The sequence below is a fragment of the Carassius auratus genome, chromosome 2 (genome assembly GCF_003368295.1).
Source record: "Carassius auratus strain Wakin chromosome 2, ASM336829v1, whole genome shotgun sequence".
NCBI classification, from domain to species: domain Eukaryota; kingdom Metazoa; phylum Chordata; class Actinopteri; order Cypriniformes; family Cyprinidae; genus Carassius; species Carassius auratus.
The window spans coordinates 25,540,327-25,612,415 of NC_039244.1; the positions used below are offsets into that span (position 1 = coordinate 25,540,327).

At 38.2% G+C, this 72,089-nt stretch overlaps 1 protein-coding gene and 1 long non-coding RNA gene across 3 annotated transcripts; one reads left to right on the forward strand and one right to left on the reverse strand.

Annotated features, from left to right (window-relative positions):
* The first annotated feature begins 8,263 nt into the window (after positions 1 to 8,263).
* Positions 8,264 to 11,743, forward strand: LOC113038538 (uncharacterized). Its single transcript, XR_003274794.1, has 2 exons — positions 8,264 to 8,418; positions 11,511 to 11,743. It is a non-coding gene; the product is annotated as an uncharacterized LOC113038538 (long non-coding RNA).
* Positions 11,744 to 17,719: 5,976 nt separating this feature from the next.
* On the reverse strand, positions 17,720 to 59,003 carry LOC113038409 (deleted in autism protein 1 homolog). Of its 2 annotated transcripts, XM_026195787.1 has the most exons (5): positions 58,705 to 59,003; positions 53,105 to 54,005; positions 34,158 to 34,461; positions 33,865 to 33,938; positions 17,720 to 19,512 (listed from the first exon to the last, which is right to left on the reverse strand). In XM_026195787.1, exons 2-5 carry the CDS (start codon positions 53,756 to 53,758, stop codon positions 19,207 to 19,209), a joined length of 1,338 nt encoding a protein of 445 aa, XP_026051572.1. In that variant the 5' UTR covers positions 53,759 to 54,005; positions 58,705 to 59,003; the 3' UTR covers positions 17,720 to 19,206. The 2 variants fall into 2 exon arrangements, with proteins under 2 accessions (XP_026051572.1, XP_026051582.1); XM_026195797.1 differs by lacking the exon at positions 33,865 to 33,938 and having other exon boundaries at positions 58,705 to 58,998.
* Positions 59,004 to 72,089: the final 13,086 nt, after the last annotated feature.

Sequence of the window (72,089 nt, forward strand, 5' to 3'; positions counted from 1 at the left end):
AGTCTTGTTAAGTTATTTAGTCTCTGCCCTAGTCGTTGTTTTCCCCCTTTTGTATTTAATAAACCGTTGTGTTGCACTTCCTGTCTGCAAGTGAGTTCATCCCTTCCCTCCACGTGACAGAATGAACCGACCAACCAAGAACTCAACAGACAGGAGGCCATCCGATCATCAGCAGCGAGTGGAGCCTCTTAGGCACTGCTGGTGGTCATCCCCTACCGACAAGAAGAGGGTCGCCCTCCCATACTCGTCTGAGAGCGAGTGGATCCTGCGGAACTATGCCCGGCTGTGGGAGAGTTTCTCCCAGGAGGAGCTGCAGGTTTCCCCCTCGAGGTCCCCACCGACGGCCAAGCTGCCAGTGATCCCAGAGGGTCGTATCCTGGCCCTTGCCGCACTGGGGGATCAGGTACATCCCTCACCAGATCCTGAGGCATCTCCCACACCCATCAGTCTCCCCAAGAAGCGAGGGAGACGGTTCTCGTGGGAGTCTGCTTCGGAGTCCTCAGAGACGGAGTCAGCCCTGCCTGAGACCGAACTTCCTCAACCAGTCTCAGACCCAGCTGTGACCTCTGCACCGCGGCCAAGGAGAAAGAGGAGGAAGAAGGGGTCTTCCGGTCCTGCGTCTCTGTCCCCTCCTGAGTCGGCGATGCCTCCCGAGTCAGCAGCAGTGAGTGCTGGCGTGCCCGAGCCAGCAGCAGTGAGCGCTGGCATGCCCGAGCCAACAGCAGTGAGCGCTGACGTGCCCGAGCCAGCAGCAGTGAGCGCTGGTGTCCCCGAGCCAGCAGCAGTGAACCTTGACCCCGAACCAGCGACTGAGAGAACTGTGTCCAAGTCAGCAGTTGTGAGGGCTGAGGAGAGAGCCGCGGCCGACTCTGCAGCAGAAGCGGTGTTGCAATCTGTCTCGGCTCGTAAAGAGATGCCTGTTGTCCTTGCTGCCAAGACTCTGTCTGATTATTTGTCACGTCTTGTTCAGATCTTAGAAGTCCCTGCCAGTCCTGTCTTGTCCCCAGACCCTGTCCCCAGAGATCCCGAGCCAGCCGCAGTGAGTGCTGATCCCGAGCCAGCCGCAGTGAGCGCTGATCCCGACATGTTTATCATGTCTACCCAGTCTTGTTAAGTTATTTAGTCTCTGCCCTAGTCGTTGTTTCCCCCCTCGTGGGTTTTGTTTTCCCCTTTTTGTATTTAATAAACCGTTGTGTTGTACTTCCTGTCTGCAAGTAAGTTCATCCCTACCCTCCACATGACACATTTGTTACCTTATCAGAGACACCGCCTGTGTTCACCTATTACCAAGATCAATGAAGCCTAGATGTTGAAAAATTATGATGAATTTTCCTAAAAATAGAATAATCTTATTAGCATCTTATATCGACAAATTTTTTCTCCTTATAAATACAGTTTATGTCTGTTAAAATCGTAACTTGTCTTCACTGCAGTCCAGATTATACATCATGGCCTTAAATTACACATTTCCAAGTGTGCACCACATAAAATTTCATGGTTGGCCATTCAGAAAATGAACACAGACCCATTTTGAAAGCACCGTGTGAGTTTTAATGCTATCTCTAAGGGAGCTCTAAGTATTTTCAACGAGGGCAGGAGTCGTTGCTAATGCATCAGCATAAATGAGGAAACACAACACATTAGCACAGTAAGCTTTCTCCTTCTTGGCGCTACTACATCTGATAATTTTCATTTTGTGCGTCTCAGAGTGTCTGCCTCTGTTTTTCAGCAGCAAATTCACTTTAAATCAGATTTGTCTGGTTGGTACAGTATGTATGGTGGTGTGGCACTTTGATGCATCCCAAAATAGCATTGCCTCCTGTCCCTCCTCATCTAAAATGCCATTACATGCTGGCAATGAGTGTTCAACATTTATAGAAATCTTTCCTTGAGGAAACCTCACTGATCTATTTTTCGGCATGGTTCTGCTTTTATAATTAGCACAAATTAGCATCAACATTTTCCACTTACAACACACATACACTGTAAGCAAGGGAATCAGAGTCACATGATGTTACATATGGCTAGCATGGATGATCTGTTACAATTAGACGTAAAACTTATTTAACACCCATATCAATTCACCCTAATGCCTGGTCTTACGGTTGGCTTTCCTCTTCTTTGGGTTTATTCAATATGCCACACGTTCGAATACGGCAAGGAATTACATACAAGATTGAGGCTCCAGCTGGCTGCTTTGTCTTTAGTGTGATACTCACTTTGACCTGACATGCTGAGACCACTGAGCTGTGTTAATCTCTCCCTGCTCAGATAGGCTAAATTCTAGGCTATTATTAAGCTGGAGATGGCATGGTTGGGTCTGTTTTTATGCTTAGATGTTGTAGTGCACAGAAATCTATAACGTCTGCCTGCAGGGGAAAAGTGCAAACAGGTTGTGGCTAGGGTGAGAGGGGTCTGTGATGATGTTACCTCCCCATTTCTTCATTCTTTCAGCTGTCCTAACAGTCCATTACATTCTTCTTATATCGGATTTGTTGTCTGACCCATACCAGACAGTTATAGAAGTGCATAGAACTAACTTAATAACAACTGAGTAAAACTGTATCATCTGCACCTGTGGAAGGTTGAACTTTTTCATTTAATGAAGATAGTACAACCTGTGTTTGGGGCTTTTTCACAGTGGAGTCAATGTGATAGTCCCACTTCAGGTCATGTGAAATGATGATGCTCAGGAACCTGAATTACCTGAATACTGCAGCCACAGTGCTGTTCATGATGAGGGGAGTGAGTGCAGGGGGGTTTCCTGAAAGACAACAATCATCTGCACAGTTCAGTGCATGTTTAGCTCCAGATTGTTGGGACTGAAAGCCTGCAGTTAATTTAAATACTGAAATAGACTAAGATAATAATAATAATAATAATAATAATAATAATAATAATAATAATAATAATAATAATGAATTGTCAACTAATGTTATTAACTTATACTAATAAATGACAAAAATTTAAAATTCAGTTTTCCAGCAAAAATATATTTAGATTAAATAGTAATCAATAAGTTAGAATTAATTTTAGAGACATTGATAGTTCCTTTATACATTGTCCAAAAAAAAAACAGTTGTCACAAACCGCTATATGTATATATATATATATATATATATATATATATATATATATATATATTAAACCCAACACACAGGGTAACTCCACACTTAGAAGGGAAGAAAGACGCACGTACACAACTGGTCAGCCCAACAAAGGAGGAACGCACAGACTGGAACTAAATACATGACTTGACGAGGCAATTGGGAGGAACACAGGTGAATAAATTGAATAACTAAGGGACAACAAGGACAGGAACAGGAATGACCAAATAAGGACATATGAGGGAGAAACACAACAAAGACCAATCCAATCCTGTTAGCTATACAGTGAGGAAGATTATATGGTCACACTTTATTTTAGGGTCCAATTAACAATATTAACTAACCATTAACTATGACTTTTGCCTCAATTAACTCCTTATTGCTTCTTATTAATAGTTTATAAGGTAGTTGTTAAGTTTAGGGTATTGGGTAGGATTATGCAATGTCATGCATTATATGTACTTTATAAGCACTAATAAACTGCCAATATGATAATAATAGACATGCTAATAAGCAACTAGTTATTAGTGTGAATTGGACCCTATACTAAAGTGTTACCGATTTTATTATTATTTTTAGTATTATTATTCGGTAAGAATTTTTAATGATGTTTTTTTTTCGTCTGGAGTCGAGGGAGTCTGGAGATATTGAGTCCGAGTGGACCATGTTCTCCACCTCCATTGTCGCTGCAGCTGCTCGGAGCTGTGGCCGTAAGGTCTCCGGTGCCTGTCGAGGCGGCAATCCCCGAACCCGGTGGTGGACACCGGAAGTAAGGGATGCTGTCAAGCTGAAGAAGGAGTCCTATCGGGCCTGGATGGCTTGTGGGACTCCGGAGGCAGCTGACAGGTACCGGCAGGCCAAGCGGACTGCAGCCCGGGTAGTCGTGGAGGCAAAAACTCGGGCCTGGGAGGAGTTCGGTGAGGCCATGGAGAAGGACTATCGGTTGGCCTCGAAGAGATTCTGGCAAACTGTTCGACGCCTCAGGAGGGGGAAGCAGTGCCCTACCAACACTGTTTACAGTAGAGATGGGCACCTGTTGACCTCAACTGGGGATATCGTCGGGCGGTGGAAGGAATACTTCGAGGATCTTCTCAATCCCACCGACTTGTGTTCCGTTGAGGAAGCAGTGGCTGGGGACTCGGAGGAGCACTCGTCCATCACCCGGGCTGAAGTCATCGAGGTAGTTAAAAAGCTCCTCGGTGGCAAGGCACCGGGGGTGGACGAGATCCGCCCCGAGTACCTCAAGTCTCTGGATGTTGTGGGGCTGTCTTGGCTGGCACGCCTCTGCAACATCGCATGGCGGTTGGGGACAGTACCTCTGGACTGGCAGACCGGGGTGGTGGTCCCTCTTTTCAAGAAGGGGGACCGGAGAGTGTGTTCCAACTATAGGGGGATCACACTTCTCAGCCTCCCTGGAAAAGTCTATGCCAGGGTACTGGAGAGGAGAATTCGGCCGATAGTGGAACCTCGGATCCAGGAGGAACAGTGTGGTTTTCGTCCCGGTCGTGGAACACTGGACCAGCTCTATACCCTTTCCAGGGTGCTGGAGGGTTCATAGGAGTTTGCCCAACCAGTCCACATGTGTTTTGTGGACTTGGAGAAGGCATTCGACCGTGTTCCTCGCGACATCCTGTGGAGGGTGCTCCGGGAGTATGGGGTCGGCGGCTCCCTACTTAGGGCTGTTCGGTCCCTGTACGACCGGAGCAAGAGCTTGGTTCGCATTGCCGGCAGTAAGTCAGACCTGTTCCCGGTGCATGTTGGACTCCGGCAGGGCTGCCCTTTGTCACCGGTTCTGTTCATAATTTTTATGGACAGAATTTCTAGGCGCAGCCAAGGGCCGGAGAGTGTCCGGTTTGGGGACCATACGATTTCGTCGCTGCTTTTTGCGGATGATGTTGTCGTGTTGGCATCCTCAGACCAGGACCTTCAGTGTGCATTGGGACGGTTTGCAGCCGAGTGTGAATCGGCTGGGATGAGAATCAGCACCTCCAAGTCCGAGGCCATGGTTCTCAGTCGGAAAAGGGTGGATTGCCCACTTCAGGTTGGTGGAGAGTTCCTGCCTCAAGTGGAGGAGTTCAGGTATCTTGGAGTCTTGTTCACGAGTGAGGGAAGGATGGAACGTGAGATTGACAGACGGATCGGTGCAGCTTCTGCAGTAATGCGGTCGCTGTACCGGTCTGTCGTGGTGAAGAAGGAGCTGAGCTGTAAGGCAAAGCTCTCGATTTACCGGTCAATCTACGTTCCTACTCTCACCTATGGTCATGAGCTGTGGGTCATGACCGAAAGGACAAGATCCCGGATACAGGCGGCCGAAATGAGCTTTCTCCGTCGGGTGGCTGGGCGCTCCCTTAGAGATAGGGTGAGAAGCTCGGTCACTCGGGAGGAGTTCAGAGTAGAGCCGTTGCTCCTCCACATCGAGAGGAGCCAGCTGAGGTGGCTCGGGCATCTATTTCGGATGCCTCCTGGACGCCTTCCCAGGGAGGTGTTCCAGGCACGTCTCACCGGGAGGAGGCCCCGGGGAAGACCTAGGACACGCTGGAGGGACTATGTCTCCCGGCTGGCCTGGGAACGCCTCGGGGTCCCCCCGGAAGAGCTGGAGGAAGTGGCTAGGGAGAGGGAAGTCTGGGCGTCTCTGCTTAGACTGTTGCCCCCGCGACCCGGCCCCGGATAAGCGGAAGATGATGGATGGATGGATGGATGGGTTTTTTTTCGATTTTTTTTTTTTTCTCAGGATTCTTTGATTAAAAGTAAACAGCAAATAATAGCGTGTATTTGAAATGTAATACTTTATAACATCATAATTGTCAGCTTTGATTAATTAAATTTCTTTCACTTAAAATACTTCTGATTACAGAAGTTTTTGAGCCCCTCAATCCACACATGGTTGAAACCCAGTGAGCTTTTCTAATCTTCCTTGGAAGTGAGCTCGCTCTGCGTGACGCATGTTGTCAACATCATGTTGCTCTGCACTCATTCAGTACTGATCTTCATCAGAGTGAAATGTTGATCAAAACATGAAGTCAAAGCATCCCAATTTGTTGGCTCGGCACGGAAGCGTCCTGAATCGCAAGCGTTGCTATTGATCAGTGCTGCCATGCTATAGAGTTGCCGGTGTCTCAGAACATCCTGCACCTGAGTCAGCATGTCGATGCATTTGATCTGTGGATGCACCTCAGGTCTTTACTCTCCATTCTTTTAATAGAGATGGAAAACCTAGTCTGCTCTCAAAGGTGAAAATTGGAGATTCAGCACAAAAAGACTCAACAGAGATTTTCAAGCCCTTACTCGAGCTTTATTGCTTAAAAAGTGAAAGATAAAGGGAGAAACTGTGGAAGGGAAATTGGATATTTATTATATTCACCACCAACAAAGTCAAATATTTTAAAGGTTTAAATGTTGCTATTTGGACAGGTTTCTAATTATTTAGAGGTTGCAGAATATTAGCTCTGTGGCTCTTTAGGCATATTATTACATTTCTATCCATGTAAGTTATTAATGTGACTGTGAAGCTCAAAAAAAAAAAAAAAAAAAAAAAAAAAAAAAAATATATATATATATATATATATATATATATATATATATATATATATATATATATTTGAGCTTCACATGAATGAATGAATGAATATGAATCTTGATTGTTGATGTTTTAAAGCTTGGCAAAGGATTCAATGTATTTTTGTGTTGGGACATTTTCAAGTGAAGCAGCTTATTGAAGAAAAAAAAGCAAATCTCCTGTTCCAACACGTACCAAATGTGCTCTAGTCAATTGACATCTGACAGCTGGAGAGGCCATTTGAATAACGCAAACTCATTGTAACAATCAAGAAACCAGTTTGAGATGATTTAAGGTTTGTGGCAATCTGGAAGTAGCAAACAAGATGGATTCATTGTGGTGGAGGAACATGGTCAGCAACAATACTCAGGTAAGCTGTGGTATTTAAGCGATGCTCAGTTGGTACTGAGGAGCCCAATGTGTGCCAAGAAAATATACCTCACACCATTACAGCAGCACCCTGAGCAGCTGGTACAATGCAAAATTCATTCATGCTTTCATGTTGCTAAATGCCAATTCTGACACTAACATCTGAATGTCACAGCAGAAATCGAGACTCATCAGACCAGGCAACCTTTTCCAGTCTTCTATTGTCCAATTTTGGAGAGCCCGTGTGAATTAGCCACAGCTTGTAATAAGTGGTTATTTGAGTTACCTTTCCACCAGCTCAAACCAATCTGTCTGTTCTCCTTTGTCCTCTGGCATCAACAAGGCATTTTCGCCCACAGAATTGCCGCTCACTGGATATTTTCTCTTTTTTGGCCACTTTCTGTAAACCTTAGAAAAGGTTATCAGTGAAAATAACAGCAGATCAGCAGTGTCTGAAATACTCAAAACAGCCCTTCTGGGACCAACAACCATGCCACATTCATAGTCGCTTATAACACCTTACTTCTCCATTTTGATGCTCGGTTTGAACTTCAGCATATCATCTTGACCATGTCTACATGCCTAAATGCACTGAGTTGCTGCCATGTGTTAGCTGATTAGATATAAATGACAGATAACTAGTTAACACTGCTGCCAGAGTGTTTGTAACACAACAGCTGAGGGAGTGACAGCAAATTTGACATCTTTCTCTCTAATAATTTTCTCCTCATTTGTCATAGAAACTCCAATGTGTAAACGGCTTGTGTGTGTGGCCCCTTTAAGACTTTATACCACTTGGGTGTATTGCCTCTTTAAAGGTGGGGTAAGCCATTTTTCAAAAATGCTTAAGAAAGCATGCTGTCAGTGTCACGGTTCGTGAATGCACCGTCTCCAGCTGTAGTCAGGTTACGTCATGTTGATTGTTTCATGTGGGTGTGGTCGCTGATCACTGATCAGCGGCAGGTGCGGCTAGTTCCCACAGACTATTTAACACCCTGTCTTTCGTTTCCTGTTTGTCTGATCGTTGTTTGTAGATCCTGGTGTTTGATGTCGTGTTCGTGTTGTTCCTGCTTTGCCTTGTCGCCGTTCTGTTCGGATCCTGTAGTCACGCTTGGAATACACTCACCACTATTGGATTATCACCGCTGTCATCGTAGCCCTGCCGCACCACATCACGGTCCATGCCCTCACTGGACAGCAACTCCCCACTATCTCTCACAGCATTGAGGAGATCACACTCATCACCTCTGGCAACCACTCCGAAACTATCTCATTTCACATCCTTGACACTCCCCTGGCACCCATTGTCCTCGGGCACCCTTGGCTCCTTCTCCATAACCCCAAAGTAGACTGGTCCTCTAATTCCATCTTTTCTTGGTCTCGAAGGTGTCATGAGTCTTGTTTAGTGTCTGCTTGTCCGTCTGTGTCTGTGTCTGTGTTACAGGAGGAGGCGGTGGATTTATCTAACGTGCCCGCTGAGTACCTCCACCTGAAGGAAGTGTTCAGTAAGTCTCAAGCTGCTTCTCTTCCTCCGCATCGTCCTTACGACTGTGCCATAGAGTTATTGTCAGGTAAGTCTCCGCCTAAAGGCAAACTTTATTCACTTTCTGTGCCAGAGAGGGAGGCTATGGAGAAATATATTTCTGATTCTCTAGCTTCCAAATTCATCCGCCCTTCCTCTTCTCCTGCGGGGGCGGGGTTCTTTTTTGTGGGAAAGAAGGACGGATCACTGCGACCTTGTATTGATTACCGAGAGCTGAACAACATCACGGTAAAGAATACTTATCCTTTGCCGTTGATGTCTTCAGCCTTCGAGAGGTTGCAGGGAGCGTCTATTTTCACAAAACTGGACTTACGCAATGCGTATCATTTGGTTCGGATCAGGGAGGGGGATGAATGGAAGACCGCGTTTAACACCCCCAGAGGGCACTTTGAATATTTGGTCATGCCCTTCGGGCTCTCCAACTCCCCAGGGGTCTTCCAGGCACTCGTCAACGACGTGCTGCTAGATATGATTGATCAGTTCATTTATGTCTACCTGGACGACATATAGATTTTTTCTTCTTCTCTCCAGGAACATGTGCAGCACGTCCGACGAGTGCTTCAGAGGTTGCTAGAGAATGGGCTTTTTGTCAAGGCGGAGAAATGCGAGTTTCATGCACAGTCTATTCCATTTTTGGGGTTTATCGCGTCGACTGAGGGAATACGCATGGATCCCGAGAAGGTTAGGGCTGTGGTAGAATGGCCAAGTCCAGATTCCCGTAAGGCCCTACAGAGGTTTCTGGGGTTCGCTAACTTCTACCGGCGTTTCATTCGCAATTTCAGCCAACTAGCCACGCCTCTGACCGCCTTGACCTCCGCCAGGACTGCTTTCAGGTGGTCAAACACAGCGGAAGCTGCGTTTGCGAAACTGAAGAGCCGTTTCATTTCAGCTCCAATTCTCATTACCCCTGACGCCACACGGCAGTTCGTGGTGGAGGTCGATGCGTCAGAGGTGGGGGTAGGAGCGGTGTTATCCCAACGTTCTCCCTTAGACGACAAGGTCCACCCTTGCACGTATTTTCCTTATCGTCTATCTCCTGCAGAGAGTAATTACGATATTGGTAACAGAGAATTGTTGGCAGTCAAGATGGCATTGGAGGAATGGCGACACTGGTTAGAAGGATCGGGGGTTCCTTTTATAGTATGGACTGACCACAAGAACTTAGAGTACATTAGCACCGCCAAAAGGTTGAACTCCAGGCAGGCTCGATGGGCACTTTTTTTCGGACGTTTTGATTTTACTATTTCGTACCGCCCGGGTTCCAAAAATATCAAACCCGATTCCTTGTCTCGTATTTTTGACCATTCCGAACACCCGTCCACTCCCGAGTGTATTTTTCCTGAGACATTAGTGGTCTCCACTCTCACATGGGAGATCGAATCGAAGGTCAGAACGGCCTTAGAAGGGGTAACGCCTCCGCCCGGGTGCCCACCGAACCGCTTATTTGTGCCGGAGGGATTAAGGTCCAACGTTATCCAGTGGGGACATTGCTCTAATGTGGCTTGCCATCCAGGGGTTAACCGTACTAGATTTTTAGTCAAGCAACGATTCTGATGGCCACTTATGGCTCGCGACATTCACAATTTTGTTTTGGCTTGCTCGGTATGTGCCACTGGTAAGGCTTCCAATCGGTCCCCGGATGGGTTACTCCAACCGCTGCCGGTACCTTCAAGACCCTGGTCCCATATCGCACTAGATTTTATTACCGCCGTCCCGCCCTCCCAGGGCAACACGGTTGTTTTAACCGTGGTGGACCGGTTCTCGAAGGCCGCCCATTTTATTCCTTTGGCCAAGTTGCCCTCAGCCAAGGAGACAGCGTTGACCGTCATAGACCACGTCTTTCGTTTACATGGCCTCCCGATAGACGTGGTTTCTGACAGAGGACCCCAATTTGTGTCTAAATTTTGGCGAGAATTCTGTAAATTACTAGGAGCGACTGTAAGTCTGTCCTCAGGGTTTCACCCCCAGAGCAATGGCCAGACCGAGAGAGCCAACCAAGATTTGGAAAGGGTGTTGCGATGTTTGGTCTCCAAGAATCCTTCCTCCTGGAGCCAACAATTGTCTATGGTGGAGTACGCCCACAATACCTTACCAGTATCGGCTACGGGCCTATCTCCTTTTGAGTGTAGTGTAGGGTACCAGCCACCAATTTTTCCCAGTATGGAATCCGAGGTTGCGGTCCCCTCTGTTCACGCCTTCGTCCAGAGGTGCCACCGCACTTGGACCAGAGCCCGCGAGACTCTACTCCAAGTGGGGGCGCGCACCAAGGCCAAAGCCGATCGCCACCGGTCTAGGCCTCCCGTATACGTCGTGGGTCAAAAGGTGTGGCTTTCTACTAAGAACATTCCTCTCCGTTCCGTTTCTAATAAACTGGCTCCCAAATTTATCGGCCCGTTTACTGTCACCAAGATCATTAGTCCGGTGACAGTCCGCCTCAAACTCCCTCCGACGTACAGGAGAATTCACCCCGCCTTTCATGTATCCAAAATAAAGCCTGTATTTTATTCTCCCATTAATCCGCCTACCCCGGTCCCTCCCCCGCCGCGTCTCGTAGATGGGGAGACCACTTATTTGGTTAATCGTATTCTGGACTCTAGAAGGAGGGGACGCGGATTTCAGTACTTGGTGGACTGGGAGGGTTACGGACCGGAGGAGAGAAGTTGGGTACCTGCTAGGGACATCCTGGATCATTCCCTTATCGATGATTACAATCGACAGGTAAGAGATTCTGGGGACGCCAGGAGGCGTTCTTAGGAGGAGGGGTACTGTCACGGTTCGTGAATGCACCGTCTCCAGCTGTAGTCAGGTTACGTCATGTTGATTGTTTCATGTGGGTGTGGTCGCTGATCACTGATCAGCGGCAGGTGGGGCTAGTTCCCACAGACTATTTAACACCCTGTCTTTCGTTTCCTGTTTGTCTGATCGTTGTTTGTAGATCCTGGTGTTTGATGTCGTGTTCGTGTTGTTCCTGCCTTGCCTTGTCGCCGTTCTGTTCGGATCCTGTAGTCACGCTTGGAATACACTCACCACTATTGGATTATCACCGCTGTCATCGTCGTTCAACGCACCCCACGTCTCAACTCACCAGTCTGTGCTGCCACCGTGGTTCCTGCGTTACTCTCCGACCTTTCATCATCATCATACTTCTAATAAACTTACTCGTACTTGCATTTGTCTCCTGTCCTCCATTAGCGCCGTTACAGTCAGTCAATGCAATCGTATAAATAAATTACTAAACATGTCTTTCAGACCGCAACTAAGCAAGCCAGAAGCCAACCATGGCAAGGAACCCAAACTCCATTAGGTGACAGAAATGGAGAAAAAACCTCGGGGTAAACCGGACTGTGCTGGGGGACTAGTTCTCTTCTGGTCTCCGTAAACAAATACGGTGTATATTGATCGAGGTACATCACACCAGCATTAAGTGGGAGAGAAGAGTTGTATTGTGTCCAGCAGGTTGAAAAACATGAAGATAGATCAGCTCTTTAGCCAGTAATAGATGACTGGCTTATTACTAACCTTAAGCACGATGAACATCCTTTTTGATAAAACTGCATTTGGTCCCAGCTGGTATTGGCACGGCACATTCATATGCATCTGTGACAAAGGGCTCAGCTAGATGCCTAGGTCTTCACTTAGGGCTCGTGCAGTTGCCAAGGTCTTTGCTGAAGTAGCAGATAGTGTACATTATATTCTACATCATCTGAAGCCAGACGGCACACAAAGCTAACACTGAATTCTCATTTATGTCAACCACACCTAGAACAACACATCATTACGCACTGTACCTGAATGTTTGTGTCAGTGTCTCTGTTCACATGTACATGACAGAGCAGTTGGAACATTTTGCTTAATATCTTATTTTTCATTCCAAGAAAGAAAGAGTGCTATAAGAGTTTAAATTGACATTAGAAAGAGTAAATTACCTTTTTTTTTTTCAGTGAATTCTACCTTTAAAGAAAACTATGTCTTCTGAAGTTTGCTTTTAAGGACAAGAGCAATGAGAAAGAACTGAACAACACTGTGTCCTGCAGTTCTGTGTTATTTGTGCCAGTAATAGAGATGGATGGCAGAGGGGTCAGTGTTTGGTTCTACACACACACACACACACACACACACACAAATGCGTACACAAACACTCAGAGCTGATTGTGAGGCCAGCACAGCTCTAAATGTCCCCCAGGGATGGCGTTCTCTCTTTCTCTCTCTCTCTCTTTCTTTCTCTCTCTCTCTCTCTCTCTTCTTTTGCTTAGGTCAATAGTAATCACACCCTATGTGTGTTCTGTGGGTTGGTCATGTGGGCAGTGAGAGTAATGGGGGCACAGCTGTTCAGACGCCCCGCTGTGTTGGTTTTCCAAGCACACTCTGTTTCTCTAACCTCAGTGCCTGTGGCCATCTCATAGGACTGTACTGACAGAAACGACTCCAGCTCTGCTCCAAGACCAAGTGAGATGCCTACATATGCACCATTTTAAGATATAATAGGCATAATCCAGATGCAAAGTTAATGTCAAATTGTAGGCAACTTCATTACGCTGCCACTTAAGACTTTAAGACACTTAAGACAGTCCCATAATCAGTGTTGAGTACTCGAGACTCGGACTCCATCTTCCCGAGTCCACTCGAGTCCCAATCAAAATATTTCATGATTATTACTGTTTGTTAATATTTCTTTAAATTGATGTATGATTGACAAGTTCAATAATTGGTGATTTTCTTGTGACATGAGATGTTAGGATAACGTCAGTGCAGAGGCAGCAGGACTCAGGTCAGGATGTCTCATGAACTTAACACATTAACTTTTTAAAACGTCTGCTACATCTATTATTCAGTTTGAATATAAGAGCCACAAACAGTATGTGTGCAGTAAGTCTCTAAAAAAGAAACGATATGTGATATGTGGCATTTTATATCAAAATACTGTGTACATGCCATGTTAAATTTGATATAGTGTTTGAGTATGGTACCAATTTTATTATTTCCACCAAACATTTTACATACTCTTGAAGATTTCTTTAGGTCTTGTCTCTGACCCAATCACATCTGGACTCGAATGAGCTGGTCTCGACTACAACACTGCCCATAATGCATGTAAATACAAGATGATGGATAAAATGTTGATTACAAATATACGGATAACACATTAATAAAAAATGTAAAAAAGAAAGAAAAAAGGTTAAAAAGATAATTTTTTCCCCAAAATTGTACGTTAAAAGTATTTAGTTAATTAAAAAATATAACTTCAAGATGGTGAATGAAAAAACGTATTATAAATATAATTCTAGTTCATGCAATACTGGAATTTATCAGAAAAATTAGTTAAAATGTAAAGGGGAAAAAAATAATATTTTATCTCCATATTTGTGTAATATGTATACTTAACTCAGAGAATAAATAAACATCCAAGATGGTGGACAAAATGTGGTTATAAATATAACTATAAATTATTAATTACTGGCAAATATCTATAATTGTTTAAAATAATTAAAACGTGACTATTTCACCTCAAAACTGTGTGTATATTTAACACAGTGAAAAAAAAGGCACATTATTTAGGACTTAAATGGTTAATCTTTATTAATAGTTGTCAGCAGTGAATTATATTTTCAATCCGCATTTTATCCACCATCTTGGCTTTATACTTTTTACTAAACATACTTACAATTCATTCAATATTGAAAACAACTGATCAAATTAATTTAAAACAATTTAAAAACTAAATATTTCAACCTAATGCTAGATATATTTAATTCACTTAAAAATATAAAGCCAAGATGGTGGAGGATATGTTGATGATAAATATATTTTTACTAAGGGATTCTGGTGGCTGGACCCTTCTGACAAATATTTATAAAATGGCTAAAATCACTTTAAACAATTGCAATTTTACCCTTACATTTGTGTACCTAAATTATTGCACTATGTACAGTATATATTAATACAGTATAGCAAAATAAAGAGACTAAAAGATGTCCTCTCACATCACCAGTTTTGAAATCAAACTTTTATAGCTGAAGCCTGTGTACAGTGCCCAAATCAGTCATTTGTGAGTTTACATTTGTCTTACTGTAGGATGCAGTCTCTAGCTACAGTTTAGATGAAGTTTCTGTGTGTTCTGATTTGAGCTCTTAGTTGATGGTAGATATAGATTATGGTGTTGTCGGCACTGTCAGATCAGGTGCTTATCATTCAGATCTCTTTTTTATCTTTATTTGCACTCAGTTTCTCATCTCTGCACGAAGAATAAGCACACACACACACACACACACACTCACACACACACACACACAGTACCCCTCCAGAAGCTGCTCATTTGCTTCTTTCCTGCTGCCCCTATTTACAGTGAAATATAGCTGCAACATCTGTGCTTACAGCACAAATGACAGAAAACCACAACCATGTGGTTCTTCCGAGTACATGCTGACATTTATGATCTGATGTTTTTGTCTGTATAATCAGCAACAGAGTGGCCTCAATGTGCAAACGTTTCCCGTTGAGACTGAATAACATTATTCGCAGCTGTAAATTTGCCACTTGCAAATTGATTCATGAAGTTCACTCTGTAAACCTGACCAAACATCCAGATAATGAAACCGTTTATATAACCCCACACAGCTGGACGGTCCTCTGACCATAACGTGCAGATGTGTTCTAATTTAGGATCTGGTGTTTTCTGAAGCAACATCATTCAAATAAAACAGTACATTATTTGGTTTACATTATTTGCACACACACACACACACACACACACACACACACACACACACACACACACACACACACACACACATATATATATATATATATATATATATTAGGGGTGTAAAGATACGCGTATTCGTATTGAACCGTTCGGTACGACGCTTTCGGTTCGGTACGCGGTACGCATTATGTATACCGAACGGTTCGTTGGAGTAATTAATTATATTTGGAAAAAAAAAAAAAAAAAGAGAGAGATAGAAATATAATGATATGCGTTCAACAAGGTAGCCCAATAACCCAAACAACGTAACAGGCAACGCCCCTGACACTCCCGAAGAAGAAAAAAACACCATCTTATATGTTTATGTTAGGCTACTCAGCAGGCGCTCGCTCACTCAGTACGCGCTGAAGGCTCGTTGCAAAATAGCCAATGCGTTTAACAGACTAGAAATGAGAAGATCCCCCAATAACCAACAGGTCTGGTGCTCCTAAAAACGCGTGGAAAACGCTAAGCACGTCTTTCTCCTCCTTTCCAAAGCGCTCGGGCAGAAGCGCTCATGAGGCGTCTGTCTTTGCTAAGCAACAATGACGTGCTCTCTCCATGAGACGCGGAAATTTCAGCGAAGGATAAATGGATTTGCAGCTCTAAAAATCGCTTGCAGTAGCTCTGCTACTAAATTTATTTCAAAATTGCAATCCATATACAACTATGATCAGCTGTTCCTTCATCTTGGCTGAGCTCTCAACCTTGTTACGGGAAAGGATGAAGCTGATTGGTTGGTTCTTGTCACATGACCCGCGGTGCGCTTGCGGCATTCTGAAAAGTTGAGATGTTTTTACATTTTGCTGTATCTAAAACGTATCGAACCGAACCGAACCGAACCGTGACATCAGTGTATCGTATCGAACCGAACCGTGAATTTTGTGAACCGTTACACCCCTAATATATATATATATATATATATATATATATATATATATATATATATATATATATATATATATATATATATATATATATATATATATATATATATATATATATATATATAACATTATATATAATATACATAATGCACCTGCACTGCACCGGGTGTATGATAGGGCCCATTAACTGAGCAAATCATATAATTCATTTAATACTGAAAACTACTGTTAAAATGATCTGTTTCTACAAAAATATCAAGTTGCACAACATTTAATTAACAATAGGCATTTAAGTAATTTTAAACTAATTTTTAACAAAAGCTGTTTTAATATATTAAATATTAATCTGCACATATTTATCAACATTGATAATAAAACAATAATGATAATAATAATAGTAATATTAATGTTTCTTGATTACTGCTAAAAGTTTTGCATCACAGTAAAAAAAATAAAAATAAAAAATACATTTTTAAAATATAACATTCAATTAACATGGTAAAATTCACAATATCATTCTTACTGACCCCAAACTTTTTAATGGTAATCTACTGTATGTCTTAACAGTGTGTTTGTTTTGATATCTTGTATATTTTAATATGGATATTATTCATAACCCATAAAAACATGCTTTTTAAAAAACTTTCAGCATTTCATAGGATAAGTAGTATGCTTTTATGTGGTTATGCTTTTAAGTTCCTCCTTAAAATTACAAATGTTGCTTCTTAATAATAAAATAATTTCTGACACTGGTACTTTTTCCACTCCTGAAATCATTTAAGAAGCCTGAAACTGTTCGCTTGTTTGACGTTTGGCTCGATTTAGCCTAGAGTGTATGAAACGGGTGAATAATATGAATGGTTTCGGACTGTCTGGGATATTGGATGTCTTTTTTAACTTTCAATATTTCCATCTCCACTAGATTTGGAGAACTGTCAGAGCGGTGCTGACTCTTTATTCTCTAATTCTTGCCATGGGTTTTGCAGCCAGAGGAAGAAGAGTATATTTAGATGCCATTGGGGAAGGTGTTTAACTTTAGCCCAGAGTCACTCCATTCATCACAGGAACGAGCACAAAGGGGAGCGCAGACCTCGACTCCAGCTACAGGCCCTGATATTAAACACTTCTGTGGTCAACCAAACGCCAAACACTTTATACTCATTTACAGTATATTGGCTTACAAAAATAATGTTTCTCCTGATAACTATTGATTATCCTGAAGCAATTCAAGTTATATAGAAGCTGAAAGACTGAAAAAAATAATAATAAAGGGTTCATTCTCTGTTCAGTTTAATCTTCTCACACTGCTCTCTCTTCTGCTCAGGATATGTGTTAGCTTCATTCCAGATGCAACCATATGGAGGTCTTCAGAGATACACACACCTGAAGATATTTTATTAACTTAAGAATCAAAATGATGCAGCCTTAAATTGAATATTTGCCGTTATCAAACCTCATATTCAATTCAATACTGCGGATTAAATAAATAAAATGAATCAGAGAAGGTAATTGAAGTCAGACTTTAATATAATTATATTATTTTCCAGTCAAAAATACAACTTTTGAATGAAAGGCACAATACAACCAGACTTTTCCTCAGTCTCAAAACAAACGCATACAGAACAGCAGACTTTTTTTTAAAGAAAATACAAAAATAAATCATATTTCAAAATTTGGAATGCCTATAAAGAAATATGAAATGTGAGACATTTTTAAAAGTTATGATTCATTAGGCTCAATCAACTACCAGTATTGCTCATTACAAACATGGAAAATGGCACACATGTAACATTATTAAGGGGAAAAGAACATTAAAAATATGGAGTCAAAACTGATAAGAGGGCAAAACATTAAAGGGTCTAAGAGGAAAAACTATGATGTGACAGTGTAGTGCAACTTGTTTCTGTAAACACAATGCAAATGCAAATGAAGGAGACGATATGTCATGGTAACCAGCATATGGGAATTTTAACTGCATTGGTCCAAAAAGAAGGTAAAAAAACAACAACAACAACTCTAATGTTTATGAAGACAGGAACATGAAAAAATAAGAGCTTTATTATGGTTTCCCTTTTGAACACTCTTGGTCAAAGCAATGGTGATAATATTCTTTGGTATTTTTATTTTTGCATACTTAGTTGTTTCGAATCCATTTTGTTCTCCTTTTAGTATTTTCATTTCAGGTTTGTTTATTAAATCAATTCATTCAACTTCCATCACAGGCATAATTTGACCATTCACACTTTCAAATTCAGTTAAGACTTGACTTCCCGTAGCAAAGAAAAACCAGATGTCTAATCGAATATAGAGACTAAAATAAAGCACAAATGGATGAATCTCAATGCCTGTCAAGAACACATCCAAGTAATATTTCACCAAAAAACTGCATTTTCCTTACAGAAAATGTATACTGATTTAAATGTATATTTTAAAATATATATTTAATTATATTGCTTTGAATTTATGTTGATACAATCTTTTTAAAAACATTTTTTTGTAAAACATTACCTGGACATGATTTTGTTAAAACTCAACCAAATATAAACCAAACTCCCTGTATCACTTCAGTTATAACCCCTGCTCATAGTGCACCTACAGCACTCAATTTATTAATTCATTAAAAACCGTACTACAGGATCTTTATCGGAACCTATATTGGTAGCAAGGGATATTACAATCATCTATCACACACACACACACACACACCCCAGTGTGATCATAGCAGTTTGAGCCTCTAGTCTGCTGATTTTCACACGACCCTTTAATCCATGTTCATGTGCAAACTTCTTTAATTAGTCCCTGGAGAGGACTGGAGCCAATGCTGGCATGATTTATAGTGGGAATGAAATAGCGACTACCTTGAAGGTGAATGAATGTGTTCCAGAATCTGGTAGCACATTTGTAAAATTACTTCAGAGGTCTTTTTTTGGGAGGAGTGGGGGCACAGAATGTTCCCTGTTCTGGACACTACCTGTTAGTATTGCTCAGCTGTGTGAGTTCTGTCAGGTACTCCCGCAGTTCTTTAGCTGCCTGGAAGCGACCGTACTGTTTCTGAGGCCTGGTGCACTGGTCCAGCAGAGCCGTGAGGCGGCCGTCTTTGACCAAGTTGGCAGGGGGGTCATGGAGGAGACCGCCCGTGGTGCCACGCCAGGTGGCGAATCTGGAGAGCAGGTTCTGACAGATAGCATAGTAGTTGTGGTCCACGGTGACTCGAGAGCAGAGGATGTCCTTGGAGAAGGAGAGGCAGGCCTCTTTGTCGCATTCCTCGTAGCGGCTCTCGTACCACACGTCATAGTTCTCTGGTTTATCTGACATAAAAAACAAATAAATAAAAAAACGGTCAAATGTTGCATAATATCTGCCAAAATAATACATGACGATAACCCTCAAAATCAAAAACAGCATGAAACAGCATTTGCAGCCCATGCTTCTGGGAGAAATAGGATATTCAATAATTGAATACTGAAGACTGAAGTTTGGGTCCTCTGATTTCAATGTGTTGTGTTGTTAAATGTTTCTGGTTTAAATTAATTAGACAATTAATTTTTGATAACGAACATTTGATTTAAGAATTAAAATGGAATCCAGAAAAAATTAAACAGGAAAAACAAACAAAACCAAAACTCATTTGGCCCTATGAAGCGGAGCTAGAGCAGAATGAGATCAGTATTTATGACACTGCTGGTGTCATGAAGAGTTAGGACCCCTGCACAGCACCATTCGGATTGGACCCCAGGGGCCAGCTGCTCATACCAGCTAATCAAAAGCTGTTCTTGCAATATTTGCTGTAGTTAATAAAAACAGCCTAACACCTGTTCTCATTTTGTAGCTGTGGTAGCTTGATGTAACATGTAGGCCAGTTTACTTTGAGCTTCAGTAGAATCCACTGAAGGGTAAGTGACTATTAATAATGTTACAAAAGATTTCAAATAAATGAAGCTTTTGAGCTTTCCATTTATCAAAGAATGCAAAACTAATAATAATAAGAATAAATTATATTTGAGCAATAAATCAGCATATTGTAATGATGAATCATGTGACACTGAAGACTGAGGGCTGCTGAAAATCGATGATCCTCAACTGTCTTTCTGTTTTGTGATGGTTGTGCATGAGTCCCTTGTTTGTTCTGAACAGTTAAACTGAGCAGCGTTCTTCAGAAAAATCTTTAAGGCCCTGCAGATTCTTCAGTTTTCCAGCATATTTGCATATTTGAACCCTTTCCAGCAGTGACTGTATGATTTTGAGATACATCTTATCACACTGAGGACATTTGAGGAAACAAGATGCATTAAGAGCTGGGGGTGAAAACTTTTGAACACGATGAAGATGGCCAAATTTGTCTTATTTTGTTGAAATATAATTTTTTTCCATTTAGTTCTGCCCTTCGTAAGCAACAGAAGATACTTGTATGTTTCCCCTTACACAAATTAAGTACAATTTACCTTGATCTTCAAATTCCAAAAGTTTTTAATGCATCTTGTTTCCTTCTGGAGCATCAGTGAATGTTTGAATCTTTTAAAATAGTTGTGTTTGAGTCCCTCAAATGTTTCAGTCTGAAAAGATGCATCTCAAAATCATAAAGTCACTGCTGGAAAGGGTTCGAATATGCAAAGATGCTGGAAAACTGAAGAATCTGCAGGACCTTAAAGATTTTTCTGAAGAACGCTGCTCAGTTTAACTGTTCAGAACAAACAAGGGACTCATGCACAACCATCACAAAACAGAAAGACAGTCAATGATCATCAGGTAACAGCACACAGTACTAAGAACTGAGGGGGTTATTTTAATAATTTCAGCAATTTGTTTGTCTTGTGGACTAAATGTTAACATCTTTTATGTACAATATCTTACTCAGGACAGTACTAAATAAAATATAACATGCATTTACTATGCTCTCTCTTATTTTTTGAAAATTACTCGCATTTTCACAGATTCTGCAAAGGGTGCCCAAACTTTTGAGCCCCACTGTAAATGTAGCTGTGGTGAGTATGTTTTTTTAGGAAAAAAAAAAAGTAAATTTTACCAGTAGTGTACGACTGATTTAGGATTCTAATCCTGATTAGGCAGAGATTAGAGTACTTTTCAGTCATTGCTTTGGGGTTCTAGAAACTCAACAGGTTGACTTAAAATGTCATTACACCAAACATAATTTTTTAATCTAATCTTATAGCATGTTTGCAGTAGATTTCATTACAATGTTAACTGGCATTCAATTACTCTTAATTATTAAATAAAACAATGAAGAAGTTTGCATTACCTAATACATTAACCTAAAACAGTGCCTAAATATTTGTCTGTAGGTAAAAAAAAAAAAAAAAAAAAAAAAAATTAAAGAAACATGTTTTAAGGGGAAAAAATGGGTCAATTTCATGTTAATATTCAACACAAGTTTACTATGGTTTGCAGAAGCAATGATTGAACTTCTCCTGTTTCACAACATGCAGTTTCAGTCAGCTGACTTGTATTCAATCCGGCCTATTCCTTATTCCACTGGCTTTTCCTTTTAAAAACAGCTTGCTGTTAGATTCTGTGTATCAGACAACAACTACAACAACAACAAAGCTCTTTATTATTACACATCACTCCATTTATTGTTGTTTCAATCTTCTTCAAAAAGAACAACCTACACTAAAATGGAACAACACTCTGCAGAATAAAGACCTTGAATTGATTCAGCTCTTCACTGTGAGTAGACAAATACGAAATTCTTCTGAAAGCATGTGCAGTTCTTCTCTAGCCATACATTTTAATGCTGAACAAATCAATAAATCTGAGGATCTTCTAGGAGGAGGTGGTGGGGTGGAGAAATAGACTGGGCTGTGACATCTATTCATCAGCAAAACTAGATTGAGTAATAAAGCACCTTAAAGAGTTGGGGATCTGCTGTCTTGGTCATTTGACACAGCTCAATATCACGCCAATAACTAATTAGAGAAAATGAAGTCACTGCACTGCCAATCACACTCATGGAAGCCAATTATGAGATCCATGGGAGGTAAAGTGCCAAAGCCAATCAGAGCACACGCTGGCTTCGGCACTTTTCTCTTTTGCTTTGTGTGTTGAGAATCACATCCAGAGGCTTATGGAGGAACAGCACGAAATATTGTTCCAGAACTCATGGAAATCTTACATTAAAGAGACAGTTTGTCATTTATTCACCCTCATGTAATTTCAAACCAGTATGACTTCTATGGAACACAAAGGAACCCCACTGACTTTCATTGTATGGACAAAAACAGATGAGACAATCTTTAAAATATCTTCTTTTGTGTTCAGCAGAAGAAATAAATTCATACAGGTTTGGAACAAAATCAGAGTGAGTGAATATTATTATTATTATTATTATTATTATTATTATATATTTTTTTGTCTATTCACCCACCGGATATTATTAAACTGTAAAAACTAAACATGTACTACTTTACAATTAAAAATGAACAAATATATTAACCTCTGTTAAATGTTAGTTAATAAAAATGTTAATAGTTAATTTTGTCGGAAACAACTTTTGATCGTAAACAATATTAATAAATTCTAAAATTAAAATTAAGATTATTAAATTCTGAAGAAGTATTTTTCTTAGTAAGGGTCGACCGATATATTGCCAAGGCCGTTTTGTTACGTTTTTCTACTTGGCTTATGTGTTCGAGGTGGGACTTTTATTTGGACTGTGCACCAGACTTTTTTTTGGAAGGTGTTGAGAAAGGCAACGTCTGAGCGCACTAGTAATGGGAAGTTTAGATCATTTTACCAATTCAGTCCTTGGAGTCTCATTCAGCAAAATGTAAAAATCTTTTTTGAGTCATTTCGTTCATTTTAGCAAATTGTAATTAAAATGTTAAGTGTTACTTCCCTAACATATCTAGTACTTACGCAAACTATTGATTATTAGTTCAAACTATTGAGAATTGATTAGTTCACCCTTTGAGTTTTCCAAGTCATTCTTTTGTTGCGTGTTGTGACAGCATTGGATAGAGAAATTAATTTCCTTACAAACAGGTATGTAGTTATTATTATAATTATTATTATTATTATCATCATCATTATTATAATTATAATTTACTCTTATATTATATTGTTAACATTATAAAACTTTCTCATTTGCCATCAGCATTAAGCAAATACGCATTTAAAAACATCTTTGAATGGCTAATGAACATTTATTTTCACAAACCTTGCAAACTTGTCGAATCCAGCTGTGAGATCTTGTCAAGTGTGCATTTTTATCCAGCACATTCGCGTGTTCTCTGTGTGACGGTGGGTCCGTGTGAATTTAATGCTTTAAACTTATGATTTTAAATTATGCTGTGCTTTATGCTTTGCCCACGGTCATATTTATGTCATTTTCACTGTGTGCTATACGTAAAATGGGTTTTATTTGAAAAACATGTTTCCCAATGCACACAAACTATTCAGAATACTGAGTGCCCTGTTGGTTACAGTGTTTCTTTTTAATTATATTTTTATTAAAAAATTTTGTTTTGATAAATACTTAAATGTTTTATTTATTATGTGTAAATAATTTTACCTATATATTTTTTTAATCCATTGTCAAAAGATTTCACATTTCTTAAATAAATAAATATATATATAAATATATCGGCTATTGAGCCCCCTGCTTTCCAAGATATCGGCATCGACTGTCAAAAAAAAAAATATTGCTCTACCAATAGTTCTTAGTTAATGCAAACAAATTAACTAATTTGAACGATTTAATGCATTTTATATAACTATTATTATTATCATTATATAATAAAATCTAATTATAAAGTGTAAGCATTAAATGTTATTAAAAAAAAAAAATTTTTGGCATTGCTTGAGATAATTGCAATAAAAATAGAAATTTTTCATTTCTGAATCCATGAATGGCAATCCTTAAAAGGTTCACATTAATTAATGTACAGAGATATTATAAGCAGAATTAATTACATTTAAAAGATGAAAAAAAAAGACTTCCAACCTTGATGCCCAACATATGTACATGTCAATTCAGAATAGAAACTTGATATAAAAAGCTGGTGTTATCTAACATTTTAGAAAGACCCATCTGGAAGCAAACGCGGGCACACACACACACACACACACACAAGCTCCATTCAGATAAACGCTGGCAGGCTGAAGCAAATAGCCATTGTTATGTAGCACACATGCTCCAAGTTCATCCGTCAGCCCAGCCTGCCCTGTCTAGATGGCAGATCCACTGGCATGCATACTTGGTCCAGCACTGCACCCATCCATGCCAACTCACTACAGTCCAGAATCAAAAGTGCATCTTTGGGCCATGTTCATCTGCTGCAATGCACTTCTACAGCAATGCTTACTTAAACGTGAAACTGGAATCCCATGAATTATCAAGAATAAAACCTAACTTTTCAACAAAAGGGCAATGTTTGGCCATTGGAATTTATTTTCAGAAGCAATTTTTGCATTTTTATAATCACCTCATTAAATGTATTCTGCGTGTTGTTCTTTTTATGTCAAAAACTTACATTCAGCCAATCACTTCATTCAATCAATCAACATGCTATAGACTGTTACCAATACAATGTTATCATCAACAGAAGCTATCTTTACACTGCAAATGTGGAACAAAAGCTGCATTTAACATAGCTATTATGTTTAATGTTGCTCAAAGATGGTATGTATTTACACAACAACTGCAAAATTTAAATTGCCTACATAAAGTACGTAAATTAAAATTTTAATAAATCAATCAATAAATAAATTGGCTGGTGACAGTCTCTGACGTCACTACCGGTGCGACTATAAATAAGCACCTGGAGAACATGTCACCCACTTCTTCGTCTGAAGTTTGCGTCCAAAGCATGACAGGAAGCTAGAGGATGGAGTGTCTTGTTCCCTACTCAGGGAACCATGGTTACATTCGTAACCTGAGATGTTCCCTTTCAAGAGAACTTCGAACTGCATCCTCTAGGGGGCGCTTTTGGGAACAGTATACCCACGCTGCCATGCTGAGGGGAGTGCAGGCCAGTATCATGGCAAGCACTAACTACCAACTCTACCAATTCCATGGGAGTTGCCCCTGGGATGTTAGATGGCTGTCCATGACATCATCCCTTACAGCCTAATGCCTAGGCTACATACCCAACTTACCTGTAGGGCCTCGACCCGGGGTAGAGGGTAAACACCCAGCTCTCAAACGAGGGGGAGCTCGACCCACCACATGTTCCAAGCTGGAACAGCTAGAAATAAATTTACTTAGCTGAGGGAGCACAACCCAACTCTCACGAGAGAGGGGGCTCAACCTGCATCATATTCCATGCTGGAACGGCCAGAAAAAAAACAGCGCATCAGAGAGGCGAAGGAAAGGCCTACTTCACCTGATGCTGCTGGATGCCAGGTGCTCTGGGAAAAACAGAGAACTCAACTCTCATGTTAGAGGAGAAATCTGAATTCAGAAAGAGAGTAGCGCGCTCATAGGAAACCTTTTTGGAAAAGGGGAGCGCTGCTAAACGACCACGAGAACAGCCCCTGGAGCGAGGAATTCAACTCCTCACAAGGGGAGAGAACTCGGGCGCTTGAAGGGAAGCGCAAGGCTCACAATAGCCCTTCATGTTGAGGGAAGCGATGCTTGAAGTGTATTAATAAAAATACACTGGTTGAGTGGAGCCCAAGGACACAAGGTCTAACCATCTCGAAGAAAGGGAACAAAGCAGAGCACGTAACCCTTACCGTACCGGATTTCAGAAAGAGTGCAGAGTCTTGCGTGCACACTTACAACCATATGCTTTTCAGAAAGTACACAGAGCTTAGCGTGTGTACTTAAAGTTTCCTAAGCATCGCAGAGGTGCCAAACCGCACGGGAGAGGCATGCTCAAATTTACAAACCTCTGGCGAGGGGAGCATCACCTGAGACAGCATATACAAGAAGACTTCCATAACTGCAAAGAAACTCACACACATTACCACCAGCAAACTCTCTCTCTCTGTCTGGTGTCTTGCATGCTGGGAAGCGAGAGTGTGGCGTGGGGTGTGAGAGGCACGTGCGAGAGCGTGAAGTTTCTTAAGTTTTTTCTTATAGTTAAAACTATTTTTTCCATAGGTTTTACCTATCTTCTTTTATTATTTTCTTTTTTTTTTTCACACTTTTTTGGGTCACCGATTATTGTATTCAAGTTTGTGAGGTGTTTTCTAGTCAAACAGAATGGCCTCTCTCCCTGTGGGGGAAGAGCCATGTCTCTTGCTTCGGAATGGTTTCAGGTGTGTTCCTGAGGCAGGTAGGTAGCAACAGGAGAACAGGTAGGCCATGAAAACATTGTTTCTGCATCTCGTATGAACAAGGCAGTTGTCATTTTTAAAAAACGAACAACTAGTAATCAGAATAATTGAAAGCGGCATTTGGGTGAAAGAAACTTTTGTACCAGTTACACCTCTTTTTGCTCCAGCTACAAAAGTGACAATTTCCAATGTACCTCCTTTCATTAAAGATGACGCGATCGTGCGAGAATTGACACGGTTCGGAAAGATGGCTAGTGCTGTGAAAACGATTCCTTTGGGTTGTAAATCTACCGAACTTAAGCACATATTGTCTTTTAGACGACAAGCATTTTTGTTTCTGACAGTGCCTACTAAAACACTGGATGTTTCGTTTCGAGTGACATGTGGAGAGAGTTCTTATATGGTTTACGCGAGCACTGATACTTTACGTTGTTTTGAGTGCGGAGTTTTTGGCCACAAGAGATTGTCTTGCCCTCATAAACAGCAGCAGGCAGAGGAAACAGCAGGGCCATCAGGTTTGAGGAGTGCGAGTAGCGGAGCGAATGAGGTGGGAGAGCCGGTGAGTGATGCGGGTGCTCGGAAAGAGGACGGAGATGCAGAAAAAGAAAGTGAAGGTGGTGATAGAGTAGAGGTTGGTGTAAACGTGACTGGAAGTACTGAGGGTATAAATGAAGAGGTGTCATCTATTGGTTGTATTGTTACTGGTGCTTTATGCTTCAAAGATGATAGAATGCAAGAAGACAACACAGGTTCAAATGATGAAGCGGAAAAAGAGTCCGAAGACAAGAGTATTAGAGATGGTGATTCATGCATTGATGTAAACGTTGGCAGATATGGAGATTTGTATACTGTTGAACAGATAAACTCTTTTCTGGATGAAACTAAGGGGAGGAGTGTTAATGTTGAAGAGTTTTTTCCTGACCTAGAGAAATTTATCGCATCTGTAATGAAAGCTCGTAAAGAATGTAACGTTGAGATTTTGTCGCAGCAAAAAAGGTTTAGACTAAAGAAATATTTGACAGCAGTCAGACAAAAAATTCAAAAGATGAAGGGTAAACGTAGGTCTACTAGAACTAGTCTTAAATAAATCTGGCCTTTGCTAGGTTTTTTTCTTTCTTTTTCTTTTTCCTTCCCCCTATTTATGGATGTTCTTAAAATAGGATCCTTAAATATAAACGGGGCAAGGGACAGAAGTAAATGGCCTTTATTAAAAGAGTGTTTAAATTTGAAAGAAACTCAAGTTGCGTTTCTACAAGAAACACATAGTAATGAAGAAAATGAAACTGATTTTGGGATGTGGTGGGAGGGAGATCATGTTTTGAGTCAAGGCACCAACCTTAGTGCAGGGGTGGCAATATTATTTTCACCCACATGTAAAGTTAAAATTTTGTCTAAAAACGAAGTAGTGAGAGGGTGCCTACTTGCACTAAGAGTAGAAATAAAAAATAGAGTTTTTGTGTTAATAAATGTTCATGCTCCTACAACAGGTAGAGAGAGAATATTTTTTTTTTCTTAAACTTAAAGATGTAGTTTCCTCTTTTATAAATGAAGATTTTTTTAGTAATTGGAGGAGATTTGAATTGTATGTTAGATTTTACTTGTGATAGGAATGGAGAAGAACCTCATTTTTTTTATCAGCAGCATCTTTGAGAGAGATTACAACACAATTTGGACTTATTGATATTTGGAGAGAGAAAAATAAAACCGTAAAACAATATACATGGATTTAAGTGACAGAAAATAGGATCAGTGCAGCACGGTTAGATAGATTCTATGTCAAGAATACAACGTGCAGTAGAATAGAAGAGACAAAAATATGCCCAAGCCCGATTTCAGATCATCATTTAAGTTCCTTAAAAATGATTGTAACACAAACAACCCCTCATTGTACTTATTGGAGATTTAGTAATAAATTATTAGAGAATCTTTTTTGGAACTATTGGACAGAACAAAAAAGTAATTATGAGAATCTTCTTCAATGGTGGGAGGTGGGAAAAGTTCAAATTAAGCTTTTCTGCCAACAATATTCATGACAAGCTTGGATTAGTTTAAAAAGGAAAATGTCTAAACTAGAAGAAGATATTTCTGCATTATATGTTTCATTGATTAATAAGAATGACATGGGAGTGGAAGAAAATTTGTTATCCAAAAAACATGAATTAAGAGGTATTTTACATGAAAAAGTGAAATCAGCACTCGTTAAAGCATGGTTTATTTCAATTAATAATATGGATGCACCTACAAAATACTTTTTTTAATTTGGAAAAGAAGGTTGTTCATGATAATTTTATGCATTGTTTACGAAGACCTGATGGTAGTATTCCATCCGATCCTTTAATGATGAGAAGAACTGCTGTTGATTTTTATTCTAAGTTATTTGCAAAAGAAGACATTGATCTGAATACAACAAGTGAACTTTTTAAAGATTTACCAAACTTGAAAGAAGATGAAAGACTCCAGCATTACCTTTGAAGAAGTAACGGATGCAGTAAAACAACTCTCAACTGGCCGAGTACCAGGTCTTGATGGACTTACCGCAGAATTTTACAAGTCGTTTTGGGGAATAATTGGACAGGACGTTTTTAAAGTTCTTGAAGAAAGCTTTAAACTGAAGGGACTGCCAAAAAGTTGTCAAAGGGCAGTCCTTTCTCTTCTTCCAAAGAAAGGAGATTTGTGTTTACTTAAAAACTGGAGACCTGTTGCTGTTCTTAACTCTGACTATAAGATATTGTCTAAATCAATTGCAAATCGACTTAAGATGGTTTTAGGTTCGTTGGTTCATAAGGATCAGTCTTATTGTGTTCCTAAAAGATGTATTTATGATAATTTGTTTTTAATGAGAGATCTTTTAGAATATTTAGGAATGTACAATGTTGGTGCTGGTCTAATATCTCTAGACCAAGAAAAAGCATTTGATCGGGTGGATCATCTGTATTTGTTTCATGTCTTAAAGTGTTTTGGTTTTGGTGATAGTTTTATATCGTGGATAAAATTGTTGTATAAAGGATCCTTGAGTATGATAAAAATAGGAGGTGGGTTAAGTGTACCAGTTAAAATACAAAAAGGAATCAGACAAGGCTGCCCAATGTCTGGCCAACTGTACAGCTTGGCGATTGAACCATTATTGTGTATGCTGCGACGTAAACTAAATGGTCTAACTATAAATGGTAGTTTAAAAAAAAGAGTCATATATTACTGTTATATTACTGAATTATATTATTTGCATACGCTAATGATATTACTGTGATAATTCAAAACCAGGAAGATGTACAGAATTTAAAGGGGGTTCTAGACATCTATGAAAGAGCATCATCTGCTAGGCTTAACTGGGATAAAACAGAAGCTGTGTGGTATGGTTCTACTGAAAATACCAATATGATTTTACCAAAACTCCCAAATAATATTAAGTGGGGTACACTTGGTTTGAAATATCTTGGAGTATATCTTGGTCAAGAGGAATATAAAAATAAAAATTGGGAGGGTTTAGTGGAGAAGGACTGTGCGATGTTGTCTAGCTGGAAATGGTTGCTACCCCAGTTATCATATAGGGGAAGAGTACTGATTGCCAACAATTTCATTGCCTCAATGCTTTGGCATGGTTGTGGATCCACCAGTTATTTTAATCCAAGAAATTCAAAAGAGACTTGTTAATTTTATTTGGTCTAGTCAGCACTGGCTGAGAGCTGCTGTCATCTATCTTCCTGTTCAAGAAGGGGGACAGTTTTTCGACTGCAGGCTATTCAGCGCCAACTATATCACCAGCAGCATGGATGGATGGAACTAACATGTGCTCTTCTACGCAAGGCTGGACGAATGGGTCTAGATAAACAGCTTTTCACCATGACTCTAAAGAGAACTTCTCTTGGTGGACTTAACTCATTTTACCTCAATATTATGGATTTATGGCAAATGTTTTCTGTTTCAAGAGAGTGGTCAAAACCAGGTCCGTGGCTGTTTAATGAATTTCTTTTTTTTCAATCCTCTTTTTCCTACTGAGATTCTGAACTCTGACACCATAAGGTCAAACTTGCTGGCTGCTGGAATATCTATGTTTCGGGATCTAAGGATAGGAGATGGGTGGATTGAAGCTGAAGAACTTGCTCGAAAAGTGGGTTTCAGGTCTGTGCGTCTCGCTAAACTTCCCATTTCAGCTAAAGAATTTCTCAAAGAGACTTGTGCAGGAGAGGACACAGAGCCATTCACTTTTCCAGAATTTGACTTTTTGATAAAAAGGGATTATCAAGAGGAAGATCCAGCAAAATTGTTGTCTTTGAATACTCCAGAAATGGGGTTGTTCAATGATTTATCAAAAATAACTTTATATACAGCATGTGTTAAAACTATGAACTATCAAGACCTTAAAGACCAAACAGAAAGCAAATGGACTTTAGTGTTGGGGTCAGACTCTTCCTCGAAAGGTAGCTGGCGGGCCCTGTACAAAAAACCCACTGAAAAGAGAGTGGGAGATCTGCAGTGGAGAATTGTACATGGAGTTTTAGCCACAAACATACACATAGCACGACTGAATCCTTTAGTTGGGGAGGGTTGTCCTTTTTGTAACGCATCAGAAACTGTGATTCATGCATTTATGGAATGTTTTTGCCTGAAAAACTTGATGCAGTTAGTGAAGGTTTGGAGTCTGAAGCTAATGGGTTCGTTTAATGTTCCATTGTTTATTTATGGGCCAAAGTACTCAGTAGAAAACAAGAAGGAAGATATTATTCTAAATTTTCTTTATGGAATGGTAAAGTTGGCAATTTGGTGTACTAGAAAAAACAAAGTTGAAGAAAGTGGATGTATTGATCCTATTTTATTGACTAAATGTTTTGTAAAAAAAGGTTAACGGTAGAGTATGCTTTTTATAGCATTACACAAAATGTTCTTTTTTTCATCTTTGGGGTTTTAATAATTTTCTGTGTGAGCCTGATGGGAATGGAAGTTTTAATCTAAACATTCTCTAATGTGTATATGAATGAAAATATATGTGAAATTGTCTAATGGAGGATGTTTTAAAAATGTTTTTGGTTTTTAACAAATTGTAAAAAAAAAATCCCAAATGTTATTTTATTAATAAAGGGATTTTCAAATGTCAAATGTCTCTCTCTCTCTCTCTCTCTCTCTCTCTCTCTCTCTCTCTCTCTATATATATATATATATATATATATATATATATATATATATATATCTCTCTCTCTATATATATATATATATATATATATATATATATATATATATATATATATATAGAGAGAGAGAGAGAGAGAGAGAGAGAGAGAGAGAGAGAGAGAGAGAGAGAGAGAGAGAGAGAATGGATCATACTCACACACCCTGGTTCCCACGCTGGAGCCCTGCTCAAGTGGAGACCGTAATGCAGGAAGTTCCCACCTAACCTCGGTCAGGTGGAGAGCTGTTAGTTATAGGGGAATTAGGAAGGGGAAGATTTAAAAACCCCCAAAGGGAGCAAGCAGATACTCAAGTATCACTCTGATCCAGAGAAAAGTGATGACATCTTGTCTGGATCACCTCCCTTTGCCTATCCTCCTTTGACCCGCGATTCCACCTACACCTACCCGCAGGTGGGGGCGGAGCATGAGCCATGACAATAGCCTTCTGTACCCGTCTCTGATCCTCAGACCGAGACGGACCATGACACCTATTTTGTTAGTGCTCATGAATGGTTGTTCATGAATGATTGAAGGCCGCTGAGCATGCTTTCACTTCCCTGAACGTCTCGTTCTTCCAGATATCTGCCAGGGTGGTGCAACTCTGCTACCTCATCCTGAAACCGTTTCTGCGCATTACCTTGATATTGCATACTCGTATGCTGGAATCGTTGGATGTGCAAGAAAAACGGCCTCTTCCATTTTTACTTGATCTCTGTAAGGAGATCAGGAAGAAATGGAAGGCTCACCTGAGTTGGAGGGCTATGGCCAGAAAGATAACATTCCTCAAGACGACCTCGTGGCGTTACCTTCTTAGCATGTTTCCGCGGCAAGATTGGAGTGTTCCATAGCCTCAATAGCTCGAGGGAAGCTGATGTCTGTCCCTCTTTCCTTAAAAAGAGAGACAACCGAGAGCGGGGACTTTTATTTTTTTAAACACTCACAAATGCATGGAAATTGCCCTCTCAAAGATATTGCGTGCATGCTCTTAGCCCAAACAACCAACACCAAGATTGTGTGTCATCAGGTATCAAACAATGATGACATGGACGCACACATCCTCTAAACGTTTTGCTAGTGCCTGCTTAACAAAGTTTTTTATGTTTTATTAAAAAAAAAATTACAAAATAAGCCAAAGTGCAACATGTATAAAAAAAGGAAATTACTTATAGGGAAAAATTTCCCATCAATTACATTACAGGTTCTCACCGTGACACAACGTGCAGCATGTATTCCGCGGGAGATAAACACTCTCCGCCCACTCACTAGATTATCACAGAAATCAAGTGCGAGCAAAAACTGCTGCCGCGTATGTATCGCTATTCCTGCAAGAGGCGAATGCAATCATGCGAATTTTGCTAAAATGTGTAAATAGTTTGGTAAATATTGGTAAATAGTTAAATACTCACATCCCCTCTGAGTCTTGCGAACGCATTGCAATCAGCTCGGCAGAGCACATCGAACTCCCTTGAAAGCTGAACGCTTGCGCCTGCTCTTGGCTACACACACACCACAGTATGTGAGCCATGTGAACTGCAGGTATCAAAGCAAAGCCTCTGTCGAGAAACACCTAGATGCTGTACGCTTCAAACAAAACAATCAATGAAGACGAAGAAGAGGGTGACGTGTTCTCCCCTAGAGGACGCAATTTGAAGTTCCCTTGAAAGGGAACTTTTAGTTAACGGTCATATCCTTATCTGTAAATGTCACAAATTCACAAAAGCCTTTCCATTTTTGCAAAAAGGCCCTCCCTGACAGTCTGCATTAATTTGAAATCTTTACTGAAAAAGTGCCAAACAGCGGAACACAGAGAGGTGAGAGAAACAATATTCAGCGCAAAAAAAAAAAAACATTCAGTTTGCCGAAATATCTGTTGTTTAACATTTCTATTTAGGTGTAAGAGTCAACATGCAGTGTGAGTAGTTTATGAGAGTAGCAACTGTGAAGGGACAGCAACGTGTTATTGTCTGAATATAAACATCAGACGCTTTTACAGGATAAAGAAATGACAGTAAGAGGAGACTTTCCATGATCAAAGTGCATGGGACGCATGTTCCTGCAGAGCATTACAGTGATTTCATTTTTTTTTATTATCTTTATAGTTTTAATTTTTGGAATTTGGAGTGTATTTTGGACCAAGTTCCCATCTAATTTCAGACCCTGGGTTCTACAGAGTTACAGGAAAGCCGTCTGTGCTTTATCCATGTGTAGAGTTATTTAAAAGTCCCAAAAAAGAAACAGCAATAAAAATTTAATTACAAATCTGAGAGCGTGGGAGGCCCATGCAGGTTTCCATCTGGTATGTAATACTGTGATACTTCTTCCTAAAAGTCCTGAAAAAAAAAACATTTATTTTGATGGGGATGGCAAAGTACAGAAACAAACAGGCCTAAAAAACAGTTGCTCCAGCCCATCTGAGGGAAAACTGAAAGTGGGTCAAAACAACAACATCATCACCACCACACCGTCTAACCTGGATAACAGTTTCCTGAACAATTTATCAATGCTTCAAAAGAGGAGCATGGAGATCCTGGAGTGAAGTCATTACTTACTCTGCTTAATCAATCTCTTGTCCGCCACTATGATGTTTTCTGCATCGACGACGATGACTTTTCCGTCACGAGGCCCAACTGCAAAGTTGTCGAAGCTCACATCTAGGAGGTAAAGGGCAAAGTCAAAGTCGTTGTTGGTCAGTTGCTCGGCGATGTCCATCAGCTGCTTGGCCAGATCCACTCTTTTCTCCCAGGGTGCATTGTAGAAGCTCCAGAGCTCCTCGCCCACGTAATTCACCGCTACCATCCGGCCGCAGGCCCCCAGGTATTTGGCAAATGGCCAGCCCTCATCAGAGGGAAAACTCTGCAGAGATGAAACATGAGGAGAGACTCAAGGTAAGAGAAAAGTTCTCCATTCACATACACACAAGTAAAAATCACTATGTCTACTCAAATTGGAGTAAAGAAATGCCCTTTAATACATAGATAAACTCCACAATCATTATCTTGATGCAAAGTACCTGTACCAAACCTTTCTTAAGATCTGTGGATATTTGATATCCCCATTTCAAGTTGAGTCATTAAAAATGAAAAAGTGACCATTAAACTTTAATCCTAGAGATTCAAATAATTTAGAGGACAAAACACAGCATTCAGTAACAAGACGGAGCCTCCAACATCAGGGCTGAAGAAGCTGAATCATGATGTGGAGGGGATGTTTCCTGCTCTTCATTACATAAATTGTTTCTGAGGGATATTTGGCAAAGCGAACTGGTCATATATATTACACTCTTAAATGTGGTCAATCTGATAAGTGCAGGAGGTATTTCAGTGATGTGTCCAATCTTATAAACTCATCCTGTCCTTGAGTGTTTAAGGGGTCACAAGTGAATTAGGTAGAGACAAAAACCCAGAACAAGATCTGTATTTTCCCTTTCTTTGATGCTCATAATGATACTGACGGACAAAATCAATTTCCTTTGACATTGTAATTAGTATCATTATCGTAGATTAATGGAATTTATATTAAAAATGCTATTTTGAGTAAAGAATCTGATATTTTCTGTTTAGCTACACATCCAAAAGGAATCTGACATTTTCTGTGTAGCTACACATCCAATATACACATTTCTGCCTGTCTATTTATTTATTGCTATTTACTGTCCATTTATTTATTGCTATGTATTTAGTAAATTAAGACTAAATGGTGAAGACTTCAAGGCACTACAGTTCAAATGCAAATGCTCCTGTTATTATAAACACAGCTGTCCACTCAGTTTAATTTACTATACTTCGTTGATTTGAAAAGTGGTATTCTAGGTTTGCACGTTTCTTGCTTATAGTGTATATTGGGTATTAAATCATTGTTACTGCAAATGTGTGGTGAATTCAGTAAATCCAGAATAGTTGGAACTTAACAACAATGTTTTTCAGTTTATTTCTTTCTGGCTGTCTGGTAATATTTCTCTAGCACACTTCAGCACTTTGTGTTCCAGAACAAACAAAAGTGACATAAAAACGCATTATATATATATAATGTATATATATATATGTGTGTGTGTGTGTGTGTGTGTGTGTAAATGGAATGCTGTATCCAGCATGACTGTAATGGTAATCTTTACGATGATTACTTAGTTTTACTAAAACTACGTTTTAACTTTAGGAATTAGACTAAATACTGAATTGAATTATTAGGTGCTAAAAGTGTAACTGCTCAGTCTATGACAAATGAGTCAATTACAGAAGAGAACATTGTGTTTCTAGATTCTTTTTTTTAACCTCTGGAAACACATCATCATGAAAGTATGAAAGTACTCTGAAAGTATGAAATGTCTGCGGAAGACCACGTCCTGTGTGAGAATGAGGTTTTGTTTCCGGAAAAAGATAATAAATAAATAATTTCACTGTGCATGAAGTGGTTGCCCAGCAACAGAATGTTGATGAAGTTTATAAATAATAGATGACCACCAAAAATAATAATGTTTTTTTTTTGTTTTGTTTTTTTTACCGACACTGACCCCCCAAAAAAGACATAACCTATATTTAGATTTTTAAAGCACCGATTGACTAAATTTGTTTAAATTCTATCATAATTTCTAGCACTTGCAAAATGAAGTAAAAAAACTACATTTTTCAATGCCAGTATATATAATGTTTACAGGCCACTTCATCCTTAAAGGAACTCAACAGCCTGATTTTGACAGAGAAACACACACAGCCAGCCAATGATTATTTTGCAGAAACTGTGTAGTTCAACGTCAACCCTTTTTTTTTATGTATAATTATTGTATTAAACATTATCTGCTTACATTTTGCATTGACATTGTCCAACATCACTGTGTCAGTACCCTGTGTCCTGTTCTACAACACACTTCTATCAAATTTCCAATGATATGCATCATTACCAAACATGAAGGAAAGCTAAATCCATATAGACTATAATACATTTAAATGAAACAAGGTTTTGATATGAAAAAACAGCTCCAAGAATTTCAATGAAATAAAACAGCACCCCACACTACAAACCTGTTGAGCTGCAGTTGGCTGCTTAACACGGTCTGGGAGCAAGATCTTTCTCTCTTTATTTCCAACTTGAAATGCTGTTCTTGCTATAATTGAGACTCTGACTAACACTTAACACTATTTTCTAACCCACAGATCTCTGACTTTGGTCAAGGACTCTGTAAGATGACAATAACTTTTATTCTTTTAACTTTTAAAATATCTGAAATTCTTTTTATGCAATGGTGAAATGCGACTTATCCAGGAGAGGTCAACAAGACCCTCAATTCACAAACATGCTATTACAGCATGTGAATAATCAAACACTGCTGTAAACAATATGAAAATGCTGCAAACACATTCAAGAGCACAGCAGTTTAAATCAGAGGTGGTTGTCTGTCAATTGTTTTCACCTCAGGGTGTCTCAGAAGCAATAAAATCAGACTAATTTCTTCACAGACTGTTGTCAGGTTGGTAATGCATGGAATCGGTGACGAACACAAGCAACGCATGCAAGAGCGTGCAGAGAGGACCGTTTTAGGGAAGTCAGTTGTTTTTTTTTTATCAAAGCCAGTGGAAATTCTAGCCCATCAAGAATAGATCCTATTTTGAACTCAACCCATTGATGAAAGCCAGCAAAAGCCAACTAGCTGTGTTATGCACAGAATAGGCGTTTGGAGGCAGGTGAAAGGTTTGTTTTAATAAAAGCACCATCAACAGACAGCCAGGTGTTAGTCATCTATATACAACAATGGTTAGTGTGCTGCGGTATAGCAGTAAGATGAAGTGAAAAGAAATTCTCATATACCTTTTTAATGTGATATATATATATAATATGATATATATATATATATATATATATATGATAAGCATGGAACATGTGATATGCAAATTATTTATTCAATGATTTACCTTTTTTGTTATGTTGAGGAAGGGTGGGCGATATTCCAAAATATCATATCACACACTTGTAAAGCAGAATCACGATCCACAATCTGAATCACTATCTTTCCAATTTTGAGATGTACTCTTGAGAATATTCAGACTGGAACAAGCCTTTGACTTCTCTATTTGCACAGTTTAAAAAAGAAAAACAGTTTTGCATTAAACAATCAGTAGTTCTTAAACTTTAAAACAGTGCATTACTGTGGGAATTAAATTTAATAAAAGACCCCGGTCATGAGCTGGATCAAGTAAAACTGCATCAAATGACTGTGTTTTGTTGGCAATTGGCGTGATATTGCTTGTGACTCTTTAGCCCTGGCCTCGGTACGCCTCCAGGAGCTTGGCTGTTTTCAGAGAGAATCATCAAGTTGTATTACGTATGTATCTTTCTTTTATAAATCTGATAAAACTAGGAGACATAAAGGATGTAATACTACTATATAGGTACTCAAGGTTAACATGATATTGGCTGAAACTGTGTGTTATGTCCCCTTTAATGACACGGACAGCAGAAGGCACTTTAAGAGACAATGCACAGTTCTAATATACTGACACACATCCGATTTCTTTCCCAACTGTTCATTTAAGACATAACTGACTGATATATGTAAATACTCACCTACTAGGCCTACTGTTTTTCAAATACGCCACAGCACATGAAAGACACCTAATAGAGACGTTTGATATAATTTGGACAGTCACAGCCATCTAGAAGGCAGTCACTTACTGCTGTAGTTCTAACATTATTATGAGAACATATAAGATCAGTATCTCTGATTCGAGACGTCCTCAAGCTCAGTCACTAGATAAAATCGTCAGATCACCCACCCTTAATGTTGAGGTACCAATTTAGAATCAATACCATGTCTGGCATTGTGCTGATGCTAAAATGTTGGTATCAATCCAACCATAGTTAGTTTAGAGGCAGCTTAATGAGATCTGATCATGAAACCCAGCGCCTGGTTCCAACCTTGACAGGGCCAATTCTAGAAACTGAGAGTTAGTGTACATCACAGAACGACTTGGTAGCCTCAGAAAGATGGCTCCTGTAATATTTGCAGTAAGGTTTCTTTAAATACAAACACATCTGCTTGACGGCTAATAAACAACTGCAACTTCCATTTGGGTTGCGATGCTCCCGAGTCTACAGTTTGCTCACACTCTCTGCAAATTATAGAGTCTGTCAAACTGGGGCTAAAGTGTGAGGAGGGATATCAACTCTGCACAGATAGCTGTGCTCCAAGTGACAAATTGTAAAAGAATACAGCAGTGCTATTTTAAAAATATGGGTATTTTGGAGCTGTAATACAACATTCGGATGCTCATGTGGGTAATGGCAAAGACTATAGAATACCCAAGACATGTCACTCGTGTAGTTTTGAATGGGGAAAAATGCAATGCTCAGTATGGCAGGGAGCCACACCTTCTGAATGAAAGAGCCAATCACTAATCGATAAAGTCAGTGCGTCACTGCAGAGGCTGTTAGAAGTCCAGGTTACTATAGAAACGATCTTAGACGTGCGCTGCCCTGAGCAAAAGTATTTGAGCAAAAGTAATAACATTTATGACACAGCTGTTGTCAGATTTCATTGGTGATTTCAAATATAAAATTGAATTGTAAGCTAGGTGAACTGTTTAGGAGTTTGATGTTCCCCATTCAAAGTGATAAGAGCTGCATTTGCATTCCTGAGAGAAGAATTTGTTAATTTTGTTATTATAATTTTTTCAGATTTCATTCCCAACCTCAACTGAACAAGATGCAACCATAACAAAACGTAAAACTAGGGTGATAAAATCCACGAACCTTGTAAGTGCAAAATGAAATGAGAAAAGAGACCGAGAAAAAGTCATCCACAAGAACTATGATGGTAATGTATAATCATCTGTCTAATGCTGAAAAAACTATGCAGACAATTTTATACTTCAAGTAGCACATTTACATATGGAAGAATTAATATATGCACTTTAACAGTTTTTTTTTTTTTTTTTTTTTTTTTTTAAGGCAACATATTTCTGCTTTTAACTCCTCCAGAATGTCTTGCCCTGTAGACTTTATTACTTGACACAATTCACACTAGGATGAACAAAAAGCAAATTCACACCAATACAATCCATGATGCAATATACCTGTCAGCTTCAGCTACAGAGGACGAAAAGACAGAAGGATACAGAAGGAAGGGAGCTGTCAGCAAAAAAAAACTCAACAAAAACAAGACCTATTCTGATACTCACAGAATAATTAAGACTGTATTTTTTTTTTTTTTTTTTTTAAGAGCAGTCAATGTAAATGTGTAGTATTAATTCATTTTTATTGCCCCATATTCACACATTTATTTGGTGTCTTTATTCATATTTGCATAGTTAAATTAAAATGCCAAATCCACCTGCTCTTTTTGTAATTTTAATTGCCAGTATTTCGTTAAATTGATCCAAGGTGACAGTAAAGCCTTTTGTAATGTTACAAAAGATTTTGAAATAAATAAATGCTGTTATTTTGAACTTTCTATTCATAAAAGAATCCTGAAAAATAGGTGTGTAATTATTCAAAAAATAAAAACACTATTCGAATTTCCCTAAAATGTTGTTTTGTTGGCTGTAAATGCAGTAAATCCCCGATAAATCCTGAGCACGCAAACTTTGTCAAATGAAACTGAGTTATCACTAAAATGAGAAATTATGAAATACAAACGTCATGACCTTATAGCATTTTTATTTATATTTTAAATTGCTCTGCTTTAAATATTTTTTAATTTTAGTTTATTTTTGCACACACTGTCTAATGTTTTCAAATGGGGAAACACAGGATATCATTTATAAGCTTGTTGTGATAAGATTGTTTGGAAATGGTGAAAAAATGTTAGAATAAAAAAATATATATTTCTCATAAAACATCATCTAAATATACTAATATTCGAATATTCGTTTTTTTAATGAGCTCAAATATTTGAATGCAATATTTTTCCTGTATTGTTGATCAAATAAATGCAGCCTTGTAGAACTTGGTGAGACTTTTTTCCCAAAAAGTTTTAAACAGTAGTGTATATAAAAATACTTTACATATTGAAATATGTTGCTCTGCTTCTGTCCTCAAATGTCCCTTTAAGGGACAGCATAGTTCACAAAAACAAAAAAAAACGCAGAAGAAAGATTGGACCAACATGAGGAAGACTAAATGATGACAAAACTTTCCTTTTTGGGTGAACTATTCCTTTAATTCTGTAGCATTAAGGCACCTTAATCATATTCTTTCTCTCTTCGGGCCATATTTAAGATGTCTGCAAACAATAAATCAGATATCTTCTGTACAATCTAAGATATAAAACAGTAATTATTACTTTTTAATGAGCTTACATTTTATACAAGGCATATGGTTCCCTCAGGGAACCGCTTCAAACTCTTTTAAGAACACTACAGGTGCTATCTGGACCAATTTTTCTTCAACGGAAGGAGAGTTCAACAGTTTACAAGCACTAAATAATAAGCATGTCCTTGATAACAACCTTGCTGTGCTTAGTCTTGTTTGTGAAAGCCTTACACACAAATAGCAGTTGACTCCTGTCAGCTCTGGGACTGTTTAGAAAGGTGCTTCAGGCATAGCAACTTCATAATAACCTCATCGTCAGGTGAAGTGAGAGGAGGTGCACACCACACACACTGGGCTGTGTGCAAGATTAATGCTGTGATGGACGTGACCCTCAGGGCTCTGCCTGTGCTATTCTCAGCCTCGCCGAGCAGATGGGCCTCCATTCTCAATGGAAGGAAGGAAGCATGAGTAATGCAAGCACAAAGTCAAGCACAGCAGCTTTTTTTCCAGAGGACACGTGTTTCAAAACAATCTGACACAATACCAAGCTAAGGGGGACAAACTGTATTTCTGACCTTTACGTCTTTAAATAGCAGTAAAATTGCCAGAGGACAGAACTTAAAAAAAAAAAAAAAAAACACCAACAGGAAGGGACATCTGAATTCTCGATCACTTGAGTGCAGCACTCCCATCAACTCCTGACATAACAAATGAGTAGATTCTTTTTTTGTTACTCAAACCTAAAAATTCATAGACCACAAAAAATGTAATCTTGAGTGACTCCAGATCCATTGTGCAGGACGAACAGAAAACAGCCATATGACAGAATCTAATGTTGTTTTCACACCTGTAAATTAATTGCTTTGTTCCGAACCCCGGGGGTTAAATCACTACAATGTTGCAATTTCAACTTAGTTCGGTTCACATTCACAAGGCAGACCAAACAGACCAAACTTTGTGCAAGTTAGGATATTATACATATATATATATATATATATATTGTTGACAGTTTATTTGCCTCTTTGCTGTCACGCAGCACTTTTTCAGCCAACTAATTAAAGCCCATCTGTTTTAAGCGCTCACTAACACTTTTTTTAAATTTCAGTGTTTTTGTATGTTTTGGAGAGCTGTTCGTCTGAGCAAATTTCAATTAAACATTTAAGTCATTCCCTGTTCCAAGTTAGCCCATTATTCATTTAACTAAACAAGCCAAGGGAGAAAACACACCAAGTTCCGAAACAAATGCTCGGGTGTGAAAACACCCTAAATTCCACTTTACAACATACAGAAATCCTTATTAGCCTGACTACGTCAGACTTCGTACTTCCGCTCAATTTCAGTTCGCTTCTGTATTCAGTCTGAGATAGTGAACTGTCTCCCAGTTTTCCTCCGGCTACAAAACAGCTGGCCAATCAACAAACAGAGGGCGGGCTGAGAGCCGTGATGTAGACACTAAGCTCCGAATTTAAGATTGTAGTTTAGGTTAGGGAAATCAAAAATGACCGCGGATATGGAGATATCTATCAACTGTTAATTTATCAACTGTTACAGATCGTCAGCGAGAAACTGGGGAGGCCAAAGTCTGGCAAGGCGGTAATTGTGATTGTGGTTTGCTCTCATGGAGAATCGGGTTAAGGAGGCAGCAAAACTCACTCAGTGTTTTTTTTTCTCGCTGCATACCTGTGTTTACAGTGGAAGTTTGAGGAGGCTGAGCCGGCGCATAACACATCATAACCAAACGTTATGTGATTGGCTTACGGGTAGCCAATGATATTGAACTTCAGACAAGCGCCCCCGCTTGTCGTGTAAATGAACCGGCAAAATGCATTAAAAGTCTTAAATTTTTGGTGTTGTGTATATGCCCCCACAGTTTCTAAAAGGATGTTATTGATCTTATAGTGAAAAATTCATAATTCCTTTTACTTTCACTATGTCATAATTTTAAAAGTAATTTAAATTGATTTGACATACTTTTAAGACTCATATCACAATTTCCATAATTGAATAATTTATCAAATTTTTCTTCAATTTTGTGCAGCCATATCAAACGTCACAGTATGGTACTTTAGAAGAATCATCGTAAGCATTGATTGAGAACAGGGCAGCTGCCTCAGGTTTCCAACAAAGTAAAAAAAAAATTGGAAAGCAGATTTTGCCTGCCTTATGAAGCTGCAAATGGTTTATACAACTTCTGGCAAACTAGAAAACTGTCTTAGCTTCAGGAAGTGGGATGAAACATTTATGTTGTTTTTCCATGGTACGGCACGGTACGGTTCACTTTTGGGGGGTTTTTCCACTGGGTACAGTAACCTAGTACCTAGTACTTTTTTTAGTAACACCTCAGTTGAGGTTCCAAGTGAACCGTACCATTATCAAAACGTGATATGTAAACTCTGCTAATCACGGATTGGCCGAAGAGAATTGTCACTGAACTTGCAACACAAACACAATTTAAATCAGCATAGCCAGGGGAGAATTGAACGCAACCGTTTTGGACGAGCGCACCTTTTTTAACAACCAGTCTACTGAGGAGGAACATACATTCCTCTCGTTGAAAGCAGAGGAGCGGATCCAGTGAGAGCTTGATGGGGCGACACGGAATGGAAAAGTTTTTCAGGAGTCGCACCAGTAGAGGCGGTGCAACAATAACGACGTTAACAATCCCACCCACTCTTAAGCGATACTAAACTGCAGTGCTATTAGAGCATTCTAAGGGGACAAGCATCTGTTAGCTTTAACATGGTTTCAGCAGGGGAAACAACAGCAAATGCTGGTGAATATCACAATTAACTCCATCTATGGATTAGGAGCCAATTCATTAGCACCATCCACAGCAAACTAATGACATTTCATTATGTTGACCGAACCGCTGCAGAGGTTGCAGGGCAAAAGGGGGCTAAACTGTTGCTAATCAAATCGAGCGGCTCGCTCTCCGGAGAGAGATCAGATTGCCTTTATCACCTGGAATGCTTGAGGTGTGGCAGATGGAGTGAATGATGGGAGGCGAGAACAGATATTGGCTGCTCACACAGAGATGTCCTTTTGTTTGCCCAGGCCTTCAACAAGCTGGGTCAATCACTAAAGAAATTGGAATAGATCAGCAGGGTCTAAAAATCAATGCTAGGCTGAAGGGTGCAAAAAACAGAAGCTGTCAAGGACTCTTATTGGTGTGAATGAAAACACAAGAAAATAATAGGTTTATGTGGTGTAAACTGTCTATGATAATATTGCAATTATTGTTTTAATGATGTGCGAGCTGACATTTTTGTGCATTTCACTTTCACTGTTTTTGACATAAAACTTCTTGAAATGATTTTAATGTGTGCATCAGTACTTGTAACATTATTTCCAGCACATTTTAACAATGCCGTTATAATAATGATAATCGTGATAATTTTGGTCCCTACAGTCATTATATTACATTTTTATACCATTTCATCGCTACTTAGAATGCCCCCAAACTTATACAGGTACTAGTTATACAGGGCCATTTTCCCTGAGTTTTGTCTTAGATTTACATCACATGACAAAGCAAGAGTGCTGTTTTCCCCAGAAATCAAAAAGATTACAAATGTCACACTGATTTAACAAAACAGTTCAATAAAGGATAAGTTAACAATTACAGTTACATTTTAACACTGTTTTTGCTTTTGTCAACAAAAATGTCTAGGTGAATTATCTATGCAATTATAAATGCAGTGTGCAATTATTCAATCCTCCTCTAGATTTATTAAACCACTTGAGTAAGTACATCTAAATGCCACTTTTGATGCAGCTTCTGCAGTGCAAAGGTTAATTTTGTTGATATGGATTTCATTTGATTGGTAACAGCATCTTATTCTAATTGAAATTATTAATTGAATGTAAGAATTTGACATAAGAAGATTAGTTGATATACGGTAAACTGGTTTGAACAATACGGGCATGGTATGAATAAAACAAAACAAAAAAAACAACAAAAAAACAACCGTCATACTGATACCTAAGTGCCTAAGCAATGTAGAGGCCAGAGACACTGAAGGCGAACGCACAGAGGAGAAAATTCTGTAGTGGGCAGAGCAAGTTCTCTGATCACGATGTGCGAAATATAGGAAGAAAATCCTAAAAACTGAATTGGAGGTTTATATGAATGTATCTGAGGGAAACTAACAGTATTCAGAAAAGTTTAGATGGAATTAAGCTGTATTTCTGTTGTTCCATAAGCGCCTCCTGCTGTCAGAGAGTGAATCTGCATCTCATTCAGAGCTTCTGCTGTTTATTTCATTCAGGTATGTAGGAGAATTTCACAAAGCTCATCAGATCATTCTGTTTTTGCTTTAAATTGGGTTATTACTAAATCAAATTATGTATATGTAATTATATAACTAAATGATATGTAATGATATAAATGTTGTAAAGGAATTATATAACTAAAATTAAATAACTGTAATTACAGATTTAGGTTCAATAGAGATGTCAGTCTTTATTTTTCTTCTTTTTAGGGCAGCAGTAGCTCTTGCAGCAAACCAACCATCCACATCAAAAGCTGACAATTCAGCAAACATTTCAGTAACAAATCAAAGAAAAAAATAAACAAACACTACTGTTCCAAATATTCTGTATGTTGCTCAAAATATATATATATTTTTTTTTACGTGGACATTTAAAATGAATGCATTTTAGAGCTGTAACAATAAAACCGTAATACCATGAAACCATGATATTACACTAGGTTCAGCCTGTTCGGTCATTTTTTTTCAGATTTCTACCCAGGTGCTGGATATTTTCTGTAACTCAGCTGCTGGGTCATTTCCACTGTTAATACGATTGATGAACCCCCTCACATACATACTCAGCGCTGTGTCAATGTGAAGCAATGTTGTGTAGTCTGTGCCAAACCAGAGAAAACTGGATACATGTCAAACGTTCATTATGTTTTCTGTTCTGAGAAAACTTGCCTGGAGGGAAACTTTACTAATGAAATTAAGGTTCGTATTACATTGTATTCCTATCAAATCATCACTGTACTGTATATACAGGAAAACATTGTAATCTCACATTTCCCCTTGTTTTTTTTTTATTTTACTTATTTTTTTATGTGCATCGTAGCTAACGTCTGCTTGGAACACTAGCCTTTTACGAACACAGCATCCACTGGTTCCACACTCAAATGACAATCAAGCAAATGTCGCATCAGTTCCACCATGTGAGTTTAACCTCTGCCAAACAAATGTGTGACTAGTCCTGAAACACAACTTTGATTTTATGTGCTACAAAATTTCTGTGCACTCAACTGACTACAATAAGAGTGCTATTGATCTAGTGCGCCATTGTTGAGCCAGTGTTGGGTATAACATGTTACTAAGTAACGTATAACTTTAACTTTAAAATTTAAACTTTATTAACTGTAAAAGTAAGGGATTGCTGTACATTTTAAGGTAATTTAATTACAGTTAATTATACAGTACTTTCTGCTATCTCTGCAGAATGATGAATGTTACAGTCTACTGTAGTAATGTTGTTTACTGACCTTGTTGTTGATGTGTATAAAGTTCTAAGCAATAAGAATTTAGTTTATAAAATATCAGAATGTTGTTTATATACTTTGTGGTGATACAAAGCATATGTGCATGAATGACACTACATCTTCTTCTTCTTTTTTTTAAGGAGTAGGCAAAATAAGTATGATTGACTACCAATACACGTACAGTACAGTATGTCAATGTGTATGAAAAATGGTACCCCTTGTTTTGAAAAGTTGAATCTTTAGCCTAATTTTTCTTAAAGGGGGGGGGGGGGGGTTGGGGGGTGAAATGCTATTTCATGCATATTGAGTTTTTTACACTGTTAAAGAGTTGGATTCCCATGCTAAACATGGACAAAGTTTCAAAAATTAAGTTGTACGTTTGAAAGAGTATTTTTGTTCCAAAAATACTCCTTCCGGTTTGTCACAAGTTTCGGAAAGTTTTTTTTCGAGTATGGCTCTGTGTGACGTTAGATGGAGCGGAATTTCCTTATATGGGTCCTAAGGGCACTTCGCGCGCTCCCGTATAGCAGAGCACAGCAGAGACATTCACTGATCAGAGCGAGAGCGTCGCGAAAAGTCACAAAAGAAGTGTTTTTGGTTGCCAGGGCAAGACAACCCTGCACATATTACCAAAAGAAAAACAGCATTAAGGGACCAGTGGATGGAGTTTATTTTTACAGAGCATCAACGGAGCTCTGCAAGTGTTTGTGTTTGTTCCCCTGCATTTCGAAGATGCTTGTTTTACAAACAAGGCCCAGTTTGACGCCGGATTTGCATATCGTTTATTTCTTAAGGATAATGCAGTCGCAACGAAAAAGGGTCACAATCGTGTGTTGGAACCGCATGCGGTGAGTAAAACTGCTTCAAATATCTCTGTGTTGTTAACTTAGCTATCGGCGCGTAAGCACATCAAATAAACAACATGCGATGTTGTCATCAAACTGCACTTTCCACATGTACAGCTTAAAAAAATAAATAAATAAAAAATAAAAGACGACAAAGTGGAACTTAGTCATTTTCCAAAACCGCTAAGCAAATATATACAGTTTCAGTACATACCACATAAGCCCCTTTCACACTGCACGTCGGACCCGCAATATTCCCGTAACATTGCCTGGTCGCCTTCTGTGTGAAAGCAACCACGTCCCGGAATTGATTACCGAATCGAACCCGGGTCGGGGACATAGTAACATTGCGGTAATCGATCCGGAACGAGCGCTGTGTGAACAAAAGCCAGATCTAATTCGGTATCGAAGTGATGACGCGCGTTATCGCGTGACTCTTTTACCGGCTGTTTTGAAGGAAGATCAACATTCGCGACGAAAACACATGTGCAAACTGTAATGAAGCAGAGATCAGTTAGTTCCTCACTTTCCGCGCTGACGCAGAGATCGTTTGCTTGCTTCAGTTAAAGTATAACGTGCCAAGCGTTGTCGACTCGTACATTACACGTCACGCGCTGATGTCACGTGTCGTTACGGGATCTTCAGGGGTTGTGTGTGAAAGCACGCACATATACCGGGTCATCACTGGCTGTGTGAAAGTGCCAAATCTAGCGACCAGGGAACAATTACAGGAACACTTTACCGCTGTATTTGCCGGAATGGCAGTGTGAAAGGGGCTATAGAGACTTTGTTGCTGATGCTGCTCTTGTTGAATTTCAGCCTGTGGATCTGATTCTGGATCATAAATATATGCTGAATCTGACTGTTAGCCATGGTTTGTTTTGGACGCTCTCAACGCAAAAGCCTACTGGCGCTCGTGATTCTTTAGCTCCGCCCACACGTCATGCCTCCAGCCGCTCGTGTTTTTCAGGGAAAAATCGGTACAGACTTTCTTTCTCTTATGAATATAATAAAACTAAAGACTTTTTGGAGTTATGAAGGATGCAGTACTACTCTATAGGTACTCAAGATTAACAGGATATTGAGTGAAAACGAGCATTTCACTCCCCCCCCCCCTTTAAGCATTTCTGTTATTCAAATATTTTGAAGAGTAGCCTAATTCTACTTGTTAACCAAAAAAAGGTTATTTTACTATTATTATTATTATGTTTAATTAATGTTTAAGTATTACAGTTGTTTTAAAGCTCAAAGGCTAAACTATACAGTGTTTGACTCAAATTAAAAAATATATATTTATAGATATTTCTGTTTTTGATGTAACTTTTATGTATACTTTTATATAAATATATATTGTATTAACTATTCCTCTCCTATATATAAAACTTGTTTTTATTTAAAATCAAAAATCTTTGATAGGTTCACTAACCCAGCCAGGGCAGGAGTTAGGGGGCCGGGGCCCCTGGTCTTGAGGTCATGTTTGGGTCTTACTGTAAAAACGCCTAGAACATCATTATGGAGTAACACAAAAAACACACACACACACGCACTAAATATTTTGAGGTTCATGTATAGTACAACTAATATGCAACATGTCTAGCCTATTAAAAGTTTAGATGTAATATTAAAGTCATTATAATACGATAAACAGGATGTGTTCTCTCAGTTGAGAGATCAAAACCCTGAAATTACACGGAGCAAAAATAGTTAGTATTATACAAAATTTATTGTCATAACCAATATGTGTCATCTTATGTTAGATTCTTAAATTTAATCATATTCAATCTGAATAAAAATGTTGCCTTTTAAAAATCAAATTAAATCACTATCAATGAAATCTAGGGCTGTAGTACTCGAGTCCGGTCTTGGACTCGAGTCCGGACTCGAGACATTTTTCTGTCGTCTCGGACTTGTCTCGGACTCGTTGAATTTGCACTCGGACTTGTCTCGGACTTGGCCATTGGACTCGCCAAGTCTTCTAGTTGGTCTTGACCGAGTCCAGCAAAAAAATAAAATAAAACATTTCTCCTTCATAACAAAACCACATTTGCATGATGTCGCTACTGAAAACGTGTGGAAAACGCTAGGAGCGCTGCTCTCCTTATTTCCAAAGCACTCTGTAGCCTGCACTCTACGCTCGCGCTCCAGTGGCGTCTGCTGTTGCTGGGCAACCATGACCCGCTCTCCATGATGACGCAGAAGTTTCAGCAAAGAATAAATGGAATTCCAGCACTTAAAATCACTTGCAGTAGCTCTGCTAATAGATTCATTTAAAAAATGGCTATCCTTGTACAACTATGATCATCTGTTTCTCCATCTTGCCTTAGCTTTCAGTATTGTTCCGGGAAAGGATGTGCATGACCAGCAGTGCACTTACTGCGACCTGAAAAGTTTAGATGTTTCTAATTTAATTTTCTACCTGTTAGATTGTGTTTTATTTACGTCTACACCTAGATAGCCTTTTTTTATCAATAAACGCGTATTAATGTATAGCCTTATGCAACAATTACATATGTAAATTTTAAAAACTTTATATATGACATTACATATTTACATTTTCATGTAACAGCCAGTATTTGTATCTGTAACAATCACAATTGTTTTCCTATCTGCATTCGGATACAACATCGTACAGTTACTTGATAAGACTGTTATGACTTTTTATATATTTTTTCGTAGTTATCACTGAACAAGTATGTCGTGTTAAACTGAAATAATTATTAATTTCTAAAATAATATTTATCATGCAAGCAGAGAGATGTCATGACAAACGTGTCATAGTGATCATTTGAACACGACTGAATCCATTCAATGCACACATTCTCATTACGCAGAACACTTTGAGCGAGTCTTAATGTTAATGAACTTCACTAAACAGATGTGTGTGTTCCGCGCAAACCAGCAAAAGGTAAAGATGCAAACATGTAGGACAAGTAGACAATGTATCCGTATCGAAGCTGACTATTAGCCTACTCTTGAGAGAGAACTGATTTGGTTTTTGAGAGACTGAGACGCGCAGCGCGGCTGTTTTATTGGTGAGCGCGCTATGCTTATTCCATTCATTCGTATCATGGTAGCCTAAGCTTTCAAAATTTGCCTTTTAAATATATGCAAATAATATAACGTGTAGCTATGATGTATTATTATAGGTAAAATTACTCTTGCAACGCTCTGATTTCTGAGAGATAAACAGAGAGGCGACAACAATGCGGTGTTTGATTTGCGATCTTTTCACTCATAAAGTTTACATTCATTCACTTCTGGCGCTGATCCCCTGGCTCACCTGTTATCTAGCAAACACCAGACTCTGTCAGCTTTAGCCGAGTATTCAGGCAGAATTATTCCTTGAGCGTTATTCGTTTTCTAAGCCATTATCCGTGCCATTCCGAATAAGGAATTCGGCTTCAGGCACAACCCTAATTATTACATTACATATTTTATTTTTACATGCAACATAGATAAGGTCATATAGTAACAGCTCCACGCAATATTGTAATTCTAAAATTCACGTCGTACTTGCAAACACTTTGTATGCATTATGGTTAATGCATGCTGGAGTAGTCGATTGTTTCCGACAGAGCTCGACTAGTCTATGCAAGCACTAGCACAGTATGACAAAAATGTCGCTGTATTTATGTGCGCATGGCCAGTAGAGCCAAACGTATCCATTCTAGCCTTGCTGCGCGCATTTGTCATATCCCGAGCTTTGCATGTGTCTGTGCACTGTGGCATAGTCATATACATTTTTGACCACAGATATAATGTCAACAAAAAATAAAGTACATAAAAATTATTTGACCTTACAGTTCCAAACTTTGTTTATCCAAGTTTAGCTCCCAGGGTCGGACTGGGGGTAAAACCACTCATTAGCAAGGCCCCAAAGGAAGAGATGGCCCTTGAAAAGTATGAATCTGAAATATATATTTTTTACCTGGATATTTTCATGCGTGGGGGCCAAGGGGGCCCATCAGGACTGCCTATGCATAGGGCCCAGGATCTTGTTTAACGCCCCTGTTAGCTTTAACCCTAATTATACACACTTGAACATAATCAAGCTCTTACTAGACACACTAATCTTCCAGGTGTTTTAAGGCCAGTTGGAGCTAAACTTTTCAGAGTTGTTACTTTGCACATGCTTTTTGATCATTACAAATAATAATGTAAAATGATTTTCTTAGAATAGGAGATATGCTTTCTCTTGCATCACAAACATTATCAGTAGTTAAGTATGTGGTCTTGAAGAGGACCCTTTTTTCTTTCATTTGGACTCGGTCTTGGACTTGGACTCGAAACTTTTGGACTTGGACTTGACTTGGACTCGAACCTCTTTGGACTCGGTCTTGACTCGGTCTCGACTAGTCCTGGACTTGGACTTGACTTGGACTCGACAAACCCGGACTTGACTACAGCTCTAATGAAATCCATACATAGATTGGATAGTACATAGTTTAAATATAACATTTTAAATGTAAAAATATTTAATGATTGCAAAAATGAAATAATAAGCTACAATACTTTTTTAAATGTGAAACTATGACAGGCGGTAGGCGGCAGCAAGTAACTTTCTTAATCCTTAAATCAACTGATTCGTTTCACTTCACAAATGAATTTACTTATAGCCTGACTGAATCATTTACTCACACATACTGGTAAAAATTTTTTTTTTATTATTATAGCAATTATAGCATGATTAAATAAGTCGCTTTGGATAAAAGCATCTGCATCTGCATAAATGTATTAATGTTAATGTAAATGTACTCATCAGTCTAGTGCAAATTATTAAATTTACACTCATAAAAAAACATTTGTTTTTTTCCCAAATTCTAGATTTATCCTGTTGGGTCGTTTTATTGGGTGATTTTTATTTTATTTTATTATTATTATTATAACTTTTTCTTTTAAATGTATGTCCCAACTAACGTCTGGTTGTATTGCTAGCATTCTACAAACACAGCATTCACCAGATCTACACTTAAAGTGATCAATGCGCCGGCCCCATCCTGGAAGTTTCTCCACCAGCCAAACGAACCATTGCTGAAACACAATGCGACTTTGCAGTTTTATCCAGCAAAGTTTCTGTGCACTCCACTGACTACAACAGGAGTGCTATTGATCTATTGCACCATTGTTACAGCTGTGGTTGCGCTATGCGCTTGATGGGTTGAAACTTAAATGTCTGACAGAGAAGATGGCAAGAGGTAAACCTGTTTTTGATGTAACTTTTCAAACATGAATATAAGAAAAAGTCATGATTGTAAGTCATTTAATGAACTGGAACAGCCTACTGATAGCAGTTTTCTTTTGACTGCTTTTGCTGCTCCTGACTTGATGTTGAATATATATATATATATATATATATATATATATATATATATATATATATATATATATATATATATATATATAGTATATAAACTGTTCTTGAAAACAGTTCAAAAGTCAGCAGTCCACGGCAGGTCTAAACCAGCCAAGGTACGAGTACAATAACATACTCAAGACTTCATCTAACTATCGCTATTGACAAAATCCCATAACATATAAAGAAATATATATTTTCGTCAATATTACACATCCTTAAGTGGAAAATGTTTATTATGCTAAAAACATGTTTTGGACAAAATAACTGTCAGAACAAAATGCCACCTCTGTTTTTTAAAACTTCGCTTATTGAATAACAAATGCCCTTGATTTATGTCTATAAGAATTCTTCAAGACAAGCATACTGTTGTGCAAAGCCACCAACAGACACAAAGTATCTATTATTGACACAACCTTGTGCAGAGCTTTAAAATATGCAAAGATGCATCGTTAATCCCTTTAACTTCCAAGCGGGCATCAGACACAGTGCTTCAGCATCAAAGGAAAGGTTCAGCAACTTGAAAATGCATTTAGAGAAGTGTGTGGATACCTGCAGCACAAGCGGCTCAGGGTTGAACGCCAAGGTCATCAGCAGCTGCATCCGTTCAGTGTCCTTCAGGTTCTTCAGCAGGAAGCTGCCAGAGTCCTTGGTCTCCGCGTACCTCCTGACCACACGGTCAAGAAGCCTCTGCGAGGGGCAGTGCACCAGATCCGACCAGCCCTCCACCACCTCTGGCGTCAGCAGCCTTACGTCCCCGTTAAGTTGGGCGAACTCCGTTTTGTACATACCCTGAATGAGATCACAGCGAGGCCTTCCAGTGGCCCGTTTGCAGATCTTCTGATCGATCTCTGCGAGCTCTTGGTTGGAGCCCAGGCGTTTGAGCACGACCCTGCGCGTTCCTTCCCTGGGTTCTCCATACTGAGCAAAATAAACGTTCTTCACGTTGAAAAAGTCTAGGAAGCGCAGGCGACCCCACATCTCAAAGGTCACCTGGCCGTTCATGAACTTCCGGCACCAGCTAGTGCCGAAGCAGGCTGGACACTTGTTTAAGCCGATGAATCGCCTGTCGGTGAGCTCGTTTCTCTGGAATGAGGCGAATAGGTTGTGAGTGTTCATCAGCAGGATAACAAAAAAAGCTACGATGAAGAGGAACTTGCCGCACCGGTAGACGCGGCCAAATTTGAGTGACAGTATCCGCAGCATGCTGACTGGCAGCAGCGCACTGAGAGTGAGTGCAGTTAATCTTTGTCAATGTGTCTGTTCCATGATTGCTATGTGTAATATCATCATCCCCCTCAAGTTCACATTAGTTAGAGAGTGCTCCATAATGGCAGCAGTGTTGCCTGGTAAACTCATCGGTTTCAAGAACCCCTCTCAGCATGTTTCACAGAAGGGCTTTCTGGTTTTACATCGAGTTTCCATTAAGCTGCCACATCAGGAATCCCTTTACCTGAAACAGATAAATGAAATCAGATTAATATAAGCAAATTAAGCTTTAAGTGTAATAATGACATTATAAAATAAAGCAGTTATAAACGCTTCTTTCACACAGTTGCCGTTTCAGAGGTATCTGTGTGGATAGTTCACCCCAAAGTTTCATCATTTACTCACCCTCATGTTTTCCAAACCTATATAATGTGCATTCTTCCTTTTTTTTAAAAAAAGGGGGGGAAAATATATTCACAATCAATCTTTATGTTAGTAATATGTCAGTTTGTAAGCGGTAACCTAATATAGCCAAACCTCAGCCTAGTGGGGACGGCAACAGGAAGTGGGTGTTGTTAAAATATTTAAATATCAGTGCTCAATCTATTTCGAAAGCTTCAAATCCAGTGATGTATGTTTTAAAGCCTTTAACTTCAGCAGACGGCTTAGAAAAAGACAGAATCACACAGAGAGAGGTACATTTGAAGTAAGCAGCTTGTTTGAAATTCTAATTTGTTAGCCAATTAGAATAGTTCACACAAACATCTCTAATACAAAAATATACAATTAATAAGTGCTGATAAGACACTGTAAAATGTCATTGATGTAAAGCAGAAACTGTTGCTCAAAAAAGAAGAAGACTCTTTCCAGAAAAATGTGAGATTAGGGTTCTATAAAAATGTAGGCATGGTTTTGTTCATCATCTTTAACCTCATAAAACATTTAGCATAAAGCAGTACATTTACAGCTTAGTATACGAAAGAGTGCACTTAGCGTCACTGACCTTTTTTTTTTAAAGAATTCAGTTAAATGAATGCATAAAAGGAACATGCAAATCAAACCAACTATAACTCAATGATTACATAACTAACATGAACTTCAAACAAGGCTGCCTGCTCTTTAAAAATAGTATTTGGGTAAAACTATTTTAATGACAGTAAAATTATTTTGTACACAAAGTCTTTCATATCTAATAAATGTGTTTGTATATGTTAAAATATGGCATATTGTACTTGTATACTTAAGTAATCTGGTCAACTTTGCAACTTATTCTGGTAAAGAGGAACCCACTTAGACAGGAAGAGACCAGCGTTTAATGCACTCAACCACAGTTTGTTTAGTTTTTACTGTAAATTAGGTCTGGTTTATCTGAAACTAATGATAACACAATAATAGTGGAAAATTAATTTAAATGGTTGCACATAATGTCAGGTTTGCAGGAAATTTAAAGACCATTTTAAGACCAAGTAAAGAAAATTTAAGGAATAATTTGAAGGAAACAGTTGTTTGTGTTTGAGTTATATTAGCAACATTACTAAGCCATCTCGATTACTAAAAATCATTTTACATGCACACACCATAAAAAAAGACTTGAATACCTCTGCTCCCAACCACTATAATATGAAAATAACATTTACTGTACTTCTGGTCACACAAAAACCTCTTAAATCAAGATACATCTACTTGAGAAGCAAAATTTCATTACATAAAAGATCATCTTGTTTTCTGTGGAACTGGTCAAAATGAAGTAACAAATGTCTGTCAAACTATTTAAATAAATGGGAAAGATTTAAAACCCCATTGAGAGATGTTTGTTCTTGTATTAAGCATAAACATAACCAACTTTTTTTTTTTTTTTACTTTTATTTTACATTTTGCATTTTCTCATGTAAATGGATTTCTTTATTGTATTGGAATATGTGTTGGAAAACAAAAATACTAAGGAAGGCATAAATAATTTTTTGCAGTGCATGCAATACTTAGAGACACACACAACAGACTTTTTATTTCTGCTCTGATTTAAGAATTTTTAAGGATTTAATTATATATATAATTTTTTTTATTTTAAAATTTAAAATTGTATTTTTATTTTTATTTTATTTTTTCACACTTTAAAAATCAATGGCTACCATCAACTGTTTGGCTACCAACATTCTTCAAAATATACATAGATTTATGTTTGTTTGTTTTTTACCCAAATGTTTTTTACCCAAAGGTAAAGAAATACTAGGTTGATACTGATTATTTTATTTTATCTGATTATTTTTAAATAAATGTGCATGCTGTATTAAACTCACAATGCTTATGGCAGCTCTGCTAATTAAAATAATAACTGTAATCTGCAATAAGTCTTGCAACATTACAAATTATTATATTTTGGATATTTTTGTACTTTTTTATAATGAATATGCAAAAGAAAAAAAAAAAGTGAGACGATCAGCAAAATGGCATCAAAAAGCAATAGTAGTGGAAACCAATAAACTTTCACAAGTATGCAACCAAATCATTAGCATGAAAGCATCATGTTGTATGCTGATGGTTTTTCATGGGGTTTTTTTGAGGCTCATTTTCTACCTCTCCCTCAGCACTTGATGAGCAGGGGAAAGGTCCAAAAAAAAACTCATCATGGAGAAAGAGAGCTCAGATAACTACACAGCCTTCTCACCAGACACGTTTTCCATACCGAAAAAGACACAAAGCTCTCGCAGCTCACAACTTTTAAGACTTTGTATGAAGTGCAAAACTTCTGCTGAAGGGATAAGGCACACGAACGAGGGGTAAACAGACCTGGAAAACATCTGGCAGATGGTGACGGCTTTCAAGATGATTCATCAACACCAGTTTCAAAGCTTCACAACAAACCTGGGCTCAACCACTGAAACAAACCCAGTTTCTAGTTAAACATTTTCAACATTTACCCTAACAAATGCATTTAAACAATGATGTTTGAGAATTCCAATGAGCCCTTTTATATAAAAAAAAAAAAAACTACGCTTTTTATGCTTACTAAAATGTGTCAAAAGTATCTTATTATCATCTCACTCACTTCAGAACTAGCATGTTAACTTTAATACAAAATGCAAAAGGGTCCAACAAAACCTCGATTTGAAGACATAAGTAGGTGTAATTTAAACATTAAGGTCCTCAAAATAGCAGAATTCTTCTCTATCAATGCTTAAACGATGTGTGCTGGGCCATTCATTGTCTTGCATGCTGCTTTAAGTACCATTTCTCTGTGGTACTGAGAATGAGAAACCACAGTTGTCACAGTTATTGACTGTTTAAGTCAATAATGTTTGATCACACGACATGACAGTGCCGTTATGCTGTGAGTACAACCCAACCAGATAAAGAGCTATAAATAACCAACCGTAAATGTGAGGAGGGCAGATGTCATCTTGCACTTTACACTGTTATGACTGATGGCTGTACTGTGAGAAAGCAATTGTGGTGACCTACATGAACCACCCTTAAAAGGACAGTTCACCACAAAAATAAATAAATTAAAGCTCTGTCACCATTTAGGAAGCCTAACTGTCAGTCCAAACTCATAAGGTATACAATTTCTGTCTAACGCACAAAAGTTGTGACAAATATTAATACTGCTTACCTCCATGCAATGAAAATGAATAGGAACCACCAAGGGTTATCAAAGACAAAAAAATAAAATAAATAAATAAATAAATAAAAAGAACACAGTAAAAGCATAACGAAAGTAGTCTATTCGGATCATGCACCATATTCCAAGTATTCTAAAGGAATATTTTAGTGAAAAAACAAACTAAAATTAAGCTATTTATTGAAAAGATGCAGTCACCATTCACATATGAAATACTAGTTAGCCTGCTACAACTCTATGAAAGACATAAACATATCATTCTTTGTTCCAGAAACGAAAGAGAGAAAGGATTAAAGCAACATGGTATGTAGACCATTTTTATTTTTAGGTTAACTATCTCTTTAACAAAACTCTGTCATAAAAACACAGAAAAAAAAAAAAAAAAAAAAAAACTGGACCACTCATCCGATGTGTCATCCACTTCTAGTGACTGGTAATATAATAAATTATGTTTTCTTACTCGGCTTCCAGGACTTATCAGACTGCGAAACAGTTCTGAGAAACTTGACTTGAGCTTGTTTGACAGCTGCACCAGGGGAGTATTTTCGTGCTGTGTAGTTCAACCGTTAACTTTGTAACGTTAGATATTACCATAATACTCACTTGAGACGTCTGGACGTAATACAAAAGAACATAACCGGTTTAGGTACAAATTAATCACTGTCACACACACACACACACACACACACACACACACACGAGAAAAAAAATGTAAAGCCTTACTTTGTACTTTAAACTATGACTAGCTTGACCGCTCAAACTCTGACCGCTGAAGCCGTGAAGATTCATCATATCGCGGACAAAATAGAGCAAACCAGCAGGTAAACAAGAGGAATGAGACAAGTAACGCACTCAGGAACTTTTTTCTGACTTTCTTTGTCGGTATGTAAACGACAGACTTGAGTATGTGATGTAGCTACGTAAAGTTCCAAAAACACAAAACCAGTTAACGAAATGTATTGTTTATCTAATCATTTTTCACGGCTGGTGGTCTAAGAAAAATATATCTATATATCTGTATAAAAATATATCACGATATATCTGAATGTTCATTGTACTATTAATAATAATATTAATAATATTAATAATAATAATAATAATAATAATAATAACAACATGCTTGAGCAATTTGTTATCCATTTTCTCCAGTCCAAAATAGAAAACTTTCTCGTTTAATTCGCTTTACTAGAGAACAGCAATAAACTGGAGTTACTTTCTCCGTCTCGATGCAGAAGTTCCCAAGTTCATTCAAAATGTATGGTAGAAACATTGCAAATATGAAAATAATTATATGACAGGATGACATGCAAATATCCAAACCTACCAAATAAAAATGTGTGAAATTCCTGGTTTATTCCAGTGGCTCGAGGAAGCTTCGTTGTCGATTTATGAATTCCTGTCTCTTACCAGCAGCCGTGCACGTCGACGCTTTCCCACGTTTCTATATGCTGCGTGCACTATTGCTTTTTCTCTATCCCTTTACATTTCCCAAGGGTTGTCTTCTCAATCTCGAGACAAGTTCAGTCCGCGAGCGCTGAAGCAGCTGCACAAAAGATCCGACTTCGCGGATCTGCTTTCGTATTTACGACCCTTCTGGTCAGTTTACGTTACTGGTTACTAGGTGATCGTGTTTGTAACTCCTCCCCGAAATCTAGAGCGCTGCTCATCTCGTCCTCGCGTTCAGGAGTAAGTGCATCCTTCAGGTGTAGTGGCTTAATTGGTGCTATCCAACAGGACCCTGACCTGCATAAAGTCTGGGGTCATCTTATGAGCAAAAGAAAATCTGTTTCATTGTGGAGAGCTGCTACATTCGAACAGTCTGTCAGATCTTAGATGAATGAAAATAAGTGAAGGTTATTCGAGTTGAACGCCCACATTATTAGGCTACTCAAACAGTTGTAAGCGAAATTGCAATTGATGAGAGTGAAGAGATTGAAAGCCACTTCTGTCTATCGCTTCATCCCACGCAGTTATTTTCAGTTTCTGTGAAAACGTGAACATTAATTTCCTTTTCTTTATGCATGGAAGAAATTATTTTTTAGTAGTATTATTTTTCACGGTTTATGACTTGACTTTGAATGAATATGCAAATAGCTTTACCTATAATCTGTAATATTTGGCTCCGTTTAACTTTATATAAGATTATTTAATGAAAGTTTAACGCTGATTAAGGCTACATTAGCAAACACATTTTTGAATTTTATAAAATTTCATATTATCATTTTGCACATTCTATGACTAGACCATAAATGAACAGAAAATGCAAATATTGCTTTGAATATTTGGCTCGATTTAAACATATCAGATTAATTAATGAACTAGAAACTTATCAAATCCATTCGCTCCTCATTACAAGATAAATAGCCCTCCACCAGATATCAGTACTCTGGTGACATCTAGTGGTAGGCTATTTGTTGACTTTATTTTATGAATAAATTGATGTTATACTGTGAAATGTCTTTGGACACACGTCTTTGGGCCACACATAAATATTGTGGACAATGTCAAATTGCATTGGATAAAACATCAAACTCTTAAGTTCCAAGAACCTAGTGTTGTGGATTTTTCTCTGTTTATTTGTCCTGTTTGTTGTTTCTTTGGTAGGCTACATTAAATTGTATTTTTGTTGTGCACTTGTAGATAGTTGACCACTGGACTGTCTGTTTTGGCACTGTACATAAATTTCACCGTGTTGTGAAGTGAGCCATAATTTCTTTACATTTTTATGGACACTCATTATGTCCCCAAGTTAGCTGGTGGTGCTTGCTTTATCTCACTCAAACAAATGATGCTGAACTTTTTCTTAGGATAAGATTTTTTTAAGAGGTTTTAACAAGGGCAGCTGGTGTCAAGGTGATTTGTAGTGAATGTATGAAGTCAGTCCCCCACATGTTGTTTAAATGAAGTGTATTTCTGAAGTGGATTTTAAATCTCAGTGTTTTTCAACCCAAATGCTTTCACATCCTAAAACCTCTTCATCTGCAAAGAGAAACTGCGGCTCAATTACAATGATGGACATAAAGACTCACTGAAGAGTCATGTGGCATTGACTAGCTGATGAAAATTCAGCTTGAATCAGTCGGCCCATTCTCCTCTGACCTCTAGCATCAACAAGGCATTTTCGCCCAGCAGATTGTGAAATAATAATAAATAAATAAATAAATAAATATATATATATATATAGGCCTGTTGACATTTTTATAACTGTAAAGACCTAATAGAGACTACAATATATTATAAAATCATGCAGAGAGAGGGGTGAAAACAATATTAATAAATAATATAAAAAATAATAGCAATGAAAGGGGGGTGGGCTCTTTACAACACTATAAAGTTTCAATAGTACTTTCAAAGCATGATTCTTTTTAGAGCCTTATAGAAATGGTTCTATTTAGCACCAAAATTGTTTCTGCTATTGTTACATGTAAAATGTAAGTAAGTCAGCTTGGCAGTAGATGCCATGAGTCATAAATAATTTCCATGGTACAGCATATATTCATAAGTTGTTTTCTTTTCTTTCTGTATATATTTGGGATTGTCATTTTAACAATGCTGTCAATATGATGATCCAGCATCCAAATCCTAACCTTTAAAACCTTCACATCTCTGAGTAAGAGTGAGTTCTGCCGAGGCCATTTGGTGAATCTCTTTGGCCATGATCCAATCAGGAGTCATTAACCTGATGTTCCAGATGAGCAGAGACAAGAACGATAAGAATATCATCCCATTATTGAGTCCATTAAGAGAGACAGAGGAGGGAGAAGTCAAAAGAAGTCTGCAGTCAAATTTCATTCACCACAAGCGCACAGAGATATTTAGTCGACAGACGAGGCAAACCACTCATGCACACACTCTGCGAGCGCAGAATCATCATCCCTTGTCTTTAAGGTTACTTAAAACCAAAGCCATTTAGCAAACAGATTTTAAATAAAGACAGAAACATAATTCAAATTGCTATATTGTATTTAAATTATTATATTGTAAAATACAGTAATATATTGATACATTTTATTAAATATTATTCCATTAAAAAATATTTAAAAACGTATACCTGTGATGTAAAACTGAATTTTCAGCATCACTACTCCAGTCTTCATGATCTTTCAAAAATCATTCTAATATGCTGATTTGCTGCTAAAGAAACATTGCTTTTTATTATTAATGTTTTAAAAAAAATGTTGTTGCATTAAATCTTACCCAGATACAATAGTGCTATTTTCTGATTGGCTTTTGTGTAGCCTATTTCTTCTTTTTTGATTAGCTGATAAGTGGGCAGACTCGATTAAGAACTCCAGGGGAGACGCGCTTGATTCCTGCCGGTTTCCATAGTGAGAGCGGCGCGACCAGATAACTTTTATTAACTATATATTATAAATAGTTTTTCTGAGTGAGAAATACAATGTGTGGCGGGAGTGCGTGACAAAAGACCGAAATGAGTGACTGTCACACTCAATGCGTGACACTTTCGAGCCCTGTGATCAGATCTAACTGAAACACCACAGTGGCTAGGGGGAAAAAGCCAATTAATAAATCAAATATGAAAACAGCAAAAAGTGCATTCAAACAAACAAATCCTGAATAAGGACTGGTGAGCTAACTAACATAAACTACCACTAACTCAAGAATCAAGAAAACTTCCTATCTCCTGAGGAAGAAATTAAAACACAGCAAAAAGTCTTCCGGGTCAGCTCACTGTGACGAGTGGGGCGGGGCCGAGGGATGTGGGAACGAGCGAGGCCGGTGGAGTGATTGGGAAATGAGCGACACCTGCAACCCACCACCGGTCTCGAGTCCCACAGAGGAGATGGAAGGATAAAGGCCTGGGCTTTAGTTTATGTTTGCTTTTTTGTTCGCATCAGTCATTTGTGAGGGACTGGTGCGCTGTTTTGTGTTTATTTTGAATTATTAAAGTTTCATTTGGATTGTCCGCCGGTTCCGCCTCCTTCTTCCAAATGATTATGGAGTTTTATATTACACTCACTTACACATGCTTTCTATGTACTTGGTGGTAACTAAACAGGCAATCACTCACCATCCTTAAACAAAAGAGAATAAGGAGAAACAAGACTAAAAGCAAACACAAAACAGAGTTCCCAGGGCAAGCCACCATTATAGTGCCAGCAGCTCTTAAATAGGTAGAGGCTTCAGGTGTTTGTAATAGTCTCTGCCCACATCCAATTACCTGCTGTACTCAGGAAAGCAAAAAATAGAAAGAGCAGGGGCTCTTAACACTAGATTTAAACAGAAAGAGTATGTCTAAACCCCGAACATTATTAGGAAGGCTATTCCAGAGTTTGGGAGCCAAATGCGAAAAAGCTCTACCTCCTTGTGACGATCGCGACCCAGTAAGACATGGAGAGAGATCCAAGTGCATGTATGTTTTATTTGGGTAATCCAAATCAAAGTCAAAACAGGCCAGGGTCAAAACCAGAATGCAGTCCAAAAACAAACAAACAAAAAAAAAGGAACAGGAAAGGGAACAGGAGGACGAGAAGACAGGATCACGAAAGGAAAGGACTCCATACAGACAACAGGAAAGGACTGGTAAATATAGGGAGGCTAATGACAGTAAAGTGAAGGCACCTGGTTCAATTAGCAGGAGTGAAATTACTGTGATGAAGGGACAAGGCTAGTGGGAATTGTAGTGCCTACGGTGAAGTGCCTAAGGGGAAGTGAGCCCACTAGTGGACACCCAGGGAAACAGAGACTAGACAGCGTGACACTCCTTTAATGGATTTTGCTATCCTAGGAACTACTAGTACAGAGGTTTGCGACCTTTTGGAGGGGGGTGGATTGTAGCATGATAGAAGATTAGTTAGGTTTGCCAGTGCTAAACCATTTAGGGACTTAAAAGTAAGTAGAAATATTTTGTAACTGATACAGAACTTAATAGGTAGCCAGTGCAGACAATGTAAAATTGGAGTAATATGATCATAATGTATGACCTGTTAAGGACTCTGTCAGCTGCATTTTGGACCACCTGTAGTTAGTTTATTGAAGATGCAGGACAACCAGCTAGTTGTGCTGTATAGTCCAATAGTCCAGTCTATAGGAAATGAATGCATGAACTAGCTTTTTTTTTTGCATCAGAAACAGGTAGCATGTTCCATAACTTGGCAATGTTTCTAAGATGAAAGAATGCTGTTTAATTGCTGTCTAATATAACACCCACATTTTTGACTGTAGAGAAGGTAACAGTACATCCGTCTAGACGCATATTGTAATCTATGATATTCTCTGTACTGTTTTTTTAATAAATAAGTAATATCTCTGTCTTATCTAAATGTAATAGAATAAAATTATTGGACATCCTTTTACATTTTTAATACACTCTGTTACCTAAGATCATTTAGAAGTTTCATCTGGTCTTGTTTAAATATATAGTTAGGTTTCATCATCATAACAATTTAATATAATCCCCATGTTCTAATAATATTACCAAGGGGCAGTGGTGTCAAAAGTATTGGCATTCATTACTCAAGTAGAAGTATAGATATTAGGGTTTAAAAAGACTTTTGTAGAAGTTGAAGTATCAACTCAAGCTTTTTACTCAAGTAAAAGTGTAAAAGTACAGGTTTAAAAATCTACTTAAAGTATAAAAGTAAAAGTAATGTAAGGGAAAAAAATGCCAATAAAAACAAAAGCTTGGGCCGAGCCACAGGGGCCTATTGTGCACTACCCCACCCCCTCAAAAAAACATTTTTCTAAAGGCCATAATGAATATAATGTTATATTAAAATGTTCATGTTGAAAATTTTGGGATGCACTAGGCTACCTGTTTCAGCCGCATATATGCCCATTGAAAATGAACGCATTTTAGTACAATGCAAATACATTAAAGAGCTAGAGATATGATGACTAGTTGCCAATAAGTATTGTTATGGTGCAAAAAGTCAAACTTCAGAGGCTTGTCATCAATAACCTTTAATGGAATGAAAATGTACATCGAAGCTTAGCTGCAGGTATCTGTGAGGGCAATGGATAAGAACATTGGTGCAGGCTTAGTAACAATTACACTTGTATGGATGTCTATTTACAATAAACATTATAGTGCTGTCAAAATTAATGATTAATCCAAGTGTTTAATCAAAAACTAAAAATGAAAAATAACTCATAATCCTGATACCTTCTTGATTGATAGCTTCCTGTATTCGGTACATACGTCTGCTATGTCCAGTGTTCGGGGGGTAACGAGTTACAAAGTTGGTAAAGCCTAGTTTTAACAACATTGTTAATCGCGTCATCAATCGCAAACGATAATTTATAAAAAACATCTCGCTACCGAACTAACTACAGCATTTTAATTTGTGGAGGACGAAGAGAAAGCACCCATTTGGTAAATGAGCCAGTGAGAAATAATAACTTTTAAGTAGGGTCCAGTGCCTTTTCAATACTTTTAAAACGGTACCGGCTCCTAAACGGTGCCTGAACCAATACTTTAAAAAAAAGAACCCCCCAAAAAACTATGGATAACTTTAAAGAACATTTAAAATATTTGAAATAAATCCATAGCTTTCACATTGGATGCTCTCATTTCCCAAGTTGTGCTTCCCTTAATTTAAGGCTAATAAATGTATTTCACAATCTGGGTCATTATTTAATACAAAACCACACATAATGTTTCTACTGTATTTCTGTCACTCACTCTGATATTTAGTTAAAATGAGTGCCGTCTCTCACTGTCTTTAATCAGTTCTGTGAATTAGCAACTGTATGCTCATTCTTTATAAAGTAGCAACAATGTTGTTGGTGCAAAAGTCTTATGGAAAAGAAAAAATAGCATTTTCACTCCAAAAAAAGGGTTTCAGTTATGTTTATCTTTTTTTTTGAATGCACAAGCAGTTTGACAATGGCAAAATGAATGTTTGGAAATGTAAACTGATATTTTCTACTGACACACTATCAGTGTTCGAACTATACCGTGTTCTTTGGGGGAGCCCACTTCTTTTTTGGGGGGGGGGGGGGGGGGGGGTAGAGGTCGTGCACATGCGCATGCCTCAAATAAGGACTTACAACAGCTACAAGTGTATGCACTATTATACATTATGGACACGAGTGCCTCAAAAAAGGACATATAATGACTTACAAAGATACATAACAGCTACAATATGCACTATTATACTTTATCGACACAAATTGATAGGTCAGGAAGACAGCCTTGAATGATGTTGCGCTCTCCTCCGTTAATTTAGAATTCACCTCAATTACTTTATTTGCCAGAATCGCCTTTTGCTTAGTCAATGCCACTTCAATGGCCATCTTGTGTGCAATGCTGTCCCTGTATTTATATATAATTTTTCGCGACTGGTTCTGAGCATTAATCATTAATCCACTCCTCAGACAAGTGCGTGCCAGGTACCTTTTCAGACAGAAGAAGGTTTTTTGCGTCCTTACAAGTTGTAACGAGTGGAAAAAAATGTGGCCCCTTTAAGAGCTGCGCGCTCCCTGTAAAACGGTATGCACTCTGTATGATAATGTATACACGCGCGACTCGAATCCCCCATGTATGCGGGTAATCTCTGTTTGGAAATCATTTTGTTTTAATCTTGTTTGTTTTGTTTTGGTTACGCTGTGGACGGTGGAACATGGGACAGACAATTGCCCGAGTTCGATTGGAGAAATAAAACGAGTCGTTGTTAAATGTCAATCGCCTCCGTGAGTTTTGTCTGGCCTAATAACTTTGTGAGCTATCCATATTTTTTCCCCCTCCTGACACAACGCGTTACAAAGTGATACACCCCAAGCTTCCATCCTTAACACACAGCCATGTATATTGGCTCTTCCAGTCTCTCCACTGCTGGCTGTTCCAGTTTAACGCGAGAGAGGACTCGAAGCAAGAGGGGTTAGGATCCCAGAGATTACTTTTCTTCAGCTTCATGCGTTTTCACTGTGGGCTTGGCTTGAGGTTTACCAGTGCTTGCAGCAGGTGAATCAGTCGTGCGTTATCACTACACAATTTCTTAATAATACCAAAATTAATTGAACTACCTTGTTTTCTTTTTGCCCTGGCTATGATGCTATTACTGCATAATGGAAGGACTTTGCGCACGATAAATGGCCTCCAACGTTTATTTTTTTCTACGAACCTATGACATACTAACATGGAATTTGCAGCGCAGCACCCCCACACCTTGATGCTGTGACGTCTTTAATCTTTATTGAAGTTAATTAGGTTTTAATCGTCGTCATGCATGAATGAATAATATTTTTGCCATCATAATCACATTACAAAACTGAAATTGCACTTGAAAATATTCACATTGTCAGTATTTTTTGAGACCCCCCAAAATTTCAGATTTCTCGTTTTCAGGGGAGCCCATGTCTTATTAAGGGGAGCCGAGCTCCCCCTAGCTCCCCCGTAGTTCGCACTATGCACACTATAGCAAAATATATAAATAGCCGAACACCGAAAATACTAACGTGCCTAAGACTTTTGCACAGTAGCTAGTGTATGTATAAAGTACGTATGATTTAAATTTAAGTACGTTTAAATAAGTGTAATTAAAGTATGCGTTCATATGTGTTAAGGGCTAGATTTTCGCTGGAGGAAACGGCTGTTTAGTGATGAGCGGTGAACAACGAAAACTTTACAGTGGATGAGAAAGCGACTGCTCCCTCGTGACCTTTTGTAAACTGTATTTATGACAAAGAACTGCACAGATACAGATATTCTAACAATCTATAGATAAACACACACCTTGTGTCCTCTGTCTCTGTTTGAGCTCACGCTACTCCTCTCGCGGTCTGCGGTTTGAAGAGCGCGCTGAAAGACGGGAGGAGACCGGTCTGACGCCGGTTTCATATGAAATGTAAGCGGACTGACTCTGAGGCGATCGGATACCGGTTCCATACCCAGCCCTACTTTTAAAAAACATATTTTTTGATAAACGAACCCAAAACTGGCTATGTCCTTGCTGGAGTGTGATGTGTCATGTGCAGGTGCGATGGATCACGTACAAACCAATAGGGTGTCGGAATGGTATCTGTTTATACTTCTCATCCAACCACAATCAAATTCACTCCATCCGGGTGGCGCGATTTATCTGGATAAGTTTTTTTTTTTTAATGATGACAAGCTGGAATGAAAACAAGCCGGAATGAAATAACAGTAACGAAGCTATTTTTAAAATGTAAGGAGTAGAAAGTACAGATACTTGCGTGAAAATGTAAGGAGTAGAAGTAAAAAGTCGGCTGAAAAATAATTAATCAAGTAAAGTATAGATACCCAAAATTTCTACTTAAGTACAGTAACAAAGTATTTGTACTTCGTTACTTGACACCTCTGCCAAGGGGCAACATGTATACTGAAAATAGCAGAGGGCCTAGAACAGATCCTTGTGGCACTCCATATTTTACTAGATTTATTTGAGAAGATTCCCCATTTAAATAGATAGTGATAGCGGTCAGACGTGTATGATCTAAACCATCTTAAAGCCAGCCTGAATACCTGTCTGTTTTTGTAATAGATCTATGAGTATGTCAAGGTCAAGTAAAACTAGCAATGAGATGCAGCCTTGGTCTGATGCAAGAAGCTAGTCATTTATATTTTAACAATGCAGATTCTGTGCTATGATGGGGCCTGAAACCTAACTGCATTCTTCATAGGGTGAAGGGTGAAGGAGCACAATTAAGCAGACACATTTTTCTTAATAAGAGGCTTAATAACTGCCAGCATAAATGGTTTTGGGACGTGACCTAGATATGACGACAAGTTAATAATATTGAGAAGTGCTTCGTCTGCTACAGGTAACAACTCAGTAATTTCAGTAATTAAGTGTGTACAGGATTTAATAAACATGTTGTTGGTTTAGATGCAGTTAATTAAATCTTCCTTTCCTATAGTTATAAAGCACTGCAGTTTTTCTTTGGGTGCAATGAATGGAGCTGAATTACAAGGCGCTGTTTATTCTACATTTGTTATTGTATTTCTGATTATATCTATTTTATCAGTGAAGAAATTAATGAAGTCATTACTTTATAAACGTTTACTAATCATTTAGTACCTTTATGGGCAGGGGACTTTTAGCTGCTGTAACAACGTTTATGTAAAGGGTGGTTAGTTAAGTCACATTTATCTTTACATATCATTGAATAGGATGTTCCTTGAATCATACATCAACAGAAAAAAAACTCAGTTTTCCAAGAAAATACTTGTTCATTCATCATAACCAACCTGTCCCTAACCTTACTTGTTTCATTCTTCAATAGCAGCAAAAGTGTTGTGCTTTAACAAAAGCTTTTTATTATTGTATAACATCTGTTAAAATCATTTGTAGATTTTCAAGAAGTGCATGAGCATATGAATTGAAAGTTTAATGACATTTGTAAGCATTTTAATTGACATGAAATAATGATCTGTTAATCACTGGGTAATGTTTAATAGGTTTATTAGAAGACATTACAAGCACATCTCATGTTTCTAGTTATTTGAATATATATTAACTATTGATCTGTTAATGTTTATTAATATTTATTAATGAAAGTTATTATAAAGTGTTACAGAGATTTATTTCAAGAACATAAAAAAACAACAACTTATTCCAAAACTTTGACCAGTAATGAATAACAGATATATTTATTGTCAGCAACTTATAATTTTATCGTCTACTGAATAATTTAATGAAAAAGTTTATCCTTCTATGATCTGTTATATTTTATATTTATGGATATAAATAGCTCACAAATATCAAAACGGTGACGTTTGTGTTCCCCAATTATACACACATTTATGTTACAGAAAAAAGATGCAATCATGTTACAGAATATGTTACAAATAAAAATGCATAATAAAAATATGGTTAATATGAATATGACTGAATATTGTGTCAGTGAATATTACTGTGCTTTGTAAAGTAATTCATTGTTTTATGGCTCAATCTGAAATGCTCTTTATGCTATAAGTCTAAAGTTTATGATTTAAGTTTACTGTTTAAGATCCAAAAGCCTTTGTGGACCTAAAGGGCTTATATTGGTACCTTAAAAGTATAAAATTAGTACTTAAAGCGTACATATTAGTACATAAAAAGGTACAAAAATGAATCTTTTGAAAAGGTATCAAATGGGGTCTGTGGAAAATAATTTGAATGAAAGAAAAAGATGTTACCAAATAGGGATGTCAAACTTAAGATGTGAATTCAGTATGTTTAATGTAATAATCCTGGTCAAATTATTAATATTTGATTGTATTGTACAGTTTTTTCTGCTTTCTACAATTAGTTTACATAAACAGCCATAGTTTAGTCTTGGTCGATTTGATACATATCTCCAAATGTGTAAGGTATGTAATAACACAGCACACTTTTTACTTTTTGGCTAAACAGTTTAATTTACTGCATAATGAAGCACAATATTTTATTCTAGCAAAGCATGAATAAATAAATACTAACATTACAAGCGTGTTCACACATGGAGTGTGTTCTCTGTTGATTTGAACACATTCAGCTGAAAGCCTCATGAGTGTATAACAACATGTTTTATATAATAATATGCTCTAGTGTTCTATAAATACACTTTTAAAAAGATGTTTCTTTAAAGGTTCAAAGGTCTTTACACTTGTCAAAAGTCCTTTTAAGAACCATATGCCAGGAGAATAATTTTTTCCGAAATTGTTCTTCATTTTAGAGATTAGGGTTCTTTATTCCTGCCTTTTTTCACCTTATAACTCTTAAAGTCTTCTTATTATTATTATTGATATTCAGGGGCTCAGCTATTCAACTACAAAGACTGTCCACACACTCAACAAATAAATTTCTTTCATAATTTTAACTTTAAAACTGTGACTTTAACCGAGATAATAAATAAATTGTCCATAATAGATGTTTTATAATTGTTATGATCTTCAAATGTTTCTATTTTGTGTTTTACTTTTTAACTTATTCATACTTACTGGTAATGTACACTAGATGGCGCTACATTTCCAATGTTGAGAGATGCTTGTTAGATTAGAATTTAAAGCCTAATCATTTCTATAAATGTTGATGGACACAGAATTGCGGACAGTTTTATACTTACATTTTTTTTTTTTTTTTTTTAAGAAAATACATTTAGTATTAGTATTAGTATTGTTACGCTTGCTTAAAATGGCTCCACTGCTTCTGAAAGTGACCTCTGTCCCAAACCAGAGGGATCATCGGAGGGTGATATTTTAACACCTCCCACATTCTAAGTTAATTAAGGCATGCAGTCTTACCACATTTATGTTGCATTCCTTCACAGTGCAGACTACAGAGGCACGCAGATAAGCAGAGATCACAACAATAAGTGAAAAGCAATTACTTGGAAGAGATTTTTTAAGAGCATGTATAGCACCTATCACTCGGCCAGAGTTCAGTGTCCTCTAACTGTGAGCAGTTGACTTCATCGACACCACTCTTAGAGCAGGTTTTATTTAGATTTTTTCGGACCTATAGAATTTTTCAGGCAAATGCTCAATATCTCTTAAAATAGGTTATGTCGAAAAGAGCTTTTCATGAAAAGACAGACAGGAGTATATATTCCCTTCTTACTGAAAAGGGACTATTCTAAGACTAGCTGATGGAAAGGGCTGACTACATAAAACTGAAACAGAAACAAGAAATAGACCAAAAAGGCACACGGTCCGGTCCTCCTAGCCTCCAGACTAAAGATTTGGCAGGATACAACCATGACTCTAATGTTCCATGGAGAATTACTGGACATAAGTTTCTTTGTCTGAAAATATGTCTGTGTCATAATCCTCAGAAGATATGGTTTGAGGTATTTTTAAGAAATGGTTGCAATATAGACTCTTTCTTTATAAGAAACCTAGCCAGATACTAAATTAATATCTAATTTCAATCTTGTTGTGCTATACTGCATTTTTTGCTCAATTTAAAGTAGTTTTGAATATATGTAAGATGGTACATGTTTTTTTTTAAGGGTTGAGACTGAAATGAAAGAACAGAGTCGACCAATATAATCATTATATAACTATTTATATTTACCTCAAATGTTTATGATCACAGAACAGAGAAATGCTCACCAGCGGATGCTCTGCAGTGAATGGGTGCCGTCAGAGTGAAAGTCCGAACAGCTGATAAAAACATCACAATAATCCACAAGGAATCCACTTGACTCCAGTCCACAAATTGACATCTCGCATGTTTCTAAAGAACAAATTTTAACTTTAAACTACCACTTCTTGCCAAAATATCCATAATCCATAATAACGCTTCCTCCTGAATAAAGTCCATCACCTGTTGTCCTCTCACATATAAACCCAACAACATATCTGTTTAGAACAGTTTTGAACTGTTTCGTTTGTAAATGATGCTTGATCTGTGCATATATCTCTCGTTATTCAGATGAGAAGACTTTTTCATTGGAGAATTCTGGCGGCACCCATTCACTGCAGATGTTTTTTAGCAAATGCTCATTACACTATTCCTTTAACTGACAGTGCTGTGATATCTGCTCACTTTACCATAATATAGAGACACTGGTTTCATTTTAGAGGAGACTTTTTCATGTAGCTTATACTACATATAAGGTTTATACATCAAGGCTGACAAAGACAAGAACAATAACAACAACAACAACAACAAATACATGCAGATCAAGCTCCATACCAAAGGCTGTGCCCTGTTGACAGCTTAATGGCTGTCAGCTTAATCATTGAAATTAGTTCACAAAATGTGCTGTAGTTGCTTTGTTGCCTGTAGATTAAGTCTATTACCAAGAGCTTTCGATTAA

What these genes read in the sequence shown, in the direction of transcription:
- LOC113038409 (XM_026195787.1), bottom strand. Translation starts at nt 53,758, where the DNA reads ATGCTGCGGATACTGTCACTCAAATTTGGCCGCGTCTACCGGTGCGGC. An exon ending in CTGAGCCGCTTGTGCTGCAG is followed by an intron (nt 34,462 to 53,104) that starts GTATCCACACAC and finishes TCATCTCTGCAG; the next exon opens with AGTTTTCCCTCTGATGAGGG. An exon ending in CAAGAGATTGATTAAGCAGA is followed by an intron (nt 33,939 to 34,157) that starts GTAAGTAATGAC and finishes TTTTTTTTTCAG; the next exon opens with GACTTTTAGGAAGAAGTATC.